Raw genomic sequence first — 72089 nt, forward strand, 5'->3', positions numbered from 1 at the left:
AGAGGATGGACTGGGGGGATGAGAGGATGGACTGGGGGGGATGAGAGGATGGACTGGGGGGATGAGAGGATGGACTTGGGCTGGTGAGAGGATGGACTGGGGCTGGAGAGAGGATGGACTGGGGCTGGAGAGAGGATGGACTGGGGCTGGAGTGAGGATGGACTGGGGCTGGAAAGAGGATGGACTGGGGCTGGAGAGAGGATGGACTTGGGCTGGTGAGAGGATGGCCTGGGGCTGGTGAGAGGATGGACTGGGGGGATGAGAGGATGGACTGGGGCTGGTGAGAGGATGGTTTGGGGCTGGTGAGAGGATGGTCTGGGGGGGATGAGAGGGTGGACTGGGGCTGGGACTGGTGAGAGGATGGACTGGGGCTGGAGAGAGGATGGACTGGGACTGGGGCTGGTGACAGGATTGTATCGAGGCACAGATCTAGGGAAGGGTATCAAAAAATGTCTGCAGCATTGAAGGTCCCCAAGAACACAGTGGCCTCTATCGTTCTTAAATGAAAGCAGTTTGGAACCACCAAGACTCTTCCTAGAGCTAGCCGGCCTGACAAATTGAGCAATCGGGGGGGGAAGGGCCTTGTTCAGGGAGCAGACCAAGAACCCAATGGTTACTCTGACAGAGCTCTAGAGTTCCACTGTTGAGATGGGAGAACCTTCCAGAAGGACAACCATCTCTGGTGCCCTCCACCAATCAGGCCTTTATGGTAGAGTGGCCATTTGGAAGCCACTCCTCAGTAAAAGGCACATGACAGCCCGTTTGGAGTTTGCCAAAAGGACTCTCAGACCATGGAGAAACAACAATCCAAGGTTCCAAGATTTAAGTATTTGGCCTGAATGCCAAGCGTCACGTCTGGAGGAAACCTGACACCATTCCTACAGTGAAGCATGGTGGCAGCATCATGCTGTTGAGATGGTTTTTCAGCGACAGGGACTGGGAGACTAGTCAGGATAAAGGAAAAGATGAACGGAGAAAAGTATAGAGAGATCCTTGATGAAATCCTGCTCCAGAATCTGTGATTTCCTGACCTCAGACTAGGGTGAAGGTTCACCTTCCAACAGGACAATGACCCTAAGCACACAGCCAAGACAATGACCCTAAACACACAGCCAAGACAATGACCCTAGGCACACAGCCAAGACAATGACCCTAGGCACACAGCCAAGACAATGACCCTAGGCACAAAGCCAAGACAATTATCCTAGGCACACAGCCAAGACAATGACCCTAGGCACACAGCCAAGACAATGACCCTAGGCACACAGCCAAGACAATGACCCTAGGCACACAGCCAAGACAATGACCCTAAGCACACAGCCAAGACAATGACCCTAAGCACACAGCCAAGACAATGACCCTAGGCACACAGCCAAGACAATGACCCTAAGCACACAGCCAAGACAATGACCCTAGGCACACAGCCAAGACAATGACCCTATCCACACAGCCAAGACAATGACCCTAAGCACACAGCCAAGACAATGACCCTAGGCACACAGCCAAGACAATGACCCTATCCACACAGCCAAGACAATGACCCTAGGCACACAGCCAAGACAATGCAGGAGTGGCTTTGGGACAAGTCTCTGAATGTCCTTGAGTGGCCCAGTGAGAGCATGGACCTGAACCCGATCTAACATCTCTGGAGACACACTGTGCAGCGACGCCCCCCCCCCCATCCAACCTGACAGAGCTTGAGAGGATCTGTGGAGAAGAATGGGAGAAACTCCCCAAATACAGGTGTGCCAAGCTTGTAGCGTCATACCCAAGAAGACTCAAGGCTGTAATCACTGCCAAAAGTGCTTCAACAAAGTACTGAGTAAAGGGTCTGAATACTTATGTAAATGTGATATTTCAGTTCATAAAAAAAAATGTAAACTGTTTTTGCTTAATCATTATGGGGCATCGTGCATAGATTGATGAGGGCAAAAAATCCACAATTGAATCCATTTCAGAATAAGGCTGTAACGTAACAAAATGTGGAAAAATTCAAGGGGTCTGAATACTTTCCGAATGCACAGTAGGTCACTCGTTTTGCCCAATCAATCAAACAGTAACTGAATGCCTCGATGCCCGTCTGCCTGCTTCATATACGTAGCCACGGTCATGTGACTCACTGTCTGTAGGAGCCGATCAGATTTCGTGGTGTCCCTTGTAAACTGTATATATTCTATATTCTATATGGTACACAGACAATGCTGTAGATCCTAGCTGACATCATTTACTCATATGGAACCCCTCTGCTAGAAATCCATTAAAGTCACCCATGATGATAATCATTATAATGGGTATTCATTCGTTTACACAGCTTCAAAGTCAATAGAAAAACAACGTCACAGAGTTTACTAGCTGCATTAACTGTCAAAATAATAATACCTTTGATTTTTCACACGGGCTGCGTTTCAGAGGACTTCGATCCGTTGTTTGGCCCATCATCTCTGGCTGCTCATGTGGTTGGTTGCTTTGAGCTGGCGGAGGGAGGGTGGTTCCTGTATATATTGTTTAATGCCTATGTATTTTTTTGTTTGTTGCTACAATGGTAAATAGGTAATCCGTCACAGCGGTTGACATGACACACTGGTTGTGTAATTATCACAGCGGTTGACATGACACACTGGTTGTGTAATTATCACAGCGGTTGACATGACACACTGGTTGTGTAATTATCACAGCGGTTGACATGACACACTGGTTGTGTAATTATCACAGCGGTTGACATGACACACTGGTTGTGTAATTATCACAGCGGTTGACATGACACACTGGTTGTGTAATTATCACAGCGGTTGACATGACACACTGGTTGTGTAATTATCACAGCGGTTGACATGACACACTGGTTGTGTAATTATCACAGCGGTTGACATGACACACTGGTTGTGTAATTATCACAGCGGTTGACATGACACACTGGTTGTGTAATTATCACAGCGGTTGACATGACACACTGGTTGTGTAATTATCACAGCGGTTGACATGACACACTGGTTGTGTAATTATCACAGCGGTTGACATGACACACTGGTTGTGTAATTATCACAGCGGTTGACATGACACACTGGTTGTGTAATTATCACAGCGGTTGACATGACACACTGGTTGTGTAATTATCACAGCGGTTGACATGACACACTGGTTGTGTAATTATCACAGCGGTTGACATGACACACTGGTTGTGTAATTATCACAGCGGTTGACATGACACACTGGTTGTGTAATTATCACAGCGGTTGACATGACACACTGGTTGTGTAATTATCACAGCGGTTGACATGACACACTGGTTGTGTAATTATCACAGCGGTTGACATGACACACTGGTTGTGTAATTATCACAGCGGTTGACATGACACACTGGTTGTGTAATTATCACAGCGGTTGACATGACACACTGGTTGTGTAATTATCACAGCGGTTGACATGACACACTGGTTGTGTAATTATCACAGCGGTTGACATGACACACTGGTTGTGTAATTATCACAGCGGTTGACATGACACACTGGTTGTGTAATTATCACAGCGGTTGACATGACACACTGGTTGTGTAATTATCACAGAGGTTGACATGACACACTGGTTGTGTAATTATCACAGCGGTTGACATGACACACTGGTTGTGTAATTATCACAGCGGTTGACATGACACACTGGTTGTGTAATTATCACAGCGGTTGACATGACACACTGGTTGTGTAATTATCACAGCGGTTGACATGACACACTGGTTGTGTAATTATCACAGCGGTTGACATGACACACTGGTTGTGTAATTATCACAGCGGTTGACATGACACACTGGTTGTGTAATTATCACAGCGGTTGACATGACACACTGGTTGTGTAATTATCACAGCGGTTGACATGACACACTGGTTGTGTAATTATCACAGAGGTTGACATGACACACTGGTTGTGTAATTATCACAGCGGTTGACATGACACACTGGTTGTGTAATTATCACAGCGGTTGACATGACACACTGGTTGTGTAATTATCACAGCGGTTGACATGACACACTGGTTGTGTAATTATCACAGCGGTTGACATGACACACTGGTTGTGTAATTATCACAGCGGTTGACATGACACACTGGTTGTGTAATTATCACAGCGGTTAACATGACACACTGGTTGTGTAATTATCACAGCGGTTGACATGACACACTGGTTGTGTAATTATCACAGCGGTTGACATGACACACTGGTTGTGTAATTATCACAGCGGTTGACATGACACACTGGTTGTGTAATTATCACAGCGGTTGACATGACACACTGGTTGTGTAATTATCACAGCGGTTGACATGACACACTGGTTGTGTAATTATCACAGCGGTTGACATGACACACTGGTTGTGTAATTATCACAGCGGTTGACATGACACACTGGTTGTGTAATTATCACAGCGGTTGACATGACACACTGGTTGTGCGCCATCGTGGTATTTTTATGTCACAGGAAGCGCCTGCTATTAATATGCTTCGTCAAATAGCTCAAAGACACATTTACATACATAGGGTCGAGTTCCAAATGGTACCCTATTCCCCCATAGGCACCCTATTCCCCATAGGGCTCTGGTCAAAAGTAGTGTACTACATAGGGAATAGGGATCCTCTGTGGGAATAGGATGTCATTTGGGACGCTGGCATACATCCACTTTCAGAAGATTGTGCTCCCAATGTGACAGCGAGGGGGAAAGATAATGGACCACAACATTAGAAATACGCTGGAAGGCACCAAGCACAATATTATTGAGAACTCACCAGCCCCACATCATTTCAATGTGGATAACGCGTGGATAACGCGTGGAGACGCTGACGAATGAGATTACAACCTGTATTCCGGCCACATTAAAAGACAGTCAAGAGTTAGTTGAATTTCCCAATGTTTTATCACAGTTCTCTCAACATTCTAAAAGCACAACCAACATTCTAAAAACACAACCAACATTCTAAAAACACAACCAACATTCTAAAAACACAACCAACATTCTAAAAACACAACCAACATTCTAAAAACACAACCAACATTCTAAAAGCACAACCAACATTCTAAAAACACAACCAACATTCTAAAAGCACAACCAACATTCTAAAAACACAACCAACATTCTAAAAACACAACCAACATTCTAAAAACACAACCAACATTCTAAAAACACAACCAAATTCCAATAGAGAAAAAACTATTTTAGATATTTTGTTTATTCATACGACAGATTCAAATCAAATTGTATTTGTCACATGCTGTGTAATCAACAGGTGTAGAGTAACAGTGAAATGCTTTCTGACGGGTCCTTTCCCAACAATACAGAGAGACAAATATAGAAAGATAATAACTCAAGGAATAAATACACAATAAATAACGATAACGTATTAATTAAAACCCACTGAGTCCACTGATGCACCCATGCCTCACACGGTGACTTCATTTTGAAGACCTACTGTCCTGTAGGTTTTCAGTCCAACCCTCTTCCTGGAGATCTACCATCCTGTGGGTTCAGTCCAACCCTGTTCCTGGAGATCTACCGTCCTGTAGGTTTACAGTCCAACCCTCTTCCTGGAGATCTACCGTCCTGTAGGTTTACAGTCCAACCCTCTTCCTGGAGAGCTACCGTCCTGTAGGTTTACACTCCAACCCTGTTCCTGGAGATCTACCGTCCTGTAGGTTTACACTCCAACCCTGTTCCTGGAGATCTACCGTCCTGTAGGTTTACACTCCAACCCTCTTCCTGGAGATCTACCGTCCTGTAGGTTTACACTCCAACCCTGTTCCTGGAGATCTACCGTCCTGTAGGTTTACACTCCAACCCTGTTCCTGGAGATCTACCGTCCTGTAGGTTTACACTCCAACCCTATTCCTGGAGATCTACCGTCCTGTAGGTTTACACTCCAACCCTGTTCCTGGAGATCTACCGTCCTGTAGGTTTACACTCCAACCCTGTTCCTGGAGATCTACCGTCCTGTAGGTTTACAGTCCAACCCTCTTCCTGGAGATCTACCGTCCTGTAGGTTTACAGTCCAACCCTCTTCCTGGAGATCTACTGTCCTGTAGGTTTACAGTCCAACCCTCTTCCTGGAGATCTACTGTCCTGTAGGTTTACAGTACATCTTGAATAGTGAAACACCAGCATATATTCACTCAAGTCAAGTGAAACGGCTACACATTCTAAATGTCTCATACCTTTTTAGGTAAACATTGTAGTTTGCATCCTTGAACCTTTTGTGTTGGTTGTCGAGAGAAACAGAAGCTTTAACTGTCCATCACGTGTATGTTCTCTGGCTCATTCTAAAAACAACCTTCATATCAGTTACCCATTAACCATACATCTGACAGGCCAAGTGCGCCCCCCCTTCCTGTTCATACGACCAATAGTAGAATCCTTTACCATCGATGGTTGCCTGGTCTTTGGCGCCACCTGGTGGTTGAAGTGTTCCTGTCCCCATTCCAAATGGAACCCTATTCAAATCTAATTTTATTTGTCACATGCGCTCAATACAACAGGGGTAATAGACTTTACTGTGAAATGCTTACTATCAAGCCCTTAACTAACAATGCAGTTCAAGAAATAGTCAAGAAAATATTTAGTAAATAAACTAAAGTTAAAAATAAATATATAGAGATAAAAAGTAACAAGAAATGTACCTATTCCCTGTGTAGTGCACTACTTTAGGACCTAATCAAAAGTAGTGCACTGCATTATATAAGGAATAGTTAGCCATTTGGGACTCGATCCCTTTTGACTGGATGAAGCTCAATCAGTAGGGTGTGATGAATGAACAAGAACGGAGAGATTCCAGGAGAAATGAAAGGATCCCAAGCCATCTCTCTCTAGTCACTCTCTCTTAGTCGCTCTTTGTTTTTCTCTCTGTTTCTTGTGTGTGTCTCAGTCTCCCCTCCCTCCATCTCTCCCTCCCTCCATCTCTCCCCCCCCTGTCTCTATAGAGTGGGTTTGCCTGCTTTAATCACCACTATATATTTGCATTGTGGGATTCTGGAAGTGTTTTCAGGGACAGCCAGCGTGCGGCATGCCCACCTTGGCCAGCGCATCAGAGCAATACTAATACCCTCAGAAATACAATCAATCCAGAGCTATCCAGCTGGAAAAAAAAGTCCCTTCCACTTGGAATCGAAGGTATTTTAATGGTTTTTAGGCACTGAATTCACTACGGGCCTCCGGAGAGACTTGGAAACTGAAATTGTGCGAAAGGGAGACACAGACTTTAAAACGGTTCTTGCATTCGAGAGTGAAATCTTTGGCTGGGGGGGGGGGGGGGGGGGGGGGGGGGGGATGGAAAGGTTTTTTTTTTTTCTTCATGGCTGTAAATCCCTTCCATTAGTTCTACACAATAAGGCAACAAGGGGAATTTGTAAAGAGTGTATCGTCTCAGCATTCCTCTTACGACTGAAAGGAATTTGAATTCCAAGCCGATGAAATGCCATAGACGTCAGAAATATGGTCTTGTTAAAATTGAGGGCAGTTGACTGTTCATTTCTTTGTAAATTTTTCAATATCAAGTCATCTATTCTTCAAGCCAAAGGCGTAGCCTGTGTGTCTTGTACTGTACTAGGAAATGGAGAGTCCTTGTTGGTTCCTGTCTGGTTACACATCATCATAACACTAGACTCACATTCTCTCTCTCTCTCTCTCTCTATCCCTTTCTCTCCCTCGCTCTCCAACTCTCTCTCATCCTTCACTGAATAATGGAAAAAAATGGATGAATAGAAACTACTGGTACAGTTAAGGACCATACCATTACAGCAGAGAGATGAAAGGGACCAGAGAGAGAGAGAGAGAGAGGGAGACTAGAGAGAGAGACTAGAGAGAGGGACGAGAGAGAGAGAGAGAGAGAGGGAGAGACTAGAGAGAGAGAGACTAGAGAGAGAGAATAGAGCGAGAGAGAGAGGGCGAGAGAGAGACTAGAGAGACTAGAGAGAGAGAGACTAGAGAGAGAGAGACTAGAGAGAGAGAGAGAGAGAGACGAGAGAGAGAGAGAGAGAGAGAGACTAGAGAGAGAGAGACTAGAGAGAGAATCTAGAGAGAGAGAGACTAGAGAGAGACTAGAGAGAGAGACTAGAGAGGGAGAGAGAGAGAGACTAGAGAGAGAGAGAGACTAGAGAAAGAGACTAGAGAGAGAGAGACTAGAGCGAGAGACTAGAGACTAGAGAAAGAGAGAGAGAGAGACTAGAGAGAGAGACTAGAGAGTCTAGAGAGAGAGTCTAGAGAGAGACTAGAGAGAGACTAGAGAGACTAGAGAGAGAGACTAGAGAGGGAGAGAGAGAGAGACTAGAGAGAGAGAGACTAGAGAGAGACTAGAGAGAGAGACTAGAGACAGAGGGAGTTACTGACTATACCATTACAACAGGGAGATGAAAGGGACCAGAGAGAGAGAGAGACTAGAGAGAGAGACTAGAGACAGAGAGTTACCATACCATAACAACAGGGAGATGAAAGGGACCTTTTACTTAACGAACAGTAAGATATCTCTGTCCTGCTAATGCTGTGTTTTATGGTCTCCACTCTGGCACCCTGCAGCTAGTCTGGGTGTTGAGGACATGGGAGAGACTAGAGAAAGCTTGAAGCTGACAATTGATTTGTGTTGGTGATAAAAACCTAAAAGCTAGCATTCTATAGACAAGATGTGGTGTGTGTGACTCGAGATAGAGATAGTCTGGAAGAGTTAAGAACAATGCCTCATTGTCTCATCTTCCTGGCATCTGGGAAACTAGGTAAAAGACCATCCTGTGTAGATAACCAATGTGGCTTTTGGGAAGGTTCGAAGTGACTGACTAAGCAATCTTAGGTATCAGCTATATAAAAACTGTGCATCGTCTGTAAAGGCTAGACTCTCAGACTAACATTCAGTCAAGACTGGTGGGCCTACAGTCTCATTATTGCAATAATGAATCGATATTAAATAAAGATGATTGTTTTAAAGAAATGACCAAGACCTAGTCACTCTCAGTGCTGAATTTCCACGACAGGAGAGACCATCGTCATCCTCTACACTAGGGGATCCCTTTGAAGATCTAAACTGAAGCTGGGGTCATTTTTACTACTGTCATGCCTCCTGCTGCTCTCCCTCTCTACTAACCACAGGTCCTGGAACCATCATCACACACACCTGGATCTCATCACCTCAATTCCCTTTCCTTCTATCTAGCCCTCTGTAATCATCAGTCATCACACACACCTGGATCTCATCACCTCGATTCCCTTCCCTTTATCTAGCCCTCTGTAATCATCAGTCATCACACACACCTGGATCTCATCACCTCGATTCCCTTTCCTTCTATCTAGCCCTCTGTAATCATCAGTCATCACACACACCTGGATCTCATCACCTCGATTCCCTTCCCTTTATCTGGCCCTCTGTAACCTCAGTCATCAGACAGTATTGGGTTACGTTCATTACTCTGCTCCTGTTTAACTATTATCTGGCCCTCTGTAACCTCAGTCATCAGACAGTATTGGGTTACGTTCATTACTCTGCTCCTGTTGAACTATTATCTAGCCCTCTGTAACCTCAGTCATCAGACAGTATTGGGTTACGTTCATTACTCTGCTCCTGTTTAACTATTATCTGGCCCTCTGTAACCTCAGTCATCAGACAGTATTGGGTTACGTTCATTAAAGCAAGGAAAACTGATTCTGTAATGGGACTGGCAATCTGAGCTCATTCAGATGAGGAATCAGGCCTGGGCCAAAGCAAGGAAAACTGACTCTGTAATAGGACTGGCAATCTTTCTGACAATTGAGAAACAGATGTACTACCTTGATTAGGAAAATCCAAATCAAGATATTTTTTATTTTTTAAGCTCCATCTCTGATCCTTCTAAATGCTATCCAGATATCTGGTACTATCTGGTACTATCCAGATATCTGGTACTATCTGGTACTATCCAGATATCTGGTACTATCCAGATATCTGGTACTATCTGGTACTATCCAGATATCTGGTACTATCCAGATATCTGGTACTATATGGTACTATCCAGATATCTGATACTAAGGTTTGGAAGGCGGCCCAAGGTGGTGAACCTTGTGACCTAAATATTTAATCTCCCTATTTCTTTCTTGCCTCGCTAAAATATAAAACATCTTCACAGATTCTCAGCTAAGATCTTTCTTATCTTTGAAATGTATTGTAAATGTAAATCAGTCAGGTTTTAGACCAGGTCATAGCACTATCTCTGCTGCATCCCTAGTTATAAATGATGTGGTTAACTGTATGGATAAAAGGCAACATTGTGCTGCCCATCTTCATTGACCTGTCAAAGGCTTTCAACACTGTTGATCCCTCACTGCTAATTCAGAGGCTTTTCTCAATTGGCCTAGACCAGGCTGCATGTAACTGGTTTAGAAATGACTTGACAGATAGAACTCAATGTGTATCTACTGATGGTGTTAAATCAGGTTTCCTGGACATTACTAAAGGTATCCCACAGGGGTCAGTTCTGGGTCCTGTACATTGGTGTTAAATCAGGTTTCCTGGACATTACTAAAGGTATCCCACAGGGGTCAGGTCTGGGTCCTGTACATTTGAGTGTTTACATTAACAATATGGACTTGTCTTTTAAAAACAATGTAACCTGTACTTGTATGCCGATGATACTATTGTGCCCACGGTTGACCAGGCTCTATCTCAACTACAGTCTGCCTTCGTTGTATTACAGAAAAACTTTACTGACCTAAAATTAGTTTTTGAATGCAGGTAAAACTAAGTATATGTTGTTCTCTAGAGTGCATAAAAATAACTCTGATTTCAGCACATGTACTTCGGATGGTGTCCATAATGATCGTGTCCCTGCTAACAAATGTCTGGGCATCTGGAACGATGAGAGGCTTAGTGAAGACACTGAGAATAAAAATGGGCTTCTTGTAACAGAAATAGGTCCAGCCTCTCTCTGAATAGTAGAACGCATATGATTCAGTCAACGTTCCTATCGGTCCTAGACTATGGCCAATCAAGAGTTTTTCCCGGACAAAAAGGGCTTTATTTCAGACATAAATACTCGTCAGTTTCATCAGTTATCCGGGTGGCTGGTGTCAGACGATCCCGCAGGTGAAGAAGCTGGATGTGGAGGTCCTGAGCTCATAGTGCACTGTGCTTTATTACGGGTGACAGGTTTAGTACTGCGTTCTCTACCAGAACGTTGGTTAGACCTCTTTGATGTCACGTAGGTTGGTACATTGCTATGTTTTAATGTATAAAGCTCTTTTTACAAAAAGTCCCACTGTGTACCTAACATCATTACTACACTTTAGACATACGAGTCATCACACTCTGGAAATGCCTCTACTGAGTTCGGTAAATCAGATATTAATTTTCTTGCACCTTATTTGTAGAACTATCTTTAAAATGTTCTGAAATGTGATGTTCTGGTGCCTCTTGGTGAATTCAGAAAGATGATCGAGGTCCTTATTAGTGATGAATGTGATGTTCTGGCGCCTCTTGGTGAATTCAGAAAGATGATCGAGGTCCTTATTACTGATAAATGTGATGTTCTGGTGCCTTTTCGTGAATTCAGAAAGATGATCGAGGTCCTTATTAGTGATGAATGTGATGTTCTGGTGCCTCTTGGTGAATTCAGAAAGATGATCGAGGTCCTTATGTTCTTTATACTAGCATTTTGTATTTACATTGATGTGTGTATTCTCTGTCCCTCAGGGCTCATTTGTAAAAGAGACCTTGGTCTCAGTATGAAACCCTGATAAAATAAAGGGCCAATTACATATATTTTTTAAATAAATTATATTTCTATGGCTGGGCCCATGTCATGATATTTCTATGGCTAGGCCTATGTCATGATATTTCTATGGCTGGGCCTATGTCATGATATTTCTATGGCTGGGCCTATGTCATGATATTTCTATGGCTGGGACTATGTCATGATATTTCTATGGCTGGGACTATGTCATGATATTTCTATGGCTAGGCCTATGTCATGATATTTCTATGGCTGGGCCGATGTCATGATATTTCTATGGCTGGGCCTATGTCATGATATTTCTATGGCTGGGACTATGTCATGATATTTCTATGGCTAGGCCTATGTCATGATATTTCTATGGCTGGGCCGATGTCATGATATTTCTATGGCTGGGCCTATGTCATGATTTTTCTATGGCTAGGCCTATGTCATGATATTTCTATGGCTAGGCCTATGTCATGATATTTCTATGGCTGGGCCTATGTCATGATATTTCTATGGCTGGGCCTATGTCATGATATTTCTATGGCTGGGCCTATGTCATGATATTTCTATGGCTGGGCCTATGTCATGATATTTCTATGGCTGGGCCTATGTCATGATATTTCTATGGCTGGGCCTATGTCATGATATTTCTATGGCTGGGCCTATGTCATGATATTTCTATGGCTGGGCCTATGTCATGATATTTCTATGGCTGGGCCTATGTCATGATATTTCTATGGCTGGGCCTATGTCATGATATTTCTATGGCTAGGCCTATGTCATGATATTTCTATGGCTGGGCCTATGTCATGATATTTCTATGGCTGGGCCTATGTCATGATATTTCCATGGCTGGGCCTATGTCATGATATTTCCATGGCTGGGCCTATGTCATGATATTTATATGGCTAGGCCTATGTCATGAAATGTACCATTCTCACATTGCTAAATAGTCCGATAAAACATCTGTTAATGTAATCATCTTAATAAACCAATATCCCACAAGTCAAAGAAGGGGTGGAACAGTTGTTTTTTTACGGTGGTCTCCAGAGCTCATCCTCACGATTTGGGATGATATAAAAACGCTGGAGGGAGTCTGAATATATTGACACCACGACATCATCACCGCCAGCTCTGAAGAAACAGACAGATGCATATTTATAGCACCGGCTGCAGACAGACGGGGTGATAGAGCTTCTCTGGAGGGGAGAACGTTCTATTCTAAAGACCAATCATGTCTTGACTCTCAGAAACATATTCTGCATGGAAAAATGGCTCAATGTAATGAGCATAAACCTGAATAGCTGAATCACAACTGGTAATGAGAGCACTTATCCAACAGAAGCCTAAAGGATGGACATTTATTTCTGGAAGCTACACACACACACAGTACTGACACAAAACGTCTCTGATCTACCAAATGTTACTTCCTGTCTAGGAAGGAAGGTAGCCTCTCTCTCTCTCTCTCTCTCTCTCTCTACAAAACCTCTCTGATCTACCAAATGTTACTTCCTGTCTAGGAAGGAAGGAAGCCTCTCTCTCTCTCTCTCTCTCTACGAAACCTCTCTGATCTACCAAATGTTACTTCCTGTCTAGGAAGGAAGGAAGCCTCTCTCTCTCTCTCTCTCTCTCTCTACGAAACCTCTCTGATCTACCAAATGTTACTTCCTGTCTAGGAAGGAAGGAAGGAAGCCTCTCTCTCTCTCTCTTTCTCTACGAAACCTCTCTGATCTCCCAAATGTTACTTCCTGTCTAGGAAGGAAGGAAGCCTCCCTCTCTCTCTCTCTCTCTCTATGAAACATCTCTGATCTACCAAATGTTACTTCCTGTCTAGGAAGGAAGGTAGCCTCCCCCTCGCTCTCTCTCTACGAAACCTCTCTGATCTCCCAAATGTTACTTCCTGTCTAGGAAGGAAGGAAGCCTCTCTCTCTCTCTTTCTCTACGAAACCTCTCTGATCTCCCAAATGTTACTTCCTGTCTAGGAAGGAAGGAAGCCTCCCTCTCTCTCTCTCTCTATGAAACATCTCTGATCTACCAAATGTTACTTCCTGTCTAGGAAGGAAGGTAGCCTCCCCCTCGCTCTCTCTCTACGAAACCTCTCTGATCTCCCAAATGTTACTTCCTGTCTAGAAAGCTATTTGAGCTCATGACATCTTTATGAATTGATATATTTTAATCATGGGTCTGCACTGCAATTTAGGATTTAACAATAGTAGAAATTCCACCATTCCGTACAAGATGCCGTCCTAAAACCAATCTAAACAAACAATGTAAAATGCATACAAAGATGGGGTATATAGTGGAACAGATCTGCATTACAATATACACTGCTCAAAAAAATAAAGGGAACACTTAAACAACACAATGTAAAAATCAAACTGTCCACTTAGGAAGCAACATGGATCGACAACAAATTTCACACGCTGTTGTGCAAATGGAATAGACAACAGGTGGAAATTAGAGGTATTTAGCAAGACACCCCCAATAAAGGAGTGGTTCTGCAGGTGGGGACCACAGACCACTTCTCAGTTCCTATGCTTCCTGGCTGATGTTTTGGTCACTTTTGAATGCTGGCGGTGCTTTCACTCTAGTGGTAGCATGAGACGGAGTCTACAACCCACACAAGTGGCTCAGGTAGTGCAGCTCATCCAGGATGGCACATCAATGCGAGCTGTGGCAAGAAGGTTTGCTGTGTCTGTCAGCGTAGTGTCCAGAGCATGGGGGCGCTACCAGGAGACAGGCCAGTACAACAGGAGACGTGGAGGAGGCCGTAGGAGGGCAACAACCCAGCAGCAGGACCGCTACCTCTGCCTTTGTGCAAGGAGGAGCAGGAGGAGCACTGCCAGAGCCCTGCAAAATGACATCCAGCAGGCCACAAATGTGCATGTGTCTGCTCAAACGGTCAGAAACAGACTCCATGAGGGTGGTATGAGGGCCCGACGTCCACAGGTGGGCGTTGTGCTTACAGCCCAACACCGTGCAGGACGTTTGGCATTTGCCAGAGAACACCAAGATTGGCAAATTCGCCACTGGCCCCTGTGCCCTTCACAGATGAAAGCAGGTTCCCACTGAGCACATGTGACAGACGTGACAGTCTGGAGACGCCGTGGAGAACGTTCTGCTGCCTGCAACATCCTCCAGCATGACCGGTTTGGCGGTGGGTCAGTCATGGTGTGGGGTGGCATTTCTTTGGGGGGCTGCACAGCCCTCCATGTGCTCGCCAGAGGTAGCCTGACTGCCATTAGGTACCGAGATGAGATCCTCAGACCCCTTGTAAGACCATATGCTGGTGCGGTTGGCCCTGGGTTCCTCCTAATGCAAGACAATGCTAGACCTCATGTGGCTGGTGTGTCAGCAGTTCCTGCTAGAGGAAGGCATTGATGCTATGGATTGGCCCGCCCGTTCCCTAGACCTGAATCCAATTGAGCACATCTGGGGCATCATGTCTCGCTCCATCCATGATGCTTTAGTCCAGGTCTGGTAGGAGATCCCTCAGGAGAACATCCGCCACCTCATCAGGAGCATGCCCAGGCGTTGTAGGGAGGTCATACAGGCACGTGGAGGCCACACACACTACTGAGCCTAATTTTTACTTGTTTTAAGGACATTACATCAAAGTTGGATCAGCCTGTAGTGTGGTTTTCCACTTTAATTTTGAGTGTGACTCCAAATCCAGAACTCCATGGGTTGGATAAATTTGATTTCCATTGATAATTCTTGTGTGATTTTGTTGTCAGCACATTCAACTATGTAAAGAAAAAAGTATTTAATAAGAATATTTCATTCATTCGGATCTAGGATGTGTTATTTTAGTGTTCCCTTTATTTTTCTGAGCAGTGTGTATACAGGCCCAGTCACAACATGTTGTTGGGTTATTGGACAGACTAAATGAGTGCTCCACCTGGTGGTTGATCTAGGGAATTACACTTTGGTGTCTAAACACGTTATAAACACCTATTAACATCTAACAGCATCTCTCTCTGTCAGCAGTCACTAACAGACAGTATCTCTCTCTGTCAGCAGTCACTAACAGACAGCATCTCTCTGTCAGCACTCACTAACAGGCAGCATCGCTCTGTCAGCAGTCACTAACAGACAGCATCTCTCTCTGTCAGCACTCACTATCAGGCAGCCTCTCTCTGTCAGCACTCACTAACAGGCAGCATCGCTCTGTCAGCAGTCACTAACAGACAGCATCTCTCTCTGTCAGCACTCACTAACAGGCAGCATCACTCTGTCAGCAGTCACTAACAGACAGAATCTCTCTCTGTCAGCAGTCACTATCAGGCAGCCTCTCTCTGTCAGCAATCACTAACAGGCAGCATCTCTCTGTCAGCACTCACTAACAGACAGCATCTCTCTCTGTCAGCAGTCACTAACAGACAGCATATCTCTGTCAGCAGTCACAATCAGACAGCATCTCTCTGTCAGCACTCACTAACAGGCAGCATCGCTCTGTCAGCAGTCACTAACAGACAGCATCTCTCTCTGTCAGCACTCACTATCAGGCAGCCTCTCTCTGTCAGCACTCACTAACAGGCAGCATCGCTCTGTCAGCAGTCACTAACAGACAGCATCTCTCTCTGTCAGCACTCACTAACAGGCAGCATCACTCTGTCAGCAGTCACTAACAGACAGAATCTCTCTCTGTCAGCAGTCACTATCAGGCAGCCTCTCTCTGTCAGCAATCACTAACAGGCAGCATCTCTCTGTCAGCACTCACTAACAGACAGCATCTCTCTCTGTCAGCAGTCACTAACAGACAGCATATCTCTGTCAGCAGTCACAATCAGACAGCATCTCTCTGTCAGCAATCACTAACAGACAGCATCTCTCTGTCAGCAATCACTAACAGGCAGCATCTCTCTGTCAGCACTCACTAACAGACAGCATCTCTCTGTCAGCAATCACTAACAGGCAGCATCTCTCTGTCAGCACTCACTAACAGACAGCATCTCTCTGTCAGCACTCACTAACAGACAGCATCTCTCTGTCAGCAGTCACAATCAGACAGCATCTCTCTCTGTCAGCAGTCACTAACAGGCAGCATCACTCTGTCAGCAGTCACTAACAGACAGAATCTCTCTCTGTCAGCAGTCACTATCAGGCAGCCTCTCTCTGTCAGCAATCACTAACAGGCAGCATCTCTCTGTCAGCACTCACTAACAGACAGCATCTCTCTCTGTCAGCAGTCACTAACAGACAGCATATCTCTGTCAGCAGTCACAATCAGACAGCATCTCTCTGTCAGCAATCACTAACAGACAGCATCTCTCTGTCAGCAATCACTAACAGGCAGCATCTCTCTGTCAGCACTCACTAACAGACAGCATCTCTCTGTCAGCAATCACTAACAGGCAGCATCTCTCTGTCAGCACTCACTAACAGACAGCATCTCTCTGTCAGCACTCACTAACAGACAGCATCTCTCTGTCAGCAGTCACAATCAGACAGCATCTCTCTCTGTCAGCAGTCACTATCAGGCAGCATCTCTCTGTCAGCAGTCACCAACAGATAGCATCTCTCTCTGTCAGCAGTTACTAACAGGCAGCATCGTTCTGTCAGCAGTCACTAACAGGCAGAATCTCTCTGTCAGCAGTCACTATCAGGCAGCATCTCTCTCTGTCAGCAGTCACTAACAGACAGCATCTCTCTCTGTCATCAGTTACTAACAGGCAGCATCGTTCTGTCAGCAGTCACTAACAGGCAGAATCTCTCTGTCAGCAGTCACTATCAGGCAGCATCTCTCTCTGTCAGCAGTCACTAACAGACAGCATCTCTCTCTGTCAGCAGTCACTAACAGACAGCATCTCTCTGTCAGCAGTCACTAACAGACAGCATCTCTCTCTGTCAGCAGTCACTAACAGGCAGCATCTCTGTCTGTCAGCAGTAACTAACAGGCAGCATCGCTCTGTCTGCAGTCACTAACAGACAGCATCTCTCTCTGTCAGCAGTCACTAACAGACAGCATCTCTCTGTCAGCAGTCACTAAAAGACTGCATCACTCTCTGTCAGCAGTCACTAACAGACAGCATCTCTCTGTCAGCAGTCACTAACAGACTGGAATAACAACATGGCAATCTGAGTGATTTGGTGGAGAGGAGACAGTCCTCCTGAGCACAGTCATGTGGAGAGAGGATGTGTGTGTGTGTGTGTTAGTGTTTAAGAGAGAGAGGGAGCAAGAGAGAGCGGTGTGTTGAGTAAATACCATGGTATGTGAGGAGGCTGGGATGAGTAGAGGTGGAAGAGGAAATTGAGGAGGGGAGGGAGAGAAGGAGGAGGGGAGGGAGAAAAGGGCCTCAGTCAGTCACACAGTGGATTTAGTGGAGAACCAGAATTACCTCAGGAGACACACAGATGTACTCCAAGTCAGGAGAGGAAAATGAGGAGGAGTAGGGAGGATGAGGGGAAAATGTGTATCAGGTGAGGTGAGCACACGGACATCCGGCTCACCACCGTCAATTAATATGAATGCTTTGTTTACTCTTATTGACTCCGGTGTGCAGAGCACCGACCGACCCACCGACCGACCGACCCACCGATCGACCCACACACACTTCATTACCCAGACTCTGTGGCTGTGGGTCTCACTCTGGATAAATGAGGGCCCTGCCTTTCCAGCAAATGTCTACATGTAACACCATCTCTTCTGTATTAAGTGATTGTGCATGCTTAAATAAATAAAGGTTAAATTAAATAAAAGGTTCAAGAAATAAAGGTTGGATAAAAGAAAGGTTAAATAAATGCTTCTGTGAGATAACAGGGAAGACTGATCCGGGGGATGTACCTGCTGAATGTCTTATTGATCCACACTGAATCATTCTATAGCTAGAGGACTCCTGATATCTCCAGAAGTGATGTCTTTATCTGTTGTCGTCTAGTACTGTCTTTTTGCTAGCTAGGTCCATCTACTTTAAGTGCTGCCTGTCTTCCCAGTGGTCTACTTGGTGTGTGAACTGCTGACTGATCATAACTTGCAGATAGTTGTTGACACATCAACCAGGATCAAGGGGCAGGGCAATTTGTGACACGTGTTGGTAATTAGTGGCTGTATTGGAGGGGGAGTGGTTTCACCTCTCCTAGGTAGTCAGCAATTAGTACAGGGAGGTGTGGTCTTCACCTCTGTTAGGTCATTCGTTCTTCAGTCTCCCCTGGTTTCTCAGCAGCAGCTGTAAGCGGCGGAGGAAGTCTAGGTCTCTGGCAGAGTTTGTAACTGCCGATCTGCGGTCAAGAACACAGAGTTCATCTCAGCCTATGCTGCCCTTCAGTCCCTAGACATTTTTGGCCCTGATTGAGACATGGATCACCCCAGAGAACACTGCTACTCCAGCTGCTCTCTCTTCATCTGACTACCTTTTCTCTCCTAGTCCGAGAACATCTGGTTGTCGAGATGGTAACACAGGGCTACTCATTTCTCCTAAGTGGAAACTTCAAGTGGGCTTTTTACTGAGGAGTGGCTTCTGTCTGGCCACTATCATAAAGGCCTGATTGGTTGAGTGCTGCAGAGAAGGTTGGCCTTCTGGAAGGTTCTCCCATCTCCACAGAGGAGCTCTGTCAGAGTGACCATTGGGTTCTTGGGTCACCTCCCTGACCAAGGCCCTTCTCCTCCGATTGCTCAGTTTGACCGACCAGCCAGCCAGCTTTAGGAAGAGTCTTGGTGGTTCCAAAATGCTTCCATTTAAAAATGGAGGCCACTGTGTTCTTGGGGACCTTGAATGCTGCAGAAATGTTTTGGTACCCTTCCCCAGATCCGTGCCTCGACACAATTCTGTCTCGGAGCTCTACGGACATTTCCTTCGACCTCATGGCTTGGTTTTTGCTCTGACACACACTGTCAACTGTGGGACCTTATATAGACAGGTATGGGTCTTTCCAAATCATGTCCAATCAATTGAATTTACCACAGGTTGATTCCAATCAAGTTGTAGAAACATCTCAAGGATGATCAATGGAAACAGAAACACAACCAAGCCGCACTGCTTCTTAACAGAGGAGGAAACACCATTCCCCTAGCGACCTGGACAGCGCGCATTGCGCCCAGCCCGCCACAGGAGTCGCTGGTGTGCGATGAGACAAGGATATCCCTACCGGCCAATTCTTCCCTAACCCGGACGATGCTAGGCCAATTGTGCGTCGCCCCACGGACCTCCCGGTCGCGGCCGGCTGCGACAGAGCCTGGGCTCGAACCCAGAGTCTCTGGAGGCACAGCTGGCGCTGCGGTGGTCTGAATACTTTCTGAATGCACCATAACCATGGAAATGTAATAAAACGATAAACAACACAATCTATAGCAGGGGTTCACAAACGTTGTCACTAAGGTTCCAGTTCTTTGCTCTGACTGCTGTGTTCACTAAGGTTCTAGTTCTTTGCTCTGACTGCTGTGTTCACTAAGGTTCCAGTTCTTTGCTCTGACTGCTGTGTTCACTAAGGTTCTAGTTCTTTGCTCTGACTGCTGTGTTCACTAAGGTTCTAGTTCTTTGCTCTGACTGCTGTGTTCTCTAAGGTTCCAGTTCTTTGCTCTGACTGCTGTGTTCTAAGGTTATAGTTCTTTGCTCTGACTGCTGTGTTCTCTAAGGTTCTAGTTCTTTGCTCTGACTGCTGTGTTCTCTAAGGTTCAAAAGACAAATAAGGAAACCAGTCAGGTAGCATCATGGATGACTTTATTATATTTGCAGCTGGTGACAGAATGCTGTTTGATCAATCAGGTTAATTTGGACACCTGTGCTAAGTTCAGAAAAATCAATGGATGGATAATATACCATGTATTTCAGAGAGGGGTAGAGAAAAGGGTAGAGAGGGGAAGAGGATGATAGAGAGGGGTAGAGAGGGGAAGAGGAGGGTAGAGAGGGGAAGAGGATAGAGAGGGGAGGAAGATGGAGAGGGGAAGAGGATAGAGAAGGGAAGAGGGTAGAGAGGGGAAGAGGATAGAGAAGAGAAGAGGATAGAGAGGGGAAGAGGAGGGTAGAGAGGGGAAGAGGAGGGTAGAGAGGGGAAGAGGAGGGTAGAGAGGGGAAGAGGAGGGTAGAGAGGGGAAGAGGAGGGTAGAGAGGGGAAGAGGAGGATAGAGAGGGGAAGAGGAGGGTAGAGAGGGGAAGAGGAGGGTAGAGAGGGGAAGAGGAGGGTAGAGAGGGGAAGAGGAGGGTAGAGAGGGGAAGAGGAGGGTAGAGAGGGGAAGAGGAGGGTAGAGAGGGGAAGAGGAGGGTAGAGAGGGGAAGAGGAGGGTAGAGAGGGGAAGAGGAGGGTAGAGAGGGGAAGAGGAGGGTAGAGAGGGGAAGAGGAGGGTAGAGAGGGGAAGAGGAGGGTAGAGAGGGGAAGAGGAGGGTAGAGAGGGGAAGAGGAGGGTAGAGAGGGGAAGAGGAGGGTAGAGAGGGGAAGAGGAGGGTAGAGAGGGGAAGAGGAGGATAGAGAGGGGAAGAGGAGGGTAGAGAGGGGAAGAGGAGGGTAGAGAGGGGAAGAGGAGGGTAGAGAGGGGAAGAGGAGGGTAGAGAGGGGAAGAGGATGGTAGAGAGGGGAAGAGGAGGGTAGAGAGGGGAAGAGGAGGGTAGAGAGGGGAAGAGGAGGATAGAGAGGGGAAGAGGAGGGTAGAGAGGGGAAGAGGAGGGTAGAGAGGGGAAGAGGAGGGTAGAGAGGGGAAGAGGAGGGTAGAGAGGGGAAGAGGATGGTAGAGAGGGGAAGAAGAGGGTAGAGAGGGGAAGGAAGAGTGCAGTAGTCCATAGCTCATTCCCATCACAGTACTACAGGAACCTAGCATTCACCCCTCAGGACAGAAGAAAGGTCTCCACTGTCTTTAAGCTCCTGTAAAAACACAGAACACATGTCAATACAGGTCTGATCTTCATACCAGCTGATACATGAGAAAATAACAGCCTACTGGACCTGTCATGTAACCTTCCAACAGCATCAGAAACAAATACTCTATTGATGCACAATAACTATGTATAGATACACAGAGAACTCCTGTCTCATTAAACTAACTATGTATAGATACACAGAGAACTCCTGTCTCATTAAACTAACTATGTATAGATACACAGAGAACTCCTGTCTCATTAAACTATGTATAGATAGATACACAGAGAACTCCTGTCTCATTAAACTAACTATGTATAGATAGATACACAGAGAACTCCTGTCTCATTAAACTAACTATGTATAGATAGATACACAGAGAACTCCTGTCTCATTAAACTAACTATGTATAGATAGATACACAGAGAACTCCTGTCTCATTAAACTAACTATGTATAGATAGATACACAGAGAACTCCTGTCTCATTAAACTAACTATGTATAGATAGATACACAGAGAACTCCTGTCTCATTAAACTAACTATGTATAGATAGATACACAGAGAACTCCAGTCTCATGAAACTAACTATGTATAGATACACAGAGAACTACTGTCTCATTAAACTAACTATGTATAGATAGATACACAGAGAACTCCAGTCTCATGAAAGTAACTATGTATAGATACACAGAGAACTACTGTCTCATTAAACTATGTATAGATACACAGAGAACTCCTGTTTCATTAAACTAACTATGTATAGATAGATACACAGAGAACTCCTGTCTCATTAAACTATGTATAGATACACAGAGAACTCCTGTTTCATTAAACTAACTATGTATAGATACACAGAGAACTCCTGTTTCATTAAACTATGTATAGATAGATACACAGAGAACTCCTGTCTCATGAAACCTAGTGACATGTTATCACAATGCAGTCCTTATAAAGAACAGTGATTGACAGGTGATCTATTAAAACTGAACTCCAGCTGACATCAATCACTAGCCACTGCTGGGCAATACGCTGCTTTCAACCCACCCGGACAACAGGTCTAGTTTATGCAAAGCAAGGCCCTTGGTGAAATAAGCAGGCATATCTAAACAGAGGATTACTGTTAGACACACACTGGGGACTTTACTATCTCAATGTTGTGTAACCTTCCCTTAGCATGGCTTAATGTAGTTCACTAAGAAACCTTGGTATTTACATTACACCAATCTTTTCCTCTGTGCTTTTTTACTACAGAGGATGACCTCCCTGCCCTTCCATGCTGCCTGTCTGACTGTACACGGCATGACGACATTAAGCAGGCCAAGAAAACAGAACACGGTGCTTTAGTGACACCTGGTGGAGAGTCTGTGGTACTGCTGTTGCCTCTGTCTATGACACTGTGACATACCTGGCTGATCCTATAAGGGTTGGTTTCCCCCAGACACCAGATTCAGCCTAGTTTAGGACTAAAAAGCTATTTTAAAATGGACGATCTCCATTGTAAATGGTTTATAGACATATTCAGACTAGTCCAGAACTAAGTGGAGGTAATAAGCGCAATTGTGGTCTGAGGTGTAAAACAAAAATCACTTCTCACCTTCACAATGTCCAGCCCGCCAATGAGTTCCCCATTGACGTATAGCTGAGGGTACGTTGGCCAGTTTGAGTACGTCTTTAGACCCTGTCTAACCTGGACGTTGGTGATTGGAAGATAAATGAAGAAAACCATGTTAACATGTAGAAAGACATCTTTAGGTTTCACCAACATGGTTTTGCAAATGTCATAGACAGATACAGCCTCTTTTACCTCCTCATCTTCCAGGATATCAAAGGTGCTATATTCCACCCTGCAAACAGGAAACACAGGGAAGATATTAACCATCATATCAAAGGTGCTATATTCCACCCTGTAAACAGGAAACACAGGGAAGATACTAACCATCATATTATAAACACATGGAAGATATAATGAACTGTTCATGATCATGATATAGTGGTGTTACCTCACCCTGGGCTGTTCATGATCATGATATAGTGGTGTTACCTCACCCTGAGCTGTTCATGATCATGATATAGTGGTGTTACCTCACCCTAAGTTGTTCATGATCATGATATAGTGGTGTTACCTCACCCTAAGTTGTTCATGATCATGATATAGTGGTGTTACCTCACCCTGGGCTGTTCATGATCATGATATAGTGGTGTTACCTCACCCTGCGCTGTTCATGATCATGATATAGTGGTGTTACCTCACCCTGGGCTGTTCATGATCATGATATAGTGGTGTTACCTCACCCTGCGCTGTTCATGATCATGATATAGTGGTGTTACCTCACCCTGCGCTGTTCATGATCATGATATAGTGGTGTTACCTCACCCTGGGCTGTTCATGATCATGATATAGTGGTGTTATCTCACCCTGAGCTGTTCATTATCTCCAGTATCGTGATATAGTGGTGTCATCTCACCCTGAGCTGTTCATTATCTCCAGTATCGTGATATAGTGGTGTTATCTCACCCTGAGCTGTTCATTATCTCCAGTATCGTGATATAGTGGTGTCATCTCACCCTGAGCTGTTCATTATCTCCAGTATCGTGATATAGTGGTGTCATCTCACCCTGAGCTGTTCATTATCTCCAGTATCGTGATATAGTGGTGTTATCTCACCCTGAGCTGTTCATTATCTCCAGTATCGTGATATAGTGGTGTTATCTCACCCTGAGCTGTTCATTATCTCCAGTATCTGAAGACTGAATCCACATTTGGCTTGCTACAGATGCAGGAAGAAAAACAGACTTTAGAAACCAAACAGATAACTTAATCATACCCATATCTTAACATACCCATATCTTAACATACCCATATCTTAACATACCCATATCTTAACATACCCATATCTTAACAAAGAACATACACTTTATAATCAACATTTAAACTCAATTCAGATCCTTCAACGGGTGAGTCCACACAAAACCATTTTATTGTGGAACAAAATCACAGGAAGCAAATGTTTCTGGTCTTCCATTTTTATTTTTTTTTTTTTTTAAAAGACAAAGATCATTTCAAATAGCCAATATAAAAATGTAGCTTTCTGAGTGAGTAGGAGAAATGCTTTCAAGATAACACATGGTTTTAAGTGGCGGCCTAGTGGTTAGAGCGTTGGGCCAGTAACCCGAAAGGGTTGCCGGATCGAATCCCCGAGCTAAAAATATGTCATTCTGAACAAGGCAGTTGTTCCCCAGGCCGTCAGTGTAAATAAGAATTTGTTCTTAACTGACTTGCCTCGTTGGGGCGGCAGGGTAGCCTAGTGGTTAGAGCGTTGGACTAGTAACCGGAACGTTGCGAGTTCAAACCCCCGAGCTGACAAGGTACAAATCTGTCGTTCTGCCCCTGAACAGGGCAGTTAACCCCACTGTTCCTAGACCAGTTAACCCACTGTTCCTAGACCAGTTAACCCACTGTTCCTAGACCAGTTAACCCACTGTTCCTAGACCAGTTAACCCACTGTTCCTAGACCAGTTAACCCACTGTTCCTAGACCAGTTAACCCACTGTTCCTAGACCAGTTAACCCACTGTTCCTAAGCCGTCAATGTAAATAAGAATTTGTTCTTAACTGACTTGCCTCGTTAAGCAGGAGGAGTTAGGACTTCTTCCCTCCAGGAATGAAACCAAACTCAAGCTTTCATTGAGCAAGTTTCCACTGCTATTGGTTTCACAGGACCCCACTTAGAAACGGTCTTTTAAGAAATGGAAAACTAAATATAGATCCATATCTACAAATAGGAACCCCAGCGAGTGAAAAGGGAGAGGCGGGATTCACAGGGGACCTGGTTTAAACTACTCTGAAGATATCTCTTCATCTGTGAGCAGCACCAATCAATATGAAGAGGTAGGAGGGGGGAGGTACTCTTGAACCATTAGTGTGTGTGTGTGTGTGTGTGTGTGTGTGTGTGAGGGGGGGGGTTCCCACTGCTCTGTGAGGTAGAGAACATTATTGATTTCAGATTAGCCTCAATTCTGTTGAAATGTATGCAATACCAATTGTCCTTATCTACTAGATTGGCAGAGTATATAGGCCAACTGGTACCTCTTGAAGTAATGTACTGGAGTTATGTTAGAATAGTATTATATAGGCCAACTGGTACCTCTTGAAGTAATGTACTGGAGTTATGTTAGAATAGTATTATATAGTATTATATAGGCCAACTGGTACCTCTTGAAGTAATGTACTGGAGTTATGTTAGAATAGTATTATATAGGCCAAAACACAAGCCTGTATGTTTGTGCATAGCATATATTTATGATTAGCTGCAATTATATTCAAGTCCTATTCTCCTTTTCTATTCCATTTTATATATATATATAAAATGTATAAAATGTATAAAATGTATAAATATATATATATATATATATATATATATATATATATATATATATATATATATATATATATATATATATATATATATATATTTCTTTTAATTAGGCAAGTCAGCTAAGAACAAATTCTTATTTACAATGACGGCCTAGAAACAGTGGAATAACTGCCTTGTTCAGGGGCAGAATGACAGAATTTTTCCTTGTCAGCTCGGGTATTCGATCTAGCAACCTTTCGGTTACAAGTCCAACGCTCTAACCACTAGGCTACCTGCTGCCCCCATTCTATTCCATTAATTAAGTACACAGACCAAACAAACAAACAGGTTTATTGTCCTGTTATATAGTGACACCTACGTACCTCTTTATTGTCCTGTTATATAGTGACACCTACGTACCTCTTTATTGTCCTGTTATATAGTGACACCTACGCACCTCTTTATTGTCCTGTTATATAGTGACACCTACGCACCTCTTTATTGTCCTGTTATATAGTGACACCTACATACCTCTTTATTGTCCTGTTATATAGTGACACCTACGTACCTCTTTATTGTCCTGTTATGATACAGTGACACCTACGTACCTCTTTATTGTCCTGTTATATAGTGACACCTACGTACCTCTTTATTGTCCTGTTATGATACAGTGACACCTACGTACCTCTTTATTGTCCTGTTATATAGTGACACCTACGTACCTCTGTATTGTCCTGTTATGATATAGTGACACCTACGTACCTCTTTATTGCCCTGTTATACAGTGACACCTACGTACCTCTGTATTGTCCTGTTATGATATAGTGACACCTACGTACCTCTTTATTGCCCTGTTATACAGTGACACCTACGTACCTCTTTATTGTCCTGTTATATAGTGACACCTACGTACCTCTTTATTGTCCTGTTATGATATAGTGACACCTACGTACCTCTTTATTGTCCTGTTATGATATAGTGAGACCTACGTACCTCTTTATTGTCCTGTTATGATATAGTGACACCTACGTACCTCTTTATTATCCTGTTATGATACAGTGACACCTACGTACCTCTTTATTGCCCTGTTCTATAGTGACACCTACGTACCTCTTTATTGCCCTGTTATATAGTGACACCTACGTACCTCTTTATTGTCCTGTTATATAGTGACACCTACGTACCTCTTTATTGTCCTGTTATATAGTGACACCTACGTACCTCTTTATTGCCCTGTTATATAGTGACACCTACGTACGTCTTTATTGTCCTGTTATATAGTGACACCTACGTACCTCTTTATTGTCCTGTTCTATAGTGACACCTACGTACCTCTTTATTGTCCTGTTATGATACAGTGACACCTACGTACCTCTTTATTGTCCTGTTATATAGTGACACCTAGGTACCTCTTTATTGCCCTGTTATATGGTGACACCTACGTACCTCTTTATTGTCCTGTTATATAGTGACACCTATGTACCTCTTTATTGTCCTGTTATATAGTGACACCTACGTACCTCTTTATTGCCCTGTTATATAGTGACACCTACGTACCTCTTTATTGTCCTGTTCTATAGTGACACCTACGTACCTCTTTATTGCCCTGTTATGATATAGTGACACCTACGTACCTCTTTATTGTCCTGTTATACAGTGACACCTACGTACCTCTTTATTGTCCTGTTATGATACAGTGACACCTACGTACCTCTTTATTGTCCTGTTATGATACAGTGACACCTACGTACCTCTTCATTGTCCTGTTATATAGTGACACCTACGTACCTCTTTATTGTCCTGTTATATAGTGACACCTACGTACCTCTTTATTGCCCTGTTCTATAGTGACACCTACGTACCTCTTTATTGTCCTGTTATATAGTGATACCTACGTACCTCTTTATTGTCCTGTTATGATATAGTGACACCTACGTACCTCTTTATTGTCCTGTTATGATACAGTGACACCTACGTACCTCTTTATTGTCCTGTTATGATACAGTGACACCTACGTACCTCTTTATTGTCCTGTTATATAGTGACACCTACGTACCTCTTTATTGTCCTGTTATATAGTGACACCTACGTACCTCTTTATTGTCCTGTTATATAGTGACACCTACATACCTATTTATTGCCCTGTTATATGGTGACACCTACGTACCTCTTTATTGTCCTGTTATATAGTGACACCTACATACCTCTTTATTGTCCTGTTATATAGTGACACCTACGTACCTCTTTATTGTCCTGTTATGATACAGTGACACCTACGTACCTCTTTATTGTCCTGTTATATAGTGACACCTACATACCTCTTTATTGTCCTGTTATATAGTGACACCTACGTACCTCTTTATTGTCCTGTTATGATACAGTGACACCTACGTACCTCTTTATTGTCCTGTTATATAGTGACACCTACGTACCTCTGTATTGTCCTGTTATATAGTGACACCTACGTACCTCTTTATTGTCCTGTTATGATACAGTGACACCTACGTACCTCTTTATTGTCCTGTTATGATACAGTGACACCTACGTACCTCTTTATTGTCCTGTTATGATACAGTGACACCTACGTACCTCTTTATTGTACTGTTATATAGTGATACCTACGTACCTCTTTATTGTCCTGTTATATAGTGACACCTACGTACCTCTGTATTGTCCTGTTATATAGTGACACCTACGTACCTCTTTATTGTCCTGTTATGATATAGTGACACCTACGTACCTCTTTATTGTCCTGTTATGATATAGTGACACCTACGTACCTCTTTATTGTCCTGTTATACAGTGACACCTACGTACCTCTTCATTGCCCTGTTATATAGTGACACCTACGTACCTCTTTATTGTCCTGTTATGATACAGTGACACCTACGTACCTCTTTATTGTCCTGTTATATAGTGACACCTACGTACCTCTGTATTGTCCTGTTATGATACAGTGACACCTACGTACCTCTTTATTGTCCTGTTATGATACAGTGACACCTACGCACCTCTTTATTGTCCTGTTATATAGTGACACCTACGTACCTCTTTATTGTCCTGTTATATAGTGACACCTACGTACCTCTTTATTGTCCTGTTATATAGTGACACCTACGTACCTCTTTATTGTCCTGTTATGATACAGTGACACCTACGTACCTCTTTATTGTCCTGTTATGATATAGTGTCACCTACGTACCTCTTTATTGTCCTGTTATGATACAGTGACACCTACGTACCTCTGTATTGTCCTGTTATGATACAGTGACACCTACGTACCTCTTTATTGTCCTGTTATGATACAGTGACACCTACGTACCTCTGTATTGTCCTGTTATGATACAGTGACACCTACGCACCTCTTTATTGTCCTGTTATATAGTGACACCTACGTACCTCTTTATTGTCCTGTTATATAGTGACACCTACGTACCTCTTTATTGTCCTGTTATGATACAGTGACACCTACGTACCTCTTTATTGTCCTGTTATGATATAGTGTCACCTACGTACCTCTTTATTGTCCTGTTATGATACAGTGACACCTACGTACCTCTGTATTGTCCTGTTATGATACAGTGACACCTACGTACCTCTTTATTGTCCTGTTATGATACAGTGACACCTACGTACCTCTGTATTGTCCTGTTATGATACAGTGACACCTACGTACCTCTGTATTGTCCTGTTATGATACAGTGACACCTACGTACCTCTGTATTGTCCTGTTATGATACAGTGACACCTACATACCTCTTTATTGTCCTGTTATGATACAGTGACACCTACGTACCTCTTTATTGTCCTGTTATATAGTGACACCTACGTACCTCTTTATTGTCCTGTTATATAGTGACACCTACGTACCTCTTTATTGTCCTGTTCTATAGTGACACCTACGTACCTCTTTATTGTCCTGTTATATAGTGACACCTACGTACCTCTTTATTGTACTGTTATATAGTGACACCTACGTACCTCTTTATTGTACTGTTCTATAGTGACACCTACGTACCTCTTTATTGTCCTGTTATACAGTGACACCTACGTACCTCTTCATTGCCCTGTTATATAGTGACACCTACGTACCTCTTCATTGTCCTGTTATGATATAGTGACACCTACATACCTCTTTATTGTCCTGTTATGATACAGTGACACCTACGTACCTCTTTATTGTCCTGTTATACAGTGACACCTACGTGCCTCTTTATTGTCCTGTTGTATAGTGACACCTACGTACCTCTTTATTGTCCTGTTATATAGTGACACCTACGTACCTCTTTATTGTCCTGTTATATAGTGACACCTACGTACCTCTTTATTGTCCTGTTATATAGTGACACCTACGTACCTCTTTATTGTCCTGTTATATAGTGACACCTACGTACCTCTTTATTGTCCTGTTATATAGTGACACCTACGTACCTCTTCATTGCCCTGTTATATAGTGACACCTACGTACCTCTTTATTGTCCTGTTATATAGTGACACCTACGTACCTCTTTATTGTCCTGTTATATAGTGACACCTACGTAACTCTTTATTGTCCTGTTATATAGTGACACCTACGTACCTCTTTATTGTCCTGTTATGATATAGTGACACCTACGTACCTCTTTATTGTCCTGTTATATAGTGACACCTACGTACCTCTTTATTGTCCTGTTATATAGTGACACCTACGTACCTCTTTATTGTCCTGTTATACAGTGACACCTACGTACCTCTTTATTGTCCTGTTATGATATAGTGACACCTACGCACCTCTTTATTGTCCTGTTATGATATAGTGACACCTACGCACCTCTTTATTGCCCTTCATGAACAGCATGACTGGACTCCTGTTGATGGTCGACTTCAACCTGGAGGTTATAAGGACAGTCCATAAGTCACACAATACAACGTGCCATCTTCCACGTGTGCATGTGTGTGTGTGTGTGTGTGTGTGTGTGTGTGTGTGTGTGTCTGTGTGTGTGTGTGTGTGTGTGTGTATAAAGGTGTGTTTTACCTGTGCTCCAGTGTGACGGCCTTGGGACAGGTATTCTCCAGCTCTCCAGATTCAGCTAGTTCCTACAACAGGTATCAACACTGAGATGGGTCACTGGGTCACTGCAGAGGCCCTTCGTTCTACTGTACCTACACACTAACACACACACCTACAGTCTGAATCACACTAACACACACACCTACAGTCTGAATCACACTAACACACACACCTACAGTCTGAATCACACTCACACACACACCTAGTCTGAATCACACTAAAACACACACCTACAGTCTGAATCACACTAACACACACACCTACAGTCTGAATCACACTAACACACACACCTACAGTCTGAATCACACTAACACACACACCTACAGTCTGAATCACACTAACACACACACCTACAGTCTGAATCACACTAACACACACACCTACAGTCTGAATCACACTAACACACACCTACAGTCTGAATCACACTAAAACACACACCTACAGTCTGAATCACACTAATACACACACCTATAGTCTGAATCACACTAATACACACACCTATAGTCTGAATCACACTAACACACACACCTACAGTCTGAATCACACTAATACACACACCTACAGTCTGAATCACACTAATACACACACCTACAGTCTGAATCACACTAATACACACACCTACAGTCTGAATCACACTAACACACACACCTACAGTCTGAATCACACTAATACACACACCTACAGTCTGAATCACACTAATACACACACCTACAGTCTGAATCACATGAAAACACACACCTACAGTCTGAATCACACTAACACACACACCTACAGTCTGAATCACACTAATACACACACCTACAGTCTGAATCACACTAATACACACACCTATAGTCTGAATCACACTAACACACACACCTACAGTCTGAATCACACTAACACACACACCTACAGTCTGAATCACACTAATACACACACCTACAGTCTGAATCACACTAATACACACACCTACAGTCTGAATCACACTAATACACACACCTACAGTCTGAATCACACTAACACACACACCTACAGTCTGAATCACACACCTACAGTCTGAATCACACACCTACAGTCTGAATCACACACCTACAGTCTGAATCACACACCTACAGTCTGAATCACACACACACACACACACACACACACACACTACTGTTCAAAAGTTTGTGGTCACTTAGACATGTCCCTGTTTTTTAAAGAAAAGCACATTTTGGTTAAAACCTGTTAAGTCTACCCCCTCCTTTTTCGAACATTCTGTTAAAAATCGCGCAACTTTTCAGCGTCCTGCTACTCATGCCAGGAATATAGTATATGCATATGATTAGTATGTGTAGATAGAAAACACTCTGAAGTTTCTAAAACTGGTTAAATCACGGCTGTGACTATAACAGATTGTGTGTTTCATTGAAAAGCGCAAGAAAAACTGCTCTCTGAAAGCTAAAAATTATTTCCATGCGTCACTTTCATGGGTTGTTAAAAGGGCACAAAATGTATTATCGACCTGCATGCAATTCCTACAGATTCCACACGATGTCGCCATTGTCGTCATTTTCAATTGAGTTTTTTCTTGGTAAATCCAACTAACTGGATTCCGTTTCTTCCGGTCTCCACCAGGATGTTTTGAATGTGCACATTGGCAGCCATTGATTTGCAGACGAGGAGCTATTGAATACACATCGCCCTGTAATCATTTTGATAGATTATAAACGTTTACTAATACCTAAAGTTGGATTACAAAAGTATTTCGAAGTGTTTTGTGAAAGTTTATCGTCAACTTTTTTAATTTTAAAAAATGACGCAGCGTTTAAAAACGATGTTTTTTTCTGAATGACACAGCTTCCATAGAAAGCTATTTTGGGTATATATGGACCAATTTAAACGAAAAAAATACCCAATAGTGATGTTTATGGGGCATATAGGAGTGCCAAGAAAGAAGCTCGTCAAAGGTAATGAATGTTTTATATTTTATTTCTGCGTTTTGTGTAGCGCCGGATAAGCAAAGTCTTTGTTTACGTCGCATTCAGGCATTTTGAGGTGTTGCATGCTATCAGATAATAGCTTCTCATGCTTTCGCCGAAAAGCATTTTAAAAATCTGACTTGTTGGCTAGGTTCACAACGAGTGTAGCTTTAATTCAATATCCTGCATGTGAATTTTGATTAAGGTTTGAGTTTTAACGAGTACATTTAGCATTTAGCGTAGCGCATTTGCATTTCCAGGTGTCTACTTGAGACATCTGCGTCTCAAGTAGGAGCAAGAAGTTAAAATAACATCAAATTGATCAGAAATACAGTGTAGACATTGTTAATGTTGTAAATGACTATTGTCGCTGGAAAAGGCAGATTTTTTATGGAACATCTACATAGGCGTACAGAGGCCCATCATCAGCAACCATCACTCCTGTGTTCCAATGACACGTTGTGTTAGCTAATCCAAGTTCATCATTTAATTTTTTTTATTTATTTATTTCACCGGGTAGGCTAGTTGAGAACAAGTTCTCATTTACAACTGCGACCTGGCCAAGATAAAGCAAAGCAGTGCAACACAATTTCGGTGATTTTTGCAGTTAGTTCCAGTCATTGGCAGCAGACAACTGGAAGGAAAGGCGGCCAAAGGAGGAATTGGCTTGGGGGTGACCAGTGAAATATACCTGCTGGAGTGCGTGCTACGGATGGGTGTTGCTATAGTGACCAGTGAACTGAGATAAGGCGGAGCTTTACCTAGCAAAGACTTATAGATGACCTGGAGCCAGTGGGTTTGGCGACGAATATGAAGCGAAGGCCAGCCAACGAGAGCATACAGGTCGCAGTGGTGGGTAGTTAATGGGGCTTTGGTGACAAAACAGATGGCACTGTGATTGACTGCATCCAGTTTGCTGAGCAGAATGTTGGGGGGCTATTTTGTAAATGACATCGCCAAAGTCAAGGATCGGTAGGATAGTCAGTTTTACGAGGGTACGTTTGGCAGCATGAGTGAAGGAGGCTTTGTTGCGATATAGGAAGCCGATTCTAGATTTAATTTTGGATTGGAGATGCTTAATGTGAGTCTGGAAGGAGAGTTTACAGTCGAACCAGACACCTAGGTATTTGTAATTATCCACATATTCTAAGTCAGACCCGTCCAGACTAGGGATGCTGGACGGGCGGGCAGGTGCGAGCAGCGATCGGTTGAAGAGCATGCATTTAGTTTTACTAGCGTTTAAGGGCAGTTGGAGGCCACGGAAGGAGAGTTAGTTAACACAGTGTGCAAAGAACAACTGCACAACTGAGCAAGAGGACAAGTACATTAGAGTGTCTAGTTTGAGAAACAGACGCCTCACAAGTCCTCAACTGGCAGCTTCATTAAACAGGACCCGCAAAACACCTGTCTCAACATCAACAGTGAAGAGGCGGCTCCGGGATGCTAGTCTAATGTCTATAGACTCGTTACAACATCAACAGTGAAGAGGCAACTCCGGGATGCTGGTCTGATGTCTATAGACTCGTCTCAACATCAACAGTGAAGAGGCAACTCCGGGATGCTGGTCTGATGTCTATAGACTCGTTACGACATCAACTCGCTACAAGTAGTTTTGTCCGTCTGTGACCACGAGAAAGTCAATTCTACTAAATAGTTTTGTAATTATTCATGTGGAGCACTTTAAATCCCCCTGAGAACATCACAGTGAGATGAAACTATTATTGTTGCGTCCGCTGGAGTCTCCCGTTTCATATAGGCCGTTGCACAGCTACGAGGTTCACAGACACAGGAAATCCTTTCCTTTGTCTGGATAGGCCAGAAAACGTCACGTGTCGCTCCCCATTTGCAAATGGCCGCGCTTGAACAAAAGAAAATCGGGACAACCAGCGCTTTTAAGGAGTGTAAAGCAATTGATGTTGCGCCATTCACAGAGCCCAATGTACACAGAAATATCGGTCGGAACCAGTCCAGAATTGCTCAGTCCCCCCAATTTTTTTTATTCTATTTTTTTATTTTTTACAAATGGAATGATTTACTTTTCCGTTGTAGTAGTTGGGATTCGGTAGTTGATCGCGGTGAATCAAATCCTGGGAATTTAAATTATATTTTGTTGTTGTCCATGTTTGTTTTGTTTTCGCTCGTTCGCCTCAGTTCTCTGGAAAATAAAAATGCGCGTTTAACATGACTCACCTTGACAATGTCCAGTCCCCCTACGAGTTCTCCGTTAACGTAAACCTGAGGGTAGGTGGGCCAGTTGGAGAAGGTCTTCAGCCCCCCTCTCACTTCCTCGTCTGACAGGATGTCAAAACTGCTGAACTGGATAGCATGGTCCTTGAAAAGCGCCACTATCTGACGGCTGAAACCTGGGCGATGGGGAGAACACAGTGTGTTTGTAAACCTAGTATAAGACACGGCTGTTATACTGGATAGCATGGTACTTCAATAGAACTACAATCTGACGGCTGAAACCTGGGTGATGGGGACAACACAGTGTGTTTGTAAACCTAGTATAAGACACGGCTGTTATACTGGATAGCATGGTACTTCAATAGAACTACAATCTGACGGCTGAAACCTGGGTGATGGGGACAACACAGTGTGTTTGTAAACCTAGTATAAGACACGGCTGTTATACTGGATAGCATGGTACTTCAATAGAACTACAATCTGACGGCTGAAACCTGGGTGATGGGGACAACACAGTGTGTTTGTAAACCTAGTATAAGACACGGCTGTTATACTGGATAGCATGGTACTTCAATAGAACTACAATCTGACGGCTGAGGAGAAATCAATGTTAGTTCAATGTTATTGTATGTTAACAGGAACAACAGAGTCAGGATATTAAATCAGGTTGTTAGTTAAATGTTATTGTATGTTAACAGGAACAGAGTCAGGATATTAAATCAGGTTGTTAGTTCAATGTTATTGTATGTTAACAGGAACAGAGTCAGGATATTAAATCAGGTTGTTAGTTCAATGTTATTGTATGTTAACAGGAACAGAGTCAGGATATTAAATCAGGTTGTTAGTTTAATGTTATTGTATGTTCATATGAACAGAGTCAGGATATTAAGTCAGGACATAATTGCAGATGAGTTTGGTCAGCAGCATGTTTGTTACCCTCATATAAAAAGGGCCATTTGGAAACACATGAACAAGACAAGAAAAGCTAAAATAAAGATGGTCCCAAACTCTAGCCTGGTATCATCACATTCATTTTAAGTAATACAAAGTGTGTATATAGATACATACAGTGGGGAGAACAAGTATTTGTCTCAGCCCCCTCCTGTCTCAGCCTCCAGTATTTATGCTGCAGTAGTTTATGTGTCGGGGGGGGCTAGGGTCAGTTTGTTATATCTGGAGTACTTCTCCTGTCCTATTCAGTGTCCTGTGTGAATTTAAGTGTGCTCTCTCTAATTCTCTCTTTCTCTCTTTCTTTCTCTCGGAGGACCTGAGCCCTAGGACCATGCCTCACTACTACCTGACATGATGACTCCTTGCTGTCCCCAGTCCACCTGGCCGTGCTGCTGCTCCAGTTTCAACTGTTCTGCCTTATTATTATTGGAGCATGCTGGTCATTTATGAACATTTGAACATCTTGGCCATGTTCTGTTATAATCTCCACCCGGCACAGCCAGAAAAGGACTGGCCACCCAACATAGCCTGGTTCCTCTCTAGGTTTCTTCCTAGGTTTTGGCCTTTCATGGGAGTTTTTCCTAGCCACCGTGCTTCTACACCTGCATTGCTTGGTGTTTGGGGTTTTAGGCTGGGTTTCTGTACAGCACTTTGAGATATCAGCTGATGTACGAAGGGCTATATAAATCAATTTGATTTGATTTGATTATTTGATACACTGCCGATTGTGCAGGTTTTCCTACTTACAAAGCATGTAGAGGTCTGTAATATTAATCAACGGTACACTTGAACTGTGAGAGACGGAATCTAAAACAAAAATCCAGAAAATCACATTGTATGATTTTTAAGTAATTTTCCCAAGAACACAGTGGCCTCCATCATTCTTAAATGGAAGAAGTTAGGAACCACAAAGACTCTTCCTAGAGCTGGCCGCTCAGCCAAACTGAGCAATCAGGGGAGAAGAGCCTTGGTCAGGGAGGTGACCAAGAACCCAATGGTCACTCTGACAGAGCTCCTCTGTGGAGATGGGAGAACCTTCCAGAAGGACAGCCATCTCTGCAGCACTCCACCAATCAGGCCTTTATGGTAGAGTGGCCAGACAGAAGCCACTCCTCAGTAAAAGGCACATGACAGTCTGCTTAGTTTGCCAAAAGGCACCTAAAGGACTCAGACCATGAGAAACAAGATGGTCTGATGAAACCAAGATTGAACTCTTTGGCCTGAAAGCCAACCATCACATCTGGAGGAAACCTGCCACCATCCCTACGGTGAAGCATGGTGGTGGCAGCATCATGCTTTGGGGATGTTTTTCAGAGGGAGTGACAGGGAGACTAGTCAGGATCGAGGGAAAGATGACAGGAGCAAAGTACAGAGAGATCCTTCATAAAAACCTGCTCCAGAGCGCTCAGGACCTCAGACTGGGGTGAAGGTTCACCTTCCATCAGGACAATGACCCTAGGCACACGGACAAGACAACACAGAAGTAGCTTCGGGACAAGTCTCTGAATGTCCTTGAGTGGCCCAGCCAGAGCCCGGACTTGAATCCGATTGAACATCTCTGGAGAGACCTGAGAATAGCTGTGCAGCGACGCTCCCCATCCAACCTGACAGAGCTTGAGAGGATCTGCAGAGAAGAATGGGAGAAACTCCCCAAATACAGGTGTGCCAAGCTTGTTGCGTCATCACCAAGAAGACTTGAGGTTGTAATCACTGCCAAAAGTGCTTCAACAGAGTACTGAGTAAAGGGTCTGAATACTTATGTAAATGTGATCCGTTTTTTTTATGTTTAATAAATTAGCAAAAATGTCTAAACCTGTTTTTGCTTTGTCATTATGGGGTATTGTGCATAGATTGATAGGAAATGAGAATTTTTTTTTGTTGTCAAATTTAGAATAAGGCTGTAACGTACAAAATGTGGGAAAAGTCAAGGGGTCTGAATACTTTCCAAATGCACTGTATCTTACGACTGACATGGGTCCACATTGGCATGGACAGGATCACTGTTTAAATATGAGGCAGGTATGTGTTATGTCCTTGATACATGAGAGTGAGTCAGTGTTTGAGAAGAGACTGTGACAGAGGGGAATAGACAGATGGAAACGAGGGGGAGGGAGAGAACGAGAGAGATAAAGAAGAGAGAGAGAGAAAGAAAAGAGAGAGGAGGGAGAGGAGAAAGAGGGAGAGAGGGGAAAGAGGGAGAAAGAGGGAGAGAGGGGAAAGAGGGAGAAAGAGGGAGAGAGGAGAAAGAGGGAGAGAGGAGAAAGAGAGAGAGGAGAAAGAGAGAAAGAGAGAAAGAGAGAGGAGAAAGAGGAGAAAGAGGGAGAAAGAGGGAGAAAGAGAGGAGAAAGAGAGGAGAAAGAGGGAGAGGAGAAAGAGGGAGAGGAGAAAGAGGGGAGAAAGAGGGAGAGGAGAAAGAGGGAGAGGAGAAAGAGGGAGAGGAGAAAGAGGGAGAGAGGAGAAAGAGGGAGAGAGGAGAAAGAGGGAGAGAGGAGAAAGAGGGAGAGAGGAGAAAGAGGGAGAGAGGAGAAAGAGGGAGAGAGGAGAAAGAGGGAGAGAGGAGAAAGAGGGAGAGAGGAGCAAGAGAGAGCGAGGAGCAAGAGAGAGGAGAAAGAGAGAAAGAGAGAGAGAGGAGAAAGAGAGGAGAAAGAGAGGAGAAAGAGGGAGAAAGAGAGGAGAAAGAGGGAGAGGAGAAAGAGGGAGAGAGGAGAAAGAGGGAGAGAGGAGAAAGAGGGAGAGAGGAGAAAGAGGGAGAGAGGAGAAAGAGGGAGAGAGGAGAAAGAGAGGAGAAAGAGGGAGAGGAGAAAGAGGGAGAGAGGAGAAAGAGGGAGAGAGGAGAAAGAGGGAGAGAGGAGAAAGAGGGAGAGAGGAGAAAGAGAGAGGAGAAAGAGAGGAGAAAGAGAGGAGAAAGAGGGAGAAAGAGGAGAAAGAGGGAGAAAGAGAAAGAAAGAGAAAGAGGAGAAAGAGGGAGAAAGAGAGAGAGAGGAGAGCGAGCGATCAAGAAAGAAAGCGAGAGAGGAGAGGGGTGATATGTTGCCTGCATGTAGAGCCTGCAGTGAAACTCTCATTCTGATACTTCATTCATTCATGGGGGAATTCATTATAAAACAGCTAGAGGCCCCTAACTAATGGTTATTCAGCTACATGCCACTATATTAACTTGTTTCTACTACACCAGACCCAGCTGCTTTCTCTGGCTAGAGGCTCTCTATCCTAGACCCAGACACGCACGATTGATTGGCGAGGGGTTGTTGCCCCTCTCTCCTTCTCCTAAAGGGTCAGGGGGGGGGTCGCGCACCGCAGACAGACCATACAGCTCCAGGAGAAAGGAACATAAAAAAGCTGATTTCTTATTTCAAGGAAAGTTAGGTTATTATGCACACACACACACACACACACTCACACACACACACACACACACACACAGACACACACACACACACACACACTCAGACACACACACTCACAGACACAGACACACTCAGACACACACACACACACTCACACACACACACACACACACAGACACACACACACTCACAGACACACACACACTCACACACAGAGCGTGTAATGTGTTAGGAGCATGTGTTCTACATGGTGTATAAGTGTGTAACCTTTAAATTCAGGTTTAGAGGGCTTCTTTAAAGAACTAGCGAGGTCGTAGTCACAGCATCACGTGGCTTGGTGGGGAATAGATTAAACTAGAGTTCACAACACTACAACTTGGCTTCTTTATAAAGATGAAAAATATTTAGAGATACATTTCAGGATGAGGTGAAAAATAACACTTATGGGTTTAGATTTTAAACTAAAACTACCTTGAACCTAATACTGATACGTATAAACAGTGGTGTGGTTGGGAGTGGAACCTCAACCCCTTACAGTGTAATGTCCTCCTCCACCACCAGGTCTGCCTCTCCTCCACCACCAGGCCTGCCTCTCCTCCTCCTCCACCACCAGCAGGCTTGCCTCTCCTCCTCCTCCACCACCAGCAGGCCAGCCTCTCCTCCTCCACCACCAGCAGGCCTGCCTCTCCTCCTCCACCACCAGCAGGCCTGCATCTCCTCCTCCATCACCAGCAGGCCTGCCTCTCCTCCTCCACCACCAGGCCTGCCTCTCCTCCACCACCACCAGGCCAGCCTCTCCTCCACCACCACCAGACCTGTCTCTCCTCCACCACCACCAGGCCTGCCTCTCCCCCACCACCACCAGGCCTGCCTCTCCTCCTCCACCACCAGGCCTGCCTCTCCTCCTCCTCCTCCACCACCACCAGGCCTGCCTCTCCTCCTCCTCCTCCACCACCACCACCAGGCCTGCCTCTCCTCCTCCTCCTCCACCACCACCACCAGGCCTGCCTCTCCTCCTCCACCACCAGGCCTGCCTCTCCTCCTCCATCACCAGGCCTGCCTCTCCTCCTCCACCACCAGGCCTGCCTCTCCTCCTCCACCACCAGGCCAGCCTCTCCTCCACCACCACCAGCACCAGGCCAGCCTCTCCTCCACCACCAGCACCAGGCCAGCCTCTCCTCCTCCACCACCACCAGGCCAGCCTCTCCTCCTCCACCACCACCAGGCAAGCCTCTCCTCCTCCACCACCACCAGGCCAGCCTTTCCTCCTCCACCACCACCAGGCCAGCCTTTCCTCCTCCACCACCACCAGGCCTGCCTCTCCTCCTCCACCACCACCAGGCCTGCCTCTCCTCCTCCACCACCACCAGGCCTGCCTCTCCTCCTCCACCACCACCAGGCCTGCCTCTCCTCCTCCACCACCACCAGGCCTGCCTCTCCTCCTCCACCACCACCAGGCGTGCCTCTCCTCCTCCACCACCACCAGGCCTGCCTCTCCTCCTCCACCACCACCAGGCCTGCCTCTCCTCCTCCACCACCACCAGGCCTGCCTCTCCTCCTCCACAACCACCAGGCCTGCCTCTCCTCCTCCACCACCACCAGGCCTGCCTCTCCTCCTCCACCACCACCAGGCCTGCCTCTCCTCCTCCACCACCAGGCCTGCCTCTCCTCCTCCTCCTCCACCACCAATCCACCTGTTTCTCTCTAATTACCAGGCCTGGCCCGTGTGTGTTTTCCACAGCGGGAGCCTGTTCATGAAGACCACACCCCCACACACTCTCTCTCTCTCTCTATTTACCGCAGCGGGGTTCCTGGGGGGAGCCCTTCATGAAGAGCATGCAGGGTGCTGCGTTGATCAGTCTCTTCAGACGCTCATTAAGGTCCTCTTTAGGGGGCTCCGCCCCTGGCCCGCCCAGCCCCCCCGAGCTGACCGACAGCCTCTGGACCTTATTGGTCAGCTCTGGGGCATGAGCTCCGTCCAGCCTGTCAATCTTCTGGCCACCCTGAGACCCACCAGAGGATAGGGGGGGGGAGAAAGGAAAATAACATTAATATTTTAACGTAATGGTTTTTTCTTTTTGTTTGCATGTTTGTATTATTCTAGAGGAAGAGGGTTGAGAGAGAGAGAGATCCAAGAAAGAGAGAGAGGCCGGGAAAAAAAAAGAGCGAGAAAGAGAGAAAGAGATTCAAGGACAGGAGTCCTCTCCCAGTTTAATGTTTGGCATGTTAAATCATCAGTGAAGGCCTGACAGAACAATTGGGAGAATAATTTTGCACGCCCAATTTTTCAGTTTTTGATTTGTTAAAAAAGTTTGAAATATCCAATAAATGTCGTTCCACTTCATGATTGTGTCCCACTTGTTGTTGATTCTTCACAAAAAAAAAATACAGTTTTATATCTTTATGTTTGAAGCCTGAAATGTGGCAAAAGGTCGCAAAGTTCAAGGGGGCCGAATACTTTCGCAAGGCACTGTATAAACTAGGTTATTATGGAACTGACTGTGGAGAAGCTGTAAACTAGTGTTTTATGGTACTGACTGTGGAGAAGCTGTAAACTAGGTTATTATGGTACTAACTGTGGAGAAGCTGTAAACTAGTGTTTTATGGTACTAACTGTGGAGAAGCTGTAAACTAGGTTATTATGGTACTAACTGTGGAGAAGCTGTAAACTAGGTTATTATGGTACTAACTGTGGAGAAGCTGTAAACTAGGTTATTATGGTACTAACTGTGGAGAAGCTGTAAACTAGGTTATTATGGTACTGACTGTGGAGAAGCTGTAAACTAGGTTATTATGGTACTAACTGTGGAGAAGCTGTAAACTAGGTTATTATGGTACTGACTGTGGAGAAGCTGTAAACTAGGTTATTATGGTACTGACTGTGGAGAAGCTGTAAACTAGGTTATTATGGTACTAACTGTGGAGAAGCTGTAAACTAGGTTATTATGGTACTGACTGTGGAGAAGCTGTAAACTAGGTTATTATGGTACTAACTGTGGAGAAGCTGTAAACTAGGTTATTATGGTACTGACTGTGGAGAAGCTGTAAACTAGGTTATTATGGTACTGACTGTGGAGAAGCTGTAAACTAGGTTATTATGGTACTAACTGTGGAGAAGCTGTAAACTAGTGTTTTATGGTACTGACTGTGGAGAAGCTGTAAACTAGTGTTTTATGGTACTGACTGTGGAGAAGCTGTAAACTAGTGTTTTATGGTACTAACTGTGGAGAAGCTGTAAACTAGGTTATTATAGTACTGTGGAGAAGCTGTAAACTAGTGTTTTATGGTACTAACTGTGGAGAAGCTATAAACTAGGTTATTATGGTACTAACTGTGGAGAAGCTGTAAACTAGGTTATTATGGTACTAACTGTGGAGAAGCTGTAAACTAGGTTATTATGGTACTAACTGTGGAGAAGCTGTAAACTAGGTTATTATGGTACTAACTGTGGAGAAGCTGTAAACTAGGTTATTATGGTACTAACTGTGGAGAAGCTGTAAACTAGGTTTTATTCTCCTACTGATCCTGATACCCAGTGTGTGTTACCTCTCCTAACAGACAAGCACTTACCAGCAGCCTCGGAGGCTGATAGAGGCATCCCAAGGGGAGCATGTTACTTACCATACTGTACAAAAAAATGAATAAAAGAACTAATGAACTTGACACAGTAAATGTTTATTTCAAACACTTGTTTTTTTCTTCCAGTTTTCCGTTATAAAACGACAAGAAAAATTAATAAACTCCACAACAAACGCAGCTGTGCTGCTGGCAGCAGCGGTTTGGGTCTCACGGTGAGTCCCTTTCAGACCTGGGTATCTTTCAGACCTGGGTCTCACGGTGAGTCCCTTTCAGACCTGGGTCTCACGGTGAGTCCCATTCAGACCTGGGTATCTTTCAGACCTGGGTCTCACGGTGAGTCCCTTTCAGACCTGGGTATCTTTCAGACCTGGGTCTCACGGTGAGTCCCTTTCAGATGGTGAAGCATTCTACCTGTTCTACTATTACTGAACCTCAATTCCACCTCACAACGTCTGCATTTCCTTCTCATTTCCTTCTACCCTGGGGCGGCTGGGTAGCCTAGTGGTTAGAGCGTTGGTCCAGTAACCGGAAGGTTGCAAGTTCAAATCCCCGAGCTGACAAGGTACAAATCTGTCGTTCTGCCTCTGAACAGGCAGTTAACCCACTGTTCCCCCATAGGCCGTCATTGAAAATAAGAATTTGTTCTTAACTGACTTACCCAGTTAAATAAAGGTTAAAAATAAAATTAAAAAACTTCTCAAAGTATTGTCATAAAGTACTGCTGGTCTTTCTCTGCCATTTGTCCAACTGTTAACGACGATGAAGTGAAGAGTCGACCCCAAAATAAGTTGACTCCTATTTCAGGGGGAGTCAAGATTCAATTCCGCCAGGAATCGACTCCTATTTCAGGGGGTGTCAAGATTCAATAACGCCAGGAATCGACTCCTAAGATCCAGCATTTTTGGAATGGAGGAGATGTGATTAGTTGTCGTACTTCCAAGAACACATCTTCCATAGCGAGCTAGTGAGGGACGGAGCGAGAGGGCAGACAGGCCTAGTGCACGGTTCTGACTCTATCAGCAATGAAAAGTTGTAGCTCGCAACGAAATAATGTTGCTCACAATTTCTTGGCTTGCAATGTCTCGCAACTTCAGTAAAGCAAGTGGTCAGAATATGTGGGAACTCCTTCAAGACTGTTGGAAAAGCCTTCCACGTGAAGCTAGTTGAGAGAATACCAAAAGTGCGCAAAGCTGTCATCAAGGCAAAGGGTGGCTACTTTGAATAATCTCAAATATATTTAGATTTGTTTACCATTTTTTGGGGGTTACTACATGATTCCATATGTGTTATTTCATCGTTTTGATGTCTTCACTATTATTCTACGATGTAGAAAATAGTAAAAATAAAGAAAACCCTGGAATGAAAAGGTGTGTCCAAACTTTTGATTGGTACTGTATGTAGGTAGGAAGATATATATAAACTCAGCAACAATTTGTTTTAAAAAGTCCTCTCCCTGTCAACTGTGTTTATTTTCTGTAAACTTAACGTGTAAATATTTGTATGAACATAACAAGATTCAGCAACAGACAAACTGAACAAGTTCCACAGACATGTGACTAACAGAAATTTAATAAAGTGTCCCTGAACAAAGGGGGGTGAAAATCAAAAGTAACAGTAGGATCTGGTGGCCACCAGCTGCATTAAGTACTGCAGTGCATCTCCTCCTCATGGACTGCACCAGATTTGCCAGTTCTTGCTGTGAGATGTTACCCCACTCTTCCACCAAGGCACCTGCAAGTTCCCGGACATTTCTGGGGGGGAATGGCTAGCCGTCACCCTTCGATCCAACAGGTCCCAGACATGCTGAATGGGATTGAGATCCGGGCTCTTCGCTGGCCATGGCAGAACACTGACATTCCTGTCTTGCAGGAAATCACACACAGAACGAGCAGTATGGCTGGTGGCATTGTCATGCTTGGAGGGTCATGTCAGGATGAGCCTGCAGGAAGGGTACCACATGAGGGAGGAGGATGTCTTCCCTGTAACGCATAGCGTTGAGATTGCCTGCAATGACAACAAGCTCAGTCCGATGATGCTGTGACACACCGCCCCAGACCATGACGGACCCTCCACCTCCAAATCGATCTCGCTCCAGAGTACAGGCCTCGGTGTAACGCTCATTCCTTCGACGATAAACGCGAATCCGACCATCACCCCTGGTGAGACAAAACCGCGACTCGTCAATGAAGAGCGCTTTTTGCCAGTCCTGTCTGGTCCAGCGACGGTGGGTTTGTGCCCATAGGCGACGTTGTTGCCGGTGACATCTGGTGAGGACCTGCCTAACAACAGGTCTACAAGCCCTCAGTCCATCCTCTCTCAGCCTATTGTGGACAGTCTGAGCACTGATGGATTGTGCGTTCCTGGTGTAACTCGGGCAGTTGTTGTTGCCATTCTGTACCTGTCCCGCAGGTGTGATGTTCGGATGTACCGATCCTGTGCAGGTGTTGTTACACGTGGTTTGCCACTGCGAGGATGATCAGCTGTCCGTCCTGTCTCCCCGTAGCGCTGTCTTAAGCTTCTCACAGTACGGACATGGCAATTTATTGCCCTGGCCACATCTGCAGTCCTCATGCCTCCTTGCAGCATGCCTAAGGAACATTCACGCAGATGAGCAGGGACCTTGGGCATCTTTCAGAGTCAGTAGAAAGGCCTCTTTAGTGTCCTAAGTTTTCATAACTGTGACCTTAATTGCCTAACGTCTGTAAGCTGTTACTGTCTTAATGACCGTTCCACAGGTGCATGTTCATGAATTGTTTATGGTTCATTGAACAAGCCTGGGAAACAGTGTTTAAACCCTTTACAATGAAGATCTGTCAAGTTATTTGGATGTTTACGAATTATCTTTGATAGACAGGGTCCTGAAAAAGGGGCGTTTCTTTTTTTGCTGAGTTTATACACACAAAATACATGACCAAAGGTATGTTCATGGCCATAATATGGAGTTGGTCCCCCCCTTTGCTGCTGTAACAGCCTCCACTCTTCTGGGAAGGCTTTCCACTAGATGTTGGAACATTACTGCGGGGACTTGCTTCCATACAGCCACAAGAGTATCAGTGAGGTCGGGCACCGATGTTGGGCGATTAGGTCTGGCTCGCAGTCGGCGTTCCAATTCATCCCAAAGGTGTTTGATGGGGTTGAGGTCAGGGCTCTGTGCAGGCCAGTCAAGTTCTACCACACCGATCTTCACAAACCCTTTCTGTATGGTCCTCGCTTAGTGCACAGGGGGCATTGTCATGCTGAAACAGGAAATGGCCTTCCCCAAACAGTTGCCACAAAGTTGGATGCACAGAATTGTCTAGAATGTCATTGTATCGATAAGATTTCCCTTCACTTGGACTGGCCCAAACTATGAAAAACAGACCATTATTCCTCCTCCACCAGACTTTACAGTTGGCACTATGCATTGGGGCAGGTAGCGTTCTCCTGGCATTTGCCAAACCCAGATTTGTCTGTCGGACTGCCAGATGGTGAAGCGTGATTCATAACTCCAGAGAATGCGTTTCCACTGCTCCAGAGTCCAATGGCCGCGATCTTCACATCACTCCAGCTGACCCTTGGCATTTCGCATGGTGATCTTAGGCTTGTGTGCGGCTGCTCAACCACGGAAACCCATTTCATGAAGCTCCCGACGAAGAGATATTGTGCTGACGTTGCCTCCAGAGGCAGCTTTAAACTCGGTAGTGAGTGTTTCAACTGAGGACAGACGATTTTTAAGCGTTACAGCACTCAACGGTCCCGTTCTGTGAGCTTGTTTGGCCTACCACTTCACGGCTGAGCTGCTGTTGCTCCTAGACGTTTCCATATCTCAATAACAGCACTTACAGTTGACCGGGGCGGCTCTAGCAGGGCAGAAATGTGACCAACTGACTTGTTGGAAAGGTGACATCCTATGACGGTGCCACATTGAAAGTCACTGAGCTCTTCAGTAAGGCCATTCTACTGCCCATGTTTGTCTATGGAGATTGCATGGCTGTGTGCTTGATTTTATACACCTGTCAGCAACGGGTGGGGCTGAAATAGCCGAATCCAATAATACTTTTGGCCAAGTAGTGGAACTTAGTTTTTTACACTACTCACCTTAAAAGGACAGGAAGGTCGGGACTGAAGTAATAAGACTCACCTTATTAAAGAAGAGGAAGGTCGGGACTGAGGTAATAAGACTCACCTTAAAGAAGAGGAAGGTCGGGACTGGGGAATAAGACTCACCTTAAAGAAGAGGAAGGTCGGGACTGAGGTAATAAGACTCACCTTAAAGAAGAGGAAGGTAGGGACTGAGGTAATCTCATATTTCTCTGATACCTCTGGCACTGCTTCTGCCTCCAGCTGTAAGACAGAGAGGAGGGTAGGAGGGAGGAAGGGGTGGAGGGAGAGAGAGAGGAGGGAGGAAGGGGTGGAGGGAGAGAGAGAGAGGAGGAAGGAAGGGGTGGAGGGAGAGAGAGAGGAGGGTAGGAGGGAAAAAGGAAGGGATGAGGGAGAGAGAGAGGAGGGAAGGAGGGAGGAAGGGTGAGAGAGGAGAGAAGGAGGGAAGACGGGGTGGAGGGAGAGAGAGGAGGGAAGGAGGGAGGAAGGGTGAGAGAGAGGAGGGAAGGAGGGAGGAAGGGTGAGAGAGAGGAGGGAGGAAGGGATGGGGAGAGAGAGAGGAGGGAAGGAGGGAGGAAGGGATGGAGAGAGAAAGGGGGAGGGAAGGAGGGAGGAAGGGGTGGAGGGAAGGGATGGAGGGAGAGAGAGGACAAAGCAAGGGAAGAGGAAGGGAGAAAGAGATGGAGTGAATGAGGGATCATCCACATAAATGTTGATACCCCTTTGTTCCCTTTCCAAGCCATCAAACAATGTCTGCATCCACACATGAAGAACCCCACTGCACCCCACAGAGTTTCCCCTCAACACTAGGTTTATGTAGCCAGCAGGCATCACCCTTCAGGGAGAAAATAAAGCACACATTCACCACTTTGATATGTCTAACAAGCAAGACAAATGAGAGAGCAGAACAGCACCATCTCCTGCTCTGCTCGGGGTGCTGTGATCTATGATTGGTGATGGATAGTTGCTTTGTTCTTGACAGTGGTAATCCACCAGGATCAAATTAAAGGAACTGGCGTGACCACACACACACCTCAAACTAACAGAGGAATAAAAACTAACAGAGGAATAAAAATAGTTCCAACTTGTCATTTATTTTAAAATCATTAAATATATATAAATATTTCTCACATGTTCAAGTCAATTCAATGTGTAAAAAAAACAATTGGCTACATGTGAGGAAACACACTGATGTTTCTGATATCAACAGGGGTTAACTTTTTTTTTTTTAAGTCAAGTTAGCTACCGTCCTACACCGGAGCATCACACAAACAGGGCTTTTGAAGCTACACCGGAGCATCACACAAACAGGGCTTTCGAAGCTACACCGGAGCATCACACAAACAGGGCTTTTGAAGCTACACTGGAGCACCACACAAACAGGGCTTTTGAAGCTACACCGGAGCACCACACAAACAGGGATTTTGAAGCTACACCGGAGCACCACACAAACAGGGCTTTTGAAGCTACACCGGAGCATCACACAAACAGGGCTTTTGAAGCTACACCGGAGCATCACACAAACAGGGCTTTTGAAGCTACACCGGAGCATCACACAAACAGGGCTTTTGAAGCTACACCGGAGCATCACACAAACAGGGCTTTCGAAGCTACACCGGAGCATCACACAAACAGGGCTTTTGAAGCTACACCGGAGCACCACACAAACAGGGCTTTTGAAGCTACACTGGAGCATCACACAAACAGGGCTTTTGAAGCTACACCGGAGCATCACAAAAACAGGGCTTTTGAAGCTACACTGGAGCATCACAGAAACAGGGCTTTCGAAGCTACACTGGAGCACCACACAAACAGGGCTTTTGAAGCTACACCGGAGCACCACACAAACAGGGCTTTTGAAGCTACACTGGAGCATCACACAAACAGGGCTTTTGAAGCTACACCGGAGCATCACACAAACAGGGCTTTTGAAGCTACACCGGAGCACCACACAAACAGGGCTTTTGAAGCTACACCGGAGCACCACACAAACAGGGCTTTTGAAGCTACACCGGAGCACCACACAAACAGGGCTTTTGAAGGTTTGTAATTTCACCATGAATTTCCAGAACCCCCCCCCCCCCCACCAGGCAGAGGAAAGAAAACAAACATTGATGCACAAATTGACCCAGAAGAGATTGTTCAATCATATTTAGCGAGCACATATTGTAATCCACAAATCACTGACCCGGGTTGTCGCAGCCAGCCATTACAGACAGGCGATTACAGACTTCCCTTATTTCCTGCCTGGAGCAGAACTCTGCTGTTGGTGTTCCTGATCCACGAGGCATTATGGCCGACAGACACTTATAGGCCACATGAACACAACCTACATCAACGCAGTGAAATACTGCTATGAGAATGGAAACTAAATATTTATAGTAAAATGCTTGTTTCCATGTGACACGGGTAAGAACAGTGCTATTGATGGGTTAGAGACAAGCTAGGCTGGTACGGGAACTGCAGACTCGTATTGGAATATGTAGGAATATTGTTCATAATTTGGAAAAAAAATAACTTGAAAACATAAATTAAGAAAATATCTGTTTTACAGTGTACAATATGTAGGATTAAATATCAATCTACTACTCGTCTAAATATTTATATATATATATATATATATATAGGCATATATATGGTAGTATATAGGCATATATATTATTATTTTTTTCTTCTTACCTTTATTTTACTAGACAGGTCAGTTAAGAACAAATTCTTATTTTCAATGAGGGCCTAGGAACAGTGGGTTAACTGCCTGTTCAGGGGCAGAACGACAGATTTGTCCCTTGTCAGCTCTGGGATTAGAACTTGCAACCTTCCGGTTGGTTACTAGTCCAACGCTCTAACCACTAGGCTACCCTGTCGCTACCCTCTCTCTCTATTCTTAATTCCATTCCTTTACTTTAGATGTGTGTGTAATGTTGTGAAATTGTTAGATATTACTTGTTAGATATTACTGCACTGTTGGAAGCTAGAAACACAAGTGCCCCCTTCCCCCTGTTCCTGCCCCCTGCTCCTGCCCCCTGTTCCTGCCCCCTGTTCCTGCCCCCTGTTCCTGACCCCTTCCCCCTGTTCCTGCCCCCTGCTCCTGCCCCCTGTTCCTGTCCCCTGTTCCTGCCCCCTGTTCCTATTCCCTGCCCCTGCCCTCTGTTCCTGCCCCTTGATAATGGGCCATTCTAAATGGAAAGTCATTTGCCATACTAGTAAAGACCAGATTAAATTGAGAATAGTCTGGTGGGTGAAAACATGACCACTTGACGAGAGAACAGCTGTGCAGCCTGAGGCGAGGAACAAGAGCACAAGCTTTTTTCCCTCAACTTTCTCAACTCATCAATAGTCTATTGTCCCATCATGCAGCCTATATATATGTTTTGATTTCTAAGACGATCTAAAGTGTGTATCATTCACAACTACAGCTGCTGAATAACTCTAAATCTAGTGTTTAGGACCTGTTTCAAATGGTGACTTTTACACTCAACAAAGCCACTTCCTATTGATTTTCTTCTTTTTTTTAAATAGCCACTTCCAAAGTAAAAAACAACAACTTTGTTTCTATTGAACAAATAAAGGCATTTTAATTGATCATATAAAGAGTGCCTTGGTCCTCTCTTTTTCATCAGCAATTTACCCCTTTTACCAAAGAGCACCTTCTATCTACCATAATGTACCATTGTGTACCTTAGTAGCGCTTCCCTTCCTCCTCCTTCTACTAGTTACAGCCACTTCCTTTGTCCACTCGCTCCATAACGGGAAACACATCCGTCTTAATGTATTCAGATAACGTCAATTGTATTCTTCTTACTATTAAATCATATAATATAAAATAATAGCACAGGACTTATAAATATATATTGTCTGCTAAATGAACTAGCTGACTTTGGCACGGAGCAGAATCAGATCACAGCCACAGTAGACCAACTCATATTCTGTTCTTCTGAAATAAATTTCCTTCACATCATCATGTTTCTTTAGACCCGAATCAAAATAAATCCTGGATTTATTGTGACGGTGTAATATCACATTTATTTATTAGACTATTTTTTTAATGTGATGTTCCAATGGCGCATCAGTGGCTTGTATGATGGAGGCCTGGAGATGCTCAACGTGTTGAATGTGTCATGACTGCCACAGCCAAAACCAAGACTTAACAGATAACAGATGTTGGAGGGAATTTTGGAACATAACTAACAAAATAACTTGTACGCTTAAATTCAGTACAAACTAAAAATGTACAGAATTCATTATACAAGAGACAAAAATTGATAAATTCTACAGCACAACGGCAGAGTCATGTCTTTAAGTTGTAACACTAATTAATGACTCAATAATACATGCCTTCTGGGAACGTTGTGATGTCATAAAGTGATGGGCGGAGACAGAATGTTGGCTGTCAGAAGTATTGTCAATGTAAATGTACTTTTAATTCCTCTGTCTGCATATTTCAAGACATGTCAGATTAGGGGGCAGTGAGATGCCCGATGGGTTGTACTATAACTCTTCTCGTTAACTATTTTGGAAAAATGTATATTCCAAACCTGAAAATCAAGCAATACCCCATTGTTAAGACAATGGAAAAATCATATGCTTCATTATCTACACATTGAAAGAGCGTGGGCGATGTAGAGGAACAAAATGGCAGAGAGTAGTGGTGGTTCTGGGCAGGAGTGATGTTGTTCATGTTTGTCTATGGCATTATTTAGGATGCTTAAGACAGAAGCTTATACTATACTGAATAAAACAATTTAACAGTTCAGAAAGTGTGCTTTCACATTTTTAAAAATATATTTTTTAAAGTGTGCCTTCTAACGGGATTCGACCTCACGACATTCAACTACCTGACTGTCCCCATAGTTCCCTACTCTACCTGCTACAGTACCGGTCAGCTGAAACTATATTTGTAAGTACGGTGTCCAATAGAGGTCAGTGTGTTTGAAAGCAGCTTTGAATAGAAGAAAACACCGGAAGCACGGAGAAATCAGTGGGATCTCACACTCTGCAACACACGGTTTGAGAAAGCAAGTGATCAAACGATGCTTCGGATATTGATGACGCACTTCTGAAAAAAAGAGATGGACACCTCGACACATTGTGCTTCAAAGTTAGCTGCTTAGCGATTTCGACTCATGCCTCGAAGCTCCGGTATCCAATTCAACATCACTACATGCAACATCCATCACAAGGTATAGTATGTATATCAGGCATCGTGTAACCTCCATCACAAGGTGTGTATCAGGCATCGTGTAACCTCCATCACAAGGTATAGTATGTGTATCAGGCATCGTGTAACCTCCATCACAAGGTGTGTATCAGGCATCGTGTAACCTCCATCACAAGGTATAGTATGTGTATCAGGCATCGTATAACCTCCATCACAAGGTATAGTATGTGTATCAGGCATCGTGTAACCTCCATCACAAGGTATAGTATGTGTATCAGGCATCATGTAACCTCCATCACAAGGTATAGTATGTGTATCAGGCCTCGTGTAACCTCCATCACAAGGTATAGTATGTGTATCAGGCATCATGTAACCTCCATCACAAGGTATAGTATGTATATCAGGCATCATGTAACCTCCATCACAAGGTATAGTATGTACCTTGACAAACATGGTGTGTTTGTTCTCCTTTGCCAGCTCTCCCATCACATCGTTCATCTGACTGCACTGAGGGGCCCATGCTGCCTGGAAGTGGACCACCGTCAAGAACCTGGTGGAACAGAAAAGTCCCATTAGATTGGAACGGTGATGTTCAGTTGGTCAGTGATCTTGTGCATGATCATCGTTGTATGGCAAGTAAGAATGAACGGATGTCAGTTAGCTCGGCCTATTGATGGTAGACAGTAGATGGCAAGTGTGCATGCATGTCCTACATTTTTAGTGCACCGATGAGGCTCAAGGAAGAGACAGGGGTCAGATCTCAGCATAGCAATAATAGGTATACACCATCAATAGGCTGAGCTAAATGACATCCTTTAATTCTTACTCCCCATACACTGATGATCATGCACGAGATCACTGACCAACTGAACATCACATGACTAGGACACTGGATCACAACAGGTCGTCTGGAATTAAACATTATTTTTATAGCCTACTTGTAAATGATGGATTTCAAAAGCACAATAACTGAATGGACCTAGTTAGCTCCCTAACTCTGAAATGGGCAGGCACCTGATGTTATGTAGGATAACAGTAGTCATGTCTGATAAAGGGGGGTTAATCTCTCCCTTTCATATAAGGGCTAAACCTAACGTTACATTATCAGGCATAGAATATAATGTCTGCCTAATAGAAAGGCTCGCCCAGCCCTGCCATATCGTGACAAGAAATCCACATGAGTTCAAGACACAAGAGCCTGACTGTTTATATCAGGTAAACACATCAGCGTGTACAATGATCAATTACATTCACACCATGTACAATAAACATGCATGTTGTTAGCTAGCATGCAAAAGCAAATATCCGTTAAAACAGCTAGCTAGTTAGTTGCACTTTCATTTGGAGCAGCTAGACAACATTAGCTAGTTATCATTCCATCTAACATGGTGAAGCTACATCACGCTAGCTAACGCTAGATTTCGATATAACAGAAAAGTAGCTATAACAGTAAGCTATAAATATCACACGGAGCTTATTTGAATGAAAATCATTCAATGGCTAATTGCTTCAATGTCATGTTATGAAATGATACACATACTTGCCAGCCTTTGATAGCAAGTCCTCAAACTGCTGCGAGGATGTTGCCTCCACTAAAGTCGCCATGTTTTCAGACGTGTGTAATCGCTCACCGAGTGATTGTGTTCTATGTGGATTTCCAGCAGACACAACACTTACTGTTCTCTCAGACGTGTGTAATCGCTCACCGAGTGATTGTGTTCTATGTGGATTTCCAGCAGACACAAACCTTACTGTTCTTTCAGACGTGTGTAATCGCTCACCGAGTGATTGTGTTCTATGTGGATTTCCAGCAGACACAAACCTTACTGTTCTCTCAGACGTGTGTAATCGCTCACCGAGTGATTGTGTTCTATGTGGATTTCCAGAAGTCACAAACCTTACTGTTCTTTCAGACGTGTGTAATCGCTCACCGAGTGATTGTGTTCTATGTGGATTTCCAGAAGACACAAACCTTACTGTTCTTTCAGACGTGTGTAATCGCTCACCGAGTGATTGTGTTCTATGTGGATTTCCAGAAGACACAAACCTTACTGTTCTTTCAGACGTGTGTAATCGCTCACCGAGTGATTGTGTTCTATGTGGATTTCCAGAAGACACAAACCTTACTGTTCTTTCAGACGTGTGTAATCGCTCACCGAGTGATTGTGTTCTATGTGGATTTCCAGCAGACACAACCCTTACTGTTCTCTCAGACGTGTGTAATCGCTCACCGAGTGATTGTGTTCTATGTGGATTTCCAGCAGACACAAACCTTACTGTTTATGCTTGTTAAGACTGAGCTGAACCGGGGGTCGGAACGCAATATCATGGTTAATATGAAAAAAACAGTGAAACCCTAGATAAACCCTCTGAAAACGTACCTCCATGCAGGGGATGGGATATGTCCCTGTACTCCAACATGAGGACTTACAGTGGCATTTCACATCCCACGCATGGAGGTACATTTTCCCGAACCATATCTCACCTGGCTCCATAGTGAATGTAACGATGACTTTCCGACCCCAGTGCAGCTCAGTGTAAACAAGCTAATGGTACAGTCGGTATATTCTAGCAACTATATGGATAGAACAAGACATAACTACCTACACAGAGTCGGTCTATGACTGATCTATGAACTAAAATGAATAACCAACATGTAAAATATAATTATAATAATAATTATAATGGAGAAAATGTGTTGAGCATGCATTTGGTATGGGGGGGGGGGGGGGGGGGGGGGGGGGGTAATTTGTCTTCATATTCCACAAATAAATCAAATCAATGGTATTTAATAATAAATAAAACGTTTACATCAGTCACTGTCACAAAGTGCTGTCCAGAAAGGCCCCCCGCTACTTGGAAACGGGAACGACACTTTGAAGAGTCCGAAGCAGAGGAATCAAGAGGACGGTTGTCGTGTCCTTGCGGTAGAAAAGCGAACTGAAAGTGAAATAGTGAACCAGCTAACAAGGTAGCCAGAGACTGAACCGTTTTGTAGCCACTTCTCTAGTTACAATTTCATTGATTTGTGATATCGCAGCCGGACGTTTCTGAAAAGACCTCGTTAGTATTGAACTAGTTAGCGACACTGGACGTGTTGTGTATGTTTGCTTGCCAGATATCTAACGTTACTGTTACCCTTTGACATTATGTTATTACATTCAGTCGATAGATACTAAAACTAGGTGTAATAATCTTCCACAACCATGGAATATATGACAGCCCTCCAGAAGAAGAGACGCCACGAAGGAGACCTTCAAACCCGGAAAGATTGCCAAGCGGTATGACGGTAACCGTCCTTATTAAAAACTAGTTTATAGTCTGGAAACCCGACGTTGAATTGCATTGAACGATTAACGATGAAATACAATTCTATTCAACAACATTGTGGATTGAAGAGAGGCCGTGAGAGGAAACTTCCCTGATTCAAGAGCTCATTTCTGTCCGGCGAAGAATTCAATGCAATTCAACGTCGGGTTTCCAATGTTAAACCGTAACCTTTTGCTTTAGTGGAAACATTATTGCTATTGGTGTATTTCTATAGTTTAGCTAACACCAGTCTAGCTATCTGGCTATTGAAATAGCTGTTCAGTTGGCTTGTTGCTATCTTTAGGCTAAATCAGTTCATAGTGATGTATTGGTTATCACGTGTGCATGTATTTGTGATTGCTACTCGTTTAGCTAACCTTGCATGGATATTTGGTTGTATGGGAGCTAGCTAAGCTAAGCTAACTCATAGGGAACTAACGTGTTTACAAAATGTAGAAGCACGTGTCACTATGAATACGTGCTACACGGTCTCTCATGAAGAAACGCTCTCTCAGTACATTAGCTAAGTGCACGCATGCCTATAACCACTTAGCTAACTAGCTCGATCATTATTACCTTTTCACGTTACACAACTATGCTGCATTGTTTGAATCCTCAGAAACGACTGTGCAACGGAGCGGGAGTCTGCGTCCAGGTTGAACAAGGCGGGATGGTGACTGACAGCATGCAACAGCAGGGTGTCCCAAACAGCGGTGTCGGCATCAACCACCCAGCTTCTGACATGGTAGATATGCGTATTCAATTATTTTTGGAAAATATATATATTTTTTGCATATTCATCTATTTTGGATACTCTTGTTGCTACAGTCTAGGCCTGTAGTTGAAAGGAGTGTTTTTACGGTCCATGTTTTCCTCCTTGAATGATGATGACGCTGGAGTGGTAATAAAGGTTCATAGGTCAAGCAGTAAGGGACACTGGGCGTATCCATGACAACATGCTTCCTCAATATCTTTATCTCTATAAGGTGTAGCCTTGGCTATCTTTACGACAGTTTTTTTTCCCTCAATGCTGGTGATGTCAAGGAAGCAATAACTGTTTGGGAAATTGCATCTCATCCTTACCCAAGGAATGTGGCTTAGTGCCACACTGTTGACATTTATATTTGTGTATCTTTTCACTCCACTGTGGATTTGACCTTCTGTCATATTTCGTTTTACTTTGAATAGTCTTGTCTTCTATGCAGTGTTTATCCTCAAATGTTTTATTGCAGAACTACAATATGACAATCCGTTAAATTAATCGAGTGTAATTATTGCCGTAGTAACCCTCCAGGCTCGTGTTGTCTCTTGTACAGGTCTATGCAGTCCAAGGCAGCCAACGTTGTAATCGGTGCCTGGCAGGAGAGCCCGTAAGTAGTGTCCTGATTTTTTTGCCTGAACATATCCCAGTAGTGACTGATATCATATGTCAGTGTCTAGGCCTATAACCCAGCATTTTGTACAAGCCATCCCAGAAACACCTAAACAAATGTCTCATCAGTGGCAATTGTGGATTTAACAGCTTTAGCACATATAGTCAAACATTCCTTATAACTAATATGTGATTTATGTCTCTTACTTTGAGGACAATTGTTGCACCTATAAAATCAACGTAATAAAAGATGGCTATTTTAGAAAAAGGTTGGCCCTCGGGCTAAAGAACCTACCATATTGACCATGGAGCCCTTTGCTCTTCATGCTCACCTCGGGTCGAGTCGGCGTTCTGGATTTTCTAATGTTAAACGGGTTAATCAGTCCCTCCAGGTTTCTGCAATTATTTTTATTTATGATTTTTTTTATTGCTAAATCAATAATTCCCTGCGTATTATGCGGGGGGCTTGTAAATTTGACCAATAACAGTCAAATCATCGCAATATTCTCACACAAACCAGGCCCATCGCCGCAGTACAAAAATAGGGCTTGCAATTTCAACCAATCAGAGTACATTTACTGCATAATATGTTTAAATGAAGCCACACATCAACAAATCTTATCCCCCCCCTCGTCAGCTCAGTTTCACGACAAATTGGACTAAATCATAGCCATGCAAAATGTCAGGACTGCCGCAGCAAAATCAAGCCGTTTGCTCTGCAAAAATCCCATCAAAATGCTGGAGGGACTGATTAATGAACATGACATGGGTTCAGTCCCAAATGGCACCCTATTCCCTATGTAGTGCACTACCCTATTCCCTATATAGTGCACTACCCTATTCCCTATATAGTGCACTACCCTATTCCCTATATAGTGCACTACCCTATTCCCTATATAGTGCACTACCCTGTTCCCCACGAAGTGCACTATATAGTGGAGAGGGTGCCATTTGGAATGCTACCATCATGTAAACTGTTTATTCCGTAAAGATTACCTGTGTCACATAATGAGTCTCTTCTCAGGGCCACATTAACCACATCATGGGGTATTGATCGGTTATCGTCATGATCAGAGATCGTTTGAAGACCTGAAGGATCCTTGAGGATGAAGAGAATGATCGATTGATTGAGTGCTTGATCAAGCCATTGTGTATGTGGCTGTGAACCGTTTTATCAGTGTGCCTTGCCTTTTCTAGCTGTTATTAACCACAAACACTGTACTGCTTCATGTATAGCCTCGCATGTTTCCACTACCTAACACTGGTATGGGGGAAAATGGCTACTAACCAGACAGTAGACATGATGATTTCATACCGTCTCACTCACATTCTGTTTGAATGGAAAGATAACCACTACAGTGTAGTCTACACACAACCATAAGGAAGGAGCCATCAAAGCCACAATTAATACTGTAACTTTACACTGTAATGTGGATACTCCTTTTAAAGTCAATGGATGTGTTTTTAAAAAATAAAAATAAATACTTATTGTCCCAGTATCAAGACTGCTTTCTAAAGCTGCCAGAAAATATACATGTAAATAGTAATATTGATAAGTAAAAACTTTTTAAAGTTATATAATTGTTAACCTTTTTAGAAATGGATAATCCTGTCTGCAAATATATTTTTTTGTGAAATAAATATTTTATATATTTTTCTAAAATGTAATTGGCTGAATATAAAATAAGAAGTTTGGTAACCAATATTTGTGCTAATCGTTTCATTTTGGATAGTGTCCTGAAATGTGTTAATCTCATGAACGTTTTCAGCCAGTTTTCAATAGTTTGATCTACACTTGAAATGTTGAGCCGTTTTGACAAGGATTTGTCTGTTTCCCACTAGATTTGGTTTTGTGTCGTCTTAGAATGATTTGTCTGTTTCCCACTAGATTTGGTTTTGTGTCGTCTTAGAATGATTTGTCTGTTTCCCACTAGATTTGGTTTTGTGTCGTCTTAGAATGATTTGTCTGTTTCCCACTAGATTTGGTTTTGTGTCGTCTTAGAATGATTTGTCTGTTTCCCACTAGATTTGGTTTTGTGTCGTCTTAGAATGATTTGTCTGTTTCCCACTAGATTTGGTTTTGTGTCGTCTTAGAATGATTTGAAGCCAGTTTCCACCTTGCCAAGCAGTGAGTTTTATAGTTGATGCTGTTAAATTTCAGGTTATGACTCAATGTAATAGTTTATTTTTAGTACTAGGAAAAACAACTTTCAATAAAGTATGATTTTGATGAACAATGTGTGGACATTTAGATGTGTTTTTGTTATTCAAAAAAGTGTTTTATATGAAGTTTATTTCCAGATGTCATCTATTCACGGGCTTCTGCTGCCTGCTGTACATTGTGGATCTTTACCCTTCGGCAGTCTGGTATGTTTACTAGTGAATTATATGTGAACAGCATTTATTCTGTTTAATTTTAGTCTCTCTTGTTTGAGTATGTTTTATTCCATATTACTGCTAGCTGTGTTTGGTTCACATGTCTCATGTCAGGAGGTAGCTTCTACTGTAGCTAACATCCACATTCTTATTCATGGAGTTTAACTAGATCACACATTTTCAGGCCACTTCTCTATTCCAGTATTTTTCAACTCCCCTGCCTTCTAGAATGTTAGAATAGTCCGTATCCTGTCCTTTGGAATGTTAGCATGCTCTCTCTGTATCCTATCCTTCTAGAACGTTAGCATGCTCTCTATCCTATCCTTCTAGAATGTTAGCATGCTCTCTATCCTATCCTTCTAGAACGTTAGCATGCTCTCTGTATCCTATCCTTCTAGAACGTTAGCATGATCTCTCTGTATCCTATCCTTCTAGAACGTTAGCATGATCTCTCTGTATCCTATCCTTCTAGAACGTTAGCATGCTCCGTATCCTATCCTTCTAGAACGTTAGCATGATCTCTCTGTATCCTATCCTGCTAGAACGTTAGCATGCTCTCTCTGTATCCTATCCTTCTAGAACTTTCTGACAGTTTCCAGTTCACCTCATATGATACGAAGTCATTGGCAGTCATAATGCCATGATGAATAATATATTCATAGATGTCAGGGTATCAACATCATGGCTCAACAGATGCAATAGGGGAGGGCTAAAGTTTCAAGGAAAGTCAACCAGGATGGATTAATGAGTATTACCCTTACAATATCCCCTGTCCTCCCCCAGTACAGCCCAGTGTACTAGCCAGAGAAATCCATGTGTTCTCACACGAAGCTAGACCTGGGGGAAATGGCTCTGAGGGCCTAGATTTTCAATAATGTAAGACAATAAAGTATAAGCTTGAAACCTGCTGCAATATGCTACAAGTGTAAAGAGCTTAGCTGCTAATAAAATGGAAAAGAGAAATCCCCTCCAACTCATATTGGGAGATCAAGTGTGCCCCAGAAGAGCCCTTCATGAAGACGTAATGAGCAGGGTGATGATATAGGCTGCGTCAAAAATGGTACCCTACGTAGTGCACTACTTTGGACCAGGACCCATAGGGCTATGGTCCAAAGTAGTGTACTAGGTAGGATATAGGGTGCCATTTGGGATGGATGCAGGCTTCACGCAGACCAACCATGACAAGTATCATTTTATGGATGTGGAATTATTTTGATTTCCTTAGGGATGTTTTGGACAATTGCACTTTTCATGTTCCCTTTCGGTCCCCTCTACTTTCTCCTGATCATCTGACTGCTACTGACACCCTGGTCTGACTGCTACTGACACCCTCATCTGACTGCTACTGACACCCTGGTCTGACTGCTACTGACACCCTGGTCTGACTGCTACTGACACCCTGGTCTGACTGCTACTGACACCCTGGTCTGACTGGTCTGACTGCTACTGACACCCTGGTCTGACTGCTACTGACACCCTGGTCTGACTGCTACTGACACCCTGGTCTGACTGGTCTGACTGCTACTGACACCCTGGTCTGACTGCTACTGACACCCTGGTCTGACTGCTACTGGCACCCTGGTCTGACTGCTACTGACACCCTGGTCTGACTGGTCTGACTGCTATTGACACCCTGGTCTGACTGGTCTGACTGCTACTGACACCCTGGTCTGACTGCTACTGACACCCTGGTCTGACTGCTACTGACACCCTGGTCTGACTGCTACTGACACCCTGGTCTGACACCCTGGTCTGACTGCTACTGACACCCTGGTCTGACTGCTACTGACACCCTGGTCTGACTGCTACTGACACCCTGGTCTGACTGCTACTGACACTCTGGTCTGACTGCTACTGACACCCTCGTCTGAATGCTAGTGACACCCTTGTCTGACTGCCACTGACACTCGTCTGACTGCCACTGACACTTTCGTCTGACTGCCACTGACACCCTCGTCTGACTGCCACTGACACCCTCATCTGACTGAGTTGTCAAGTTTCTCCACAGGGAACCAGACAGATGTAATGTTCTCTCTGCTGAACAGCACTAGGTCAGACTCCTGGAATCTGACCTGCTTCTCCACAGGGAACCAGACATATGTAATGGTTTCTCTGCTGAACAGCACGGGGTCAGACTCCTGGAATCTGACCTGCTTCTCCACAGGGAACCAGACAGATGTAATGGTTTCTCTGCTGAACAGCACGGGATCAGACTCCCGGAATCTGACCTGCTTCTCCACAGGGAACCAGACAGATGTAATGCTTTCTCTGCTGAACAGCACTAGGTCAGACTCCTGGAATCTGACCTGCTTCTCCACAGGGAACCAGACAGATGTAATGGTCTCTCTGCTGAACAGCACTAGGTCAGACTCCTGGAATCTCGTCAGCTGATATACACATCATCATGGTCTAACTTTGCATTACATTAACATGTTATTGCTTATTTTATTGCCTTGTGCTGTATATACTGTAGCATTTGAGTATTCGTTTTCAATATTTTTTATCTGTGTTTTAGATTCAGCGAATCATTAAAGAATAAGAGAAGCTAAGAAAGGTGACAGTTTCTCTTCCTGCTCTTTCTTAAACTCTGACCTTTCCCTTTCATGAATGTGTCCTTCACTGGATCCTGTCTTCCTGTCTTTCACTGGATCCTGTCTTCCTGTCTTTCACTGGATCCTGTCTTCCTGTCTTTCACTGGATCCTGTCTTACAGCACGTCCACCTACTTTGGTTCAGGCTTTGATCCACAATGTTGCATGTAAAGTTCCACCCATGTTGTGCAAGGTGACCCGGCCCTTCATTCTTCCCTATGGGAACTCTATACTCGTGGAGCCCTTTCTTGTCCCTCCTCAAAAAAGTAGTCCCCTTCAGTAACCAGAGTTCTACAGAGATGCAGAACCAAAGGTCATGCACAGAGACAGACTTTTCTACAGCCTTGGTGGGATTGGTGCTCTGTTAAACTGTTACAAAACGCTGTTTCAGTGTTTTGAAGCAAGGCGAAGAGAACCAATAACTCTTAACGGCTCTATTAATTATTCATAGTGCTGAGCGATTAGTGCTTTTTTTTAGGCCTGTTTAAGTTCGATAATTAAAATATAATCCGTTTTCAGTTTCGGAAAAATGTATTTTTTTTAAAATGTTAAATGCACATTATGTGGGTTGAATGTTGTAACATAATATAGCAATTAATAATTGCCATCATTCCATATCACTGCTTATTTTTTACCTTTATTTTACTAGGCAAGTCAGTTAAGAACAAATTCTTATTTTCAATGACGGCCTAGGAACAGTGCCTGTTCAGGGCAGAACGACAGATTTGTACCTTGTCAGCTCGGGGATTCGAACTTGCAACCTTTCGGTTACTAGTCCAACACTCTAACCACTAGGCTACCCTGCCGTCCCTACACTCTAACCACTAGGCTACCTGCCGTCCCTACACTCTAACCACTAGGCTACCTGCCGTCCCTACACTCTAACCACTAGGCTGCCTGCCGTCCCTACACTCTAACCACTAGGCTACCTGCCGTCCCTACACTCTAACCACTAGGCTACCCTGCCGCCCCTCCACTCTAACCACTAGGCTACCCTGCCGCCTCTACACTCTAACCACTAGGCTACCCTGCCGCCCCTCCACTCTAACCACTAGGCTACCTGCCGCCTCTACACTCTAACCACTAGGCTACCCTGCCGTCCCTCCACTCTAACCACTAGGCTACCTGCCGCCCCTACACTCTAACCACTAGGCTACCCTGCCGTCCCTCCACTCTAACCACTAGGCTACCCTGCCGCCCCTACACTCTAACCACTAGGCTACCCTGCCGCCTCTACACTCTAACCACTAGGCTACCCTGCCGCCCCTCCACTCTAACCACTAGGCTACCCTGCCGCCTCTACACTCTAACCACTAGGCTACCCTGCCGCCCCTACACTCTAACCACTAGGCTACCCTGCCGCCTCTACACTCTAACCACTAGGCTACCCTGCCGCCCCTCCACTCTAACCACTAGGCTACCCTGCCGCCCCTACACTCTAACCACTAGGCTACCTGCCGTCACTACACTCTAACAACTAGGCTACCCTGCCGCCTCTACACTCTAACCACTAGGCTACCCTGCCGCCCCTACACTCTAACCACTAGGCTACCTGCCGCCTCTACACTCTAACCACTAGGCTACCCTGCCGCCTCTACACTCTAACCACTAGGCTACCTGCCGCCCCTCCACTCTAACCACTAGGCTACCCTGCCGCCTCTACACTCTAACCACTAGGCTACCCTGCCGCCCCTCCACTCTAACCACTAGGCTACCCTGCCGCCCCTCCACTCTAACCACTAGGCTACCCTGCCGCCCCTCCACTCTAACCACTAGGCTACCCTGCCGCCTCTACACTCTAACCACTAGGCTACCCTGCCGCCCCTCCACTCTAACCACTAGGCTACCCTGCCGTCCCTACACTCTAACCACTAGGCTACCCTGCCGCCCCTCCACTCTAACCACTAGGCTACCCTGCCGCCCCTCCACTCTAACCACTAGGCTACCCTGCCGTCCCTACACTCTAACCACTAGGCTACCCTGCCGCCTCTACACTCTAACCACTAGGCTACCCTGCCGCCTCTACACTCTAACCACTAGGCTACCCTGCCGCCTCTACACTCTAACCACTAGGCTACCCTGCCGCCTCTACACTCTAACCACTAGGCTACCCTGCCGCCCCTCCACTCTAACCACTAGGCTACCCTGCCGCCTCTACACTCTAACCACTAGGCTACCCTGCCGCCCCTCCACTCTAACCACTAGGCTACCCTGCCGTCCCTACACTCTAACCACTAGGCTACCCTGCCGCCCCTCCACTCTAACCACTAGGCTACCCTGCCACCCCTCCACTCTAACCACTAGGCTACCCTGCCGTCCCTACACTCTAACCACTAGGCTACCCTGCCGCCTCTACACTCTAACCACTAGGCTACCCTGCCGCCTCTACACTCTAACCACTAGGCTACCCTGCCGCCTCTACACTCTAACCACTAGGCTACCCTGCCGCCTCTACACTCTAACCACTAGGCTACCCTGCCGCCCCTCCACTCTAACCACTAGGCTACCCTGCCGCCCCTCCACTCTAACCACTAGGCTACCCTGCCGCCTCTACACTCTAACCACTAGGCTACCCTGCCGCCTCTACACTGTAACCACTAGGCTACCCTGCCGCCTCTACACTCTAACCACTAGGCTACCCTGCCGCCTCTACACTCTAACCACTAGGCTACCCTGCCGTCCCTACACTCTAACCACTAGGCTACCCTGCCGCCCCTCCACTCTAACCACTAGGCTACCCTGCCGCCTCTACACTCTAACCACTAGGCTACCCTGCCGCCTCTCCACTCTAACCACTAGGCTACCCTGCCGCCCCTCCACTCTAACCACTAGGCTACCCTGCCGCCTCTACACTCTAACCACTAGGCTACCCTGCCGCCTCTCCACTCTAACCACTAGGCTACCCTGCCGCCTCTCCACTCTAACCACTAGGCTACCCTGCCGTCCCTCCACTCTAACCACTAGGCTACCTGCCGCCCCTACACTCTAACCACTAGGCTACCCTGCCGTCCCTCCACTCTAACCACTAGGCTACCCTGCCGCCCCTACACTCTAACCACTAGGCTACCCTGCCGCCCCTACACTCTAACCACTAGGCTACCCTGCCGCCCCTCCACTCTAACCACTAGGCTACCCTGCCGCCTCTACACTCTAACCACTAGGCTACCCTGCCGCCCCTCCACTCTAACCACTAGGCTACCTGCCGCCTCTACACTCTAACCACTAGGCTACCCTGCCGCCCCTCCACTCTAACCACTAGGCTACCCTGCCGCCCCTACACTCTAACCACTAGGCTACCTGCCGTCACTACACTCTAACCACTAGGCTACCCTGCCGCCTCTACACTCTAACCACTAGGCTACCCTGCCGCCCCTACACTCTAACCACTAGGCTACCTGCCGCCTCTACACTCTAACCACTAGGCTACCCTGCCGCCTCTACACTCTAACCACTAGGCTACCCTGCCGCCCCTCCACTCTAACCACTAGGCTACCCTGCCGCCTCTACACTCTAACCACTAGGCTACCCTGCCGCCCCTCCACTCTAACCACTAGGCTACCCTGCCGCCCCTCCACTCTAACCACTAGGCTACCCTGCCGCCCCTCCACTCTAACCACTAGGCTACCCTGCCGCCTCTACACTCTAACCACTAGGCTACCCTGCCGCCCCTCCACTCTAACCACTAGGCTACCCTGCCGTCCCTACACTCTAACCACTAGGCTACCCTGCCGCCCCTCCACTCTAACCACTAGGCTACCCTGCCGCCCCTCCACTCTAACCACTAGGCTACCCTGCCGTCCCTACACTCTAACCACTAGGCTACCCTGCCGCCTCTACACTCTAACCACTAGGCTACCCTGCCGCCTCTACACTCTAACCACTAGGCTACCCTGCCGCCTCTACACTCTAACCACTAGGCTACCCTGCCGCCTCTACACTCTAACCACTAGGCTACCCTGCCGCCCCTCCACTCTAACCACTAGGCTACCCTGCCGCCCCTCCACTCTAACCACTAGGCTACCCTGCCGCCTCTACACTCTAACCACTAGGCTACCCTGCCGCCTCTACACTCTAACCACTAGGCTACCCTGCCGCCTCTACACTCTAACCACTAGGCTACCCTGCCGTCCCTACACTCTAACCACTAGGCTACCCTGCCGCCCCTCCACTCTAACCACTAGGCTACCCTGCCGCCTCTACACTCTAACCACTAGGCTACCCTGCCGCCTCTCCACTCTAACCACTAGGCTACCCTGCCGCCTCTCCACTCTAACCACTAGGCTACCCTGCCGCCTCTACACTCTAACCACTAGGCTACCCTGCCGCCCCTCCACTCTAACCACTAGGCTACCCTGCCGTCCCTACACTCTAACCACTAGGCTACCCTGCCGCCTCTACACTCTAACCACTAGGCTACCCTGCCGCCTCTACACTCTAACCACTAGGCTACCCTGCCGCCTCTACACTCTAACCACTAGGCTACCCTGCCGCCTCTACACTCTAACCACTAGGCTACCCTGCCGCCTCTACACTCTAACCACTAGGCTACCCTGCCGCCCCTACACTCTAACCACTAGGCTACCCTGCCGTCCCTACACTCTAACCACTAGGCTACCCTGCCGCCTCTACACTCTAACCACTAGGCTACCCTGCCGCCTCTACACTCTAACCACTAGGCTACCCTGCCGTCCCTACACTCTAACCACTAGGCTACCCTGCCGCCCCTCCACTCTAACCACTAGGCTACCCTGCCGCCTCTACACTCTAACCACTAGGCTACCCTGCCGCCTCTCCACTCTAACCACTAGGCTACCCTGCCGCCTCTCCACTCTAACCACTAGGCTACCCTGCCGCCTCTACACACTAACCACTAGGCTACCCTGCCGCCTCTCCACTCTAACCACTAGGCTACCCTGCCGCCTCTACACTCTAACCACTAGGCTACCCTGCCGTCCCTACACTCTAACCACTAGGCTACCCTGCCGCCTCTACACTCTAACCACTAGGCTACCCTGCCGCCTCTACACTCTAACCACTAGGCTACCCTGCCGTCCCTACACTCTAACCACTAGGCTACCCTGCCGCCTCTACACTCTAACCACTAGGCTACCCTGCCGCCTCTCCACTCTAACCACTAGGCTACCCTGCCGCCTCTCCACTCTAACCACTAGGCTACCCTGCCGCCTCTACACTCTAACCACTAGGCTACCCTGCCGCCTCTCCACTCTAACCACTAGGCTACTCTGCCGCCTCTACACTCTAACCACTAGGCTACCCTGCCGCCCCTACACTCTAACCACTAGGCTACCCTGCCGCCCCTCCACTCTAACCACTAGGCTACCCTGCCGCCTCTACACTCTAACCACTAGGCTACCCTGCCGCCTCTACACTCTAACCACTAGGCTACCCTGCCGCCTCTACACTCTAACCACTAGGCTACCCTGCCGCCTCTACACTCTAACCACTAGGCTACCCTGCCGCCTCTACACTCTAACCACTAGGCTACCCTGCCGCCTCCACACTCTAACCACTAGACTACCCTGCCGTCCCTACACTCTAACCACTAGGCTACCCTGCCGCCTCTACACTCTAACCACTAGGCTACCCTGCCGCCTCTACACTCTAACCACTAGGCTACCCTGCCGTCCCATTAACCATTATTTATTCACATTACTTTAATAAAATATTTCAGTTTTTGTGTATATTAAATGTTTTATTTAATTACTTTATTTCATTCTAAGTCATCTCATCTCTGTAGCGCTGCTGCCCATGTTTTCTGACAAAATCACGATTTAAGTAGTTCTTCAAAGTAATTAAGGCATATATTTATGACTCCTGAATATCAACTATCAATCACTTAGATCATGTATTTTCAGGTAGAGATTCCTCCCGAAGAAACTGCATTCTCTTATGTGACAGGCGGACAAGTAGGCACGCAATGGATTATGGTCATTGTAGTTAACTACCACGATTTCTGTCGTTAAACTATGTAGAGTATTGGCCTGTTGGAAACTACAACTCCCTACCACATCACACAGTTCGGGCTGGATCTGATTTATCTCTACAGAAACTGCAATGTGCATATTGAGCTCACAGAAAAAAAAACAGAAGGAAATGGAATTCTAATAATTGATCCGACGTTGGTCGATTATAGTAAAAAAATATATATTTTAAACCCTAAATGTAGGTTAATCGCTCAGCACTAGTAATTAAAAACCGTACAATAGCTAACAGTGCATTGTGAATTACATGGTTCCGTCCGACAACATATTGAACAAAGTAAATATTCCCAATGCGAAGTGTAAAATGGCTTCAATTATTCTGAGCCAATTTGTTCTAATTCACTATTGTATACAAACACTTAAACCCTGTCATGGTCATTCCTATATAGTGAGTGTTTCGGGTTACACCTCGAGTCCCCCTCTTATTTGACGTGAACCCAAAACCAAAGGAGGAAACAGTTTATAGCGAATTCAAAGGTCATAAACTGTTACCCCCACCCCACATAGCCTGGTTCCTCTCTAGGTTTCTTCCTAGGTTTTGGCCTTTCTAGGGAGTTTTTCCTAGCCACCGTGCTTCTACACCTGCATTGCTTGCTGGTTTGGGGTTTTAGGCTGGGTTTCTGTACAGCACTTTGAGATATCAGCTGATGTACGAAGGGCTATATAAATACATTTGATTTGATTTTGATTTGATTTGATTTAAATGGCCAGCTGAAAGACAACAGAATATTGAAGCTAAATTCTTAGTTGCTACATCCATTTTTGGACATGAATGTGTTTATGATAAATACTCATTGATGCTTAAAGAATATAAATGAGTGTAGTTCAACTGTAGTACTCTATTAAAGGCCTAAATGCTTTTTTTTACTCCAATGTCTGTAAACAACGTAAATGTAAAGATATATATATATACAGTTGAAGTCGGACGTTTACATACACTTAGGTTGGAGTCATTAAAACTCGTTTTTCTACCACTCCACAAATGTCTTGTTAACAAACTATAGTTTTGGCAAGTCGGGTTAGGACATCTACTTTGTGCATGACAAGTCATTTTTACAACAATTGTTTACAGACAGATTATTTCACTTATAATTCAATGTATCACAATTCCAGTGGGTCAGAAGTTTACATACACTAAGTTGACTGTGCCTTTAAACAGCTTGGAAAAGTCCAGAAAATGATGTCATCACTTTAGAAGCTTTTGATAGGCTAATTAAACTAATTGGAGTTAATTGGAGGTGTACTTGTGGATGTATGTCAAGGCCTACCTTCAAACTCGGTGCCTCTTTGCTTGACATCATGGGAAAATCAAAAGAAATCAGTCAAGATCTCAGAAAAAAAATTGCAGACCTCCACAAGACTGGTTCATCATTGGGAGCAATTTCCTATCGCCTGAAGGTACCACGTTCATCTGTACAAACAATAGTAAGCAAGTATAAACACCATGGGACCACGCAGCCATCATACCGCTCAGGAAGGAGACGTGTTCTGTCTCCTAGAGATTAACGTACTTTGGTGTGAAAAGTGTAAATCAATCCCAGAACAACACCAAAGGACCTTGTGAAGATGCTGGAGGAAACAGGTACAAAATTATCTATATCCACAGTAAAACGAGTCCTATATTGACATAACCTGAAAGGCTGCTCAGCGAGGAAGAAGCCACTGCTCCAAAACCGCCATAAAAAAGCCAGACTCCGGTTTGCAACTGCACATGGGGACAAAGATCATACTTTTTGGAGAAATGTCCTCTGGTCTGATGAAACAAAAATAGAACTGTTTGGCCATAATGACCATTGTTATGTTTGGGGGGGAAAGGGGGAGGCTTGCAAGCCAAAGAACAGCATCCCAACCGTGAAGCACGGGGGTGGCAGCATCATGTTGTGGGGGGTGCTTTGCTGCAGGAGGGACTGGTGCACTTCACAAAATAGATGGCATCATGAGGTAGGAAAATGATGTGGATATATTGGAGCAACATCTCAAGACATCAGTCAGGAAGTTAAAGCTTGGTCGCAAATGGGTCTTCCAAATGGACAATGACCCCAAGCATACTTCCAGAGTTGTGGCAAAATGGCATAAGGACAACAAAGTCAAGGTCTTGGACTGGTCATCACAAAGCCCTGACCTCAATCCCATAGAACATTTGTGGCAGAACTGAAAAAGCGTGTGCAAGCAAGGAGGTCTTACAACCCTGACTCAGTTCCACCAGCTCTGTCCGGAGGAATGGGCCACAATTCACCCAACTTATTGTGGGAAGCTTGTGGAAGGCTACCTGAAACGTTTGACCCAAGTTTTAAAAATTCAGGGCAATGCTACCAAATATTAATTGAGTGTATGTAAACTTCTGACCCACTGGGAATGTGATGAAAGTAATAAAAGCTGAAATAAATAATTCTCTCTATAATTATTCTGACATTTCACATTCTTAAAATGAAGTGGTGATCCTAACTGACCTAAGACAGGGAATTTTTACTAGAGTTAAATGTCAGGAATTGCGAAAAACTGAGTTTAAATGTATTTGGCTAAGGTGTATGTAAACTTCCGACTTCAACTGTATATATACATATATATGGTCTCGAGCCTTGTTAAAACTATAATTCTGATATCATTACATTTCTCTAGGCCCATCCCTCAGCTCTTTACCAAAACAATGGTGGCTTTGTCTCCTTTGTTATTGTTTTTCAACTGCAGATTCTAGCTTTCAAGCAATATTTTTTTTATTGTGTTTTATGAATTAAAGGGTGACACTTTTCATTTGTATACAACTGCAACCTCCCTGTTTCTTTTTTATTGTCCTTCAGAACATCCCCCATCCCTCCAGGAAATAAAACCATACAGACATTGATACTGTTTTATGTTAAAGGTTATGGACTTTAACTGAAATCCCCTTTGTCTCTTGCTGTGTTCTTGACAGTAGCTCCCATTACTCCTTGCGCCCAACGGAACCCCTCAAGACTTCCTGCAACGCGCACGGTTACCCCAAAACTAGTTAAGTGGCGTGCCTGTATTGACCTGTCGGTCACCACCGGTCTCATACGACTAACGGAGCCGCTGGAAGGGTTACCAAAAAGGAGAGGAGAGACAGAGACTAGGTTACCAAACACATGAAAGAACAGGACTCCTCTCAGAGAGATATCTTACTGTCAGGCTGAGTGCCAGGACAGGAAGGGTTACCAAACACATGAGGGAACCTCCTCTCAGAGAGATATCTTACTGTCAGGCTGAGTGTCAGGACAGGAAGGGTTACCAAACACATGAAAGAACCTCCTCTCAGAGAGATATCTTACTGTCAGGCTGAGTGCCAGGACAGGAAGGGTTACCAAACACATGAGGGAACCTCCTCTCAGAGAGATATCTTACTGTCAGGCTGAGTGGCAGGACAGGAATAGGTACTGTAGTTTGGAACAAAAGCTTCAGAGAGGTAAGGCCAAACAGTGGAGGAGAGGAGACGGGAGACAGAGACTGTTAATGCCTAATGTTTTATCTGATCCCAAGGCCCCCATAACGAATAATAAATATATTATATAAAATATATTATGAATTAACAACGTCTCGTGGTGTTCACCTCTGCTCTGCGTTCGGTTGCTTGTTTGCCTCTGAGCCTCTGCTTGTACATGAGTTTGGAGGTGTTTGCAGAGGCTTGCCGGCGGTGCACCTTGCTGTTGTTTAAATGTTAAATCAGATCTGTGTCAACGAGGGCAGAAGCGGCGTGCACGGTGGGCTCCCTGGGGAGAGGGTGAGAGGTTAAAGGTCGTTAAGATACTCTGAGGGAGAGATGTTTTATCACCTGTCATTCCACTACGTGTCTAACTAACCTCATTCACCATCTCATCAACGTGTCTAACTAACCTCATTCACCATCTCATCAACGTGTCTAACTAACCTCATTCACCATCTCATCAACGTGTCTAACTAACCTCATTCACCATCCCATCAACGTGTCTAACTAACCTCATTCACCATCTCATCAACGTGTCTAACTAACCTCATTCACCATCTCATCAACGTGTCTAACTAACCTCATTCACCATCTCATCAACGTGTCTAACTGACCTCATTCACCATCTCATCAACGTGTCTAACTAACCTCATTCACCATCTCATCAACGTGTCTAACTAACCTCATTCACCATCTCATCAACGTGTCTAACTGACCTCATTCACCATCTCATCGACGTGTCTAACTGACCTCATTCACCATCTCATCTGCTGTTGCTTCATTTACTTATTTTATTTACCTGCTTCAGTGGCAGTTTTTTAGCATGTGGCTGTATCACAACTGGCCCTTATTGGGAGTC

General features: G+C 44.8%; 1 protein-coding gene across 2 annotated transcripts; it reads right to left on the reverse strand.

The window, feature by feature from the left end:
• Positions 1–21312: 21312 nt before the first annotated feature.
• LOC110531428 (glutaredoxin 3) lies at positions 21313–53978 on the reverse strand. Of its 2 annotated transcripts, none has more exons than XM_036960126.1 (11): positions 53686–53978; positions 52587–52695; positions 47156–47230; positions 41127–41331; positions 35034–35206; positions 30868–30929; positions 30664–30721; positions 24215–24267; positions 23304–23403; positions 23094–23186; positions 21313–21503 (listed from the first exon to the last, which is right to left on the reverse strand). In XM_036960126.1, the coding sequence occupies exons 1-11, from the start codon at positions 53748–53750 to the stop codon at positions 21453–21455; spliced, it is 1044 nt and encodes a 347-aa protein (XP_036816021.1). In that variant the 5' UTR covers positions 53751–53978; the 3' UTR covers positions 21313–21452. The 2 variants fall into 2 exon arrangements, with proteins under 2 accessions (XP_036816021.1, XP_036816023.1); XM_036960128.1 differs by having other exon boundaries at positions 21319–21503; positions 23304–23343; positions 53686–53876.
• Positions 53979–72089: the final 18111 nt, after the last annotated feature.

The sequence above is a fragment of the Oncorhynchus mykiss genome, chromosome 23, assembly GCF_013265735.2.
Source record: "Oncorhynchus mykiss isolate Arlee chromosome 23, USDA_OmykA_1.1, whole genome shotgun sequence".
Taxonomy (NCBI): Eukaryota; Metazoa; Chordata; class Actinopteri; order Salmoniformes; family Salmonidae; genus Oncorhynchus; species Oncorhynchus mykiss.

Excerpts from the sequence above, each read along its gene's own strand:
- LOC110531428 (XM_036960126.1), bottom strand. The coding sequence starts at position 53,750 with ATGGCGACTTTAGTGGAGGCAACATCCTCGCAGCAGTTTGAGGACTTG. Across the intron at positions 41,332-47,155 it reads CTACCTTCCTCTTCTTTAAG|GGTGGCCAGAAGATTGACAG; the intron begins GTGAGTCTTATT and ends GGTGGGTCTCAG. Across the intron at positions 35,207-41,126 it reads CCCCCAGGAACCCCGCTGCG|GTTTCAGCCGTCAGATAGTG; the intron begins GTAAATAGAGAG and ends CCCATCGCCCAG.